The sequence below is a fragment of the Lynx rufus genome, unplaced genomic scaffold (genome assembly GCF_022079265.1).
Source record: "Lynx rufus isolate CCGP_SWC_20201006 ecotype Redwood Valley unplaced genomic scaffold, mLynRuf1.p SCAF_8, whole genome shotgun sequence".
Classification (NCBI taxonomy): Eukaryota; Metazoa; Chordata; class Mammalia; order Carnivora; family Felidae; genus Lynx; species Lynx rufus.
The window spans coordinates 90,372,583-90,431,497 of record NW_025814896.1 but is presented as its reverse complement, the minus strand read 5'-3'; the positions used below and the strand labels follow the sequence as shown (position 1 = coordinate 90,431,497).

The following is a 58,915-nucleotide window of genomic DNA, read 5'->3' as shown; positions in this document are numbered from 1 at the left end:
ACTTGTTCGCACATGTAATCCCAGTACCTAGAATAGCTTGGGAACCCAGAAGACACTCAAGAAAGATTGCTGAATGTTCAAATATTGTTAAAATAAATGTTGTCTCACTGTCCCCAAAATTAATTACAAGGATGGGTGACCAATTATAATGAAATTAACAATGAAAAACAGTGGCCATTATGCTCTTGGGACCAAGTCTTCTCTAAAAGGCAGTTAGGACTAGGAGCAGAGGGGAGCGTGGGTGGCTCAGTCGGTTGAGCGTCTGACTTCAGCTCGGGTCATGATCTCGCAGTTCGTGGCTTCAAGCCCTGCATCGGGCTCTATGCTGACAGCTCAGAGCCTGACGCCTGCTTCAGATTCTGTGTCTCCCTCTCTCTCTGCCCCTCCCCTGCTCATGTTCTGTCTATCCCTCTCTCTCAAAAATAAACATCAAAGAAGAACTAGGAACAGAAAACCTCCAAGGCTAGACACCTTCATTAATTGAGCAAATATTTATTGAGCATGTATCATGTTCACAAATCTTACGTCAGGCAACGAGTCTACAATAATAACAAGAAAAACTCAGTTTCTGTTGTTTTAAGGCCCTCATGGATGAGGGCCCAAAGCCATCAGAAGAGAAAAAAAAAAATCTTTAAAAGATTAAGTTTCTCGAGGGGATTCTAGGTGAACTCCATGCACTGAAACACTGAAGCAGCCTATCTTGAGCATTGCTAGGGAATGGGGGTGCTTTGAAAGCAGAAATGGAATGTGTACCAAAGACAAATTGTTCACAGCTAAAATTTTTGCTGTGAACCCATTGGGGATATAAAATGGCAAACAGAATTTTAAAAGTAAATACTTTTTTTAAAAAAAGATGTAGAATGTAGAAAGAAGTGTTCCCAAAGAAGGGGGGTGGAATGCAGAAAGTGTAGTGGGATCTTTAACGCTTATATATTACAACATATGCAACGTTGCACATGTATGCGAACTGTGTTCCTTTTGAGCTGAAGTTGGAATCACCTGATGAAGTGTTGTTCCTTGAGAAGACAGCTGTGGTAAAATTGGTAACATCAAGCTGAATCTGAGGATTGGAGCTCCACCTATAGTTTGTTTGAAGACTGGTATCTTCATTGCCAAGAAAAATGTCTAGTTGGGACAATGAGTTTTATGCATGCTTGAAAAGGTTTTTAATGTGTGTGTATTGTTATAATTAATGCTTAAATCTATACATAAGGGATCAATTTTAGACATATTTTATTCCTTTGGTATTTGTTAGTTAACTGTGAGTTATATAATTTGGTTCCTAATAACCCAAAGCCTTTTGTTTTAGGTTAAGATTGACAGTCTGAAGATTATAAATTTCAACTAAGGCTAAATCACATAACAAATTATAGGGCTATTTGAATTGGACACTTTAGGTTGAGGGATTTTATCATTTTGTATTTGGTTTATACATTTCTTTGCAAAAATACTGCCATATAACCGGCACTATAACTTTGAATGGGAGATTAAAAATCGCATGCCCTATGTTTATACTCTGAAAAGTATCCATTCAGTCAATCAACTAGTATCTATTGTGTACTCACTATGTGCCAAACATTGCTCAAGGCCTTGGACATATATCAGTGAATAAAGCAGACAAAAAGCAGAAATCAATGCCCTCAAAGATCTTACATGTTAGTGATAGGTGAGGGAGTGATGGATTATAAACAATGATCATGACAAACAAGTAAATTACATTGTATGTTAGAAGATTCTACGCGCTATGGGAGAAAATGGAACAGACGGAAGGAAAAGAGAAGCAGAGAGAGGCAGTTGCGATTCAAATGGTGTAGTCAGGAAAACCCTCATTGAAAAATTTTGAGTGAAGACTTGGAGGTTAAGAAAAGCATTCCAGGCAAGAAAGAGCAAGTGCAAAGGCCCTGGGCCAGGAGCTTGCTCGTGTACATAAGGAACAGTGAGGCCTCGGAGTGAGTGGAGTGGAGATGAGCAAAAGGTGCCACAGCAGTAGGTCCTGTAGGATAGGAGTCAGAAAACTATGTTGTGACTCGTCTTTGTAAATGAAGTTTTATTGGGACACAGCCATGCCCATTTGCTCACATATTTTCTGTGGCTGCTCTCCTGCTACAACCGCAAAGTTGAGTAACTGAGGCAGAGACAATCTGGCCCACAAAGACAAACATTACTGTCTGGCTCTTTATAGAAAATGTTTGCTGACCCCTGATGTAGGTTGGATCTTATAGGCCATTGTGGGGACATTGGGTCTGACTCTGAGAAAAATGGGAAGCCATGAGAGGGCTGTCACAGAAGGAAGACAAGATCTGACTTATGTTTTGAAAGGATCATTAAGGTGACTGTGTTGACAAATTTTAGAGAGGCAAGGGTACTAGCTGAGAAGCCAGTACGGACTGTGTTCATAAGGTATGCTGGGATGCCCCCAGGATGCCACAGCAAATTCATCAGGGTGTAGCGGGATTTTCTAAATTTTTGAAGGGTTCACAGCAATACTTGACATCTGTCAGACACCATGTGAGCTTCCAGCTAATGGGTGGTTCACAGTTTCAACATTAGGTCATGCTATTTTCCTTTCAGTGCTGTCATATCTTTCTGAAGCTGGGTTTTCGGCAGTACCTGTAATAAAAAGCCAGTACTCTTTGAAAATCAATGTGGAGCAGGAGATGAGGCTGGCGGTGTTCGACTTAACTCCGAGGTTTGAGATGTTGTGCAGTGCCCAACAGTGACGCACCCTCCATCAGCAAGTAAATGTGCTTATTTAAGAGTGAAATTAGAATATCTTTCTTTTCTCCTACAGCTATTATTTTTCAGACGTCTAGTCGGTTGTTGGAGCATCGTCTTATTATACAATGTGCTGTGTTACTGGAGCATTTTTCCTGTGGGTGCTCTAATGAATCGCCACAACCTGGTGCCTCGTAAAGCAGAAATTAATTTTTTCACAGTTTTGGAGGTCGGAAGTCTGAAACGAGTGTCACTGGGACAAAATTAAGGTGTAAGCAGGGCTACACTCCTTCCAGAGGCTCTTGGGGAAGATTTCATTCTTGCCTCTTGCAGCTTCTTGTGGCTGTTGGCTGTCACACTCCAATCTTTGCATCCATGGTCACCTTGCGTTCTCCTCTGCTATCTGGATCAAATCTCCTTCTGCCTCAGTCTTCTCAGGACACACGTGAAGGACAGCTGGCTGACTCAGTCGGTGGAGTATGCGTCTCTTAAACTCAAGAGTCGTGAATTTGAGCCCCACATTGGGCACAGACATCATACATATATAAATGCACATATGCGATTGCATTTAGGATTCACCTTGCTAAGTTGGGATAACCTCTCCATGTCAAGATCCTTTTTAAAAAATGTTTCTTTTTGAGAGAGCAAGAGAGAGAGCATGTGCGAGGCAGAGGAGAGGCAGAGAGAGGGAGACAGAAGATCTGAAGTGGGCTCCGCACCGACAGCAGAGAGCCCGATGTGGGGCTTGAACTCAGAAACCGCTAAACCCAGGCGTCCTTCAAGATCCTTAATTACTCACATACACAAAGATCTTTTTTTCTAAATAAGGTGGTGATATTAACAGGTTTCAGGGATTATGACCTGATCAGCTTGGGTGGCCATTATCTAGCCTACTACAGGCATAAATCCTTACTACCTTTTTGGCACCTAACTACTTAATAAATGGGACTGTTAAGTATTTCTTTGAGCCTATAGGTGAGACACCAAGGGCTCTGTGAATATATAAAGTTTGAGAACCTCTGAATTAGGAGGCTCTGCCAATAATCCAGACAGGGAATGATGGGGGCTTGGACTTGAGTGGCAATGGAGAAAAGCGGTTGGAAGTAGACAAGTTCTAGATACAATTTGAAGGTAAGACAGATGGAGTGTGCTGACGTTCTGAATGTGCAGTTGGAAGGGAAAGAGAGACTGCAAAGTCTCTTTATACTTTTTCTGGAAACAAAAATGATGAAGAAAGCAGTGCATGGACCAGAATTTCTGCTGGGGACGAGTGCAGACTGGTGGTTCCATTTTGTACATGTTTAGAGAAGTAATACAAAAAGAAAGAAAAAAGGGAAGGAAAATACGTGCATTCCCAACTAGGGCCTGCCGCCAGACCCTCCACCTGCTTACTCTACTCTCATGGTGGTCAAATGTCCCTCCACCCATGTTTTGACTTCTAATCCAAACATGGACTGAGCAAATACAGACATGAGGTTCCATGTTAGACACAGGAGACTTAGAAAGCCTTGTCCGAGCCAGAATCCTAAAGAGGATAGGGCAAATTGGGCTCTCCTTTGAGGAGCTGAAAATTACAGAACCCCCAAATTAAAAAGTTATGCCAAATGATGGAGTGGAATTTCAGAAAGACGAGGCAGCAGCGTAGTTTTTGAATCTCCCCAAAGGCTTTCATGGAAATAGATCAAAACCAAAGGCCCACTGGTACCATTTACCGTGAAATTAGAAACTCCCCAAAACAAGAGGGTGGGTGTAACATAAGCCCTAACAGTTGCTTTTTTCCTTTTTTGTAATGCCTGACTTAAGCTTTGATTGCCAGTTCATTTCAAAGAGGCATCCACTTCAAAGACAGCTACCCCAGTAAACACAGTGCTAGCCACACATGGGATAAATAGCCAGGCCACTTTCCCCCAACTGAGGCTTCTTTGACGTAGAAATCTTGGTCAATTTCAATAACTGACCTTTGGGGCCACTTGTCTTTTCTTTCTCCCTGTGTTTTAAATCCCCACTCCCATGTTTTCTGTTTTGTTTAAGGAGGCTTCACACTTAGTATGGAGTCCAACCCAGGGCTTGAACTCATGGCCCTAAGATCAAAACCTGAGCTGAGATCAAGAGTCAGACACTTGACTGACTGAACCACCCAGGCACCCCATTTTTTAAGTAGGCTTCATGCCCGTCCACTCCTATTTTAAATTCACCACTAAGGACTGAGCCCTTGAAACCCCAGGCCCCCACCCTTGATCCTGGTCCTGATTTGAACCCCTGGTCCCAGTGCTCTGTCTCTACCTGAGACCTCACTGTGTGGCCCCAGGTGTACTGTGTAAGGAATAAACCTCTATTTTTTCAAACATTCCTGGTGGTTGCTGCTAAAGGACATCTTGAAATCATAGTAAGAACCAGAGGACTGGTTCAACCACATTGGTTACTGACAGGCTGAGACCCACACACAACAGTGGGGAAGAGTACCATCAAGAGGCACCGACTTGCCCGCTTCTGGTGTCTGCACCAGAGGCAGTCGCAGACTGGAGGAAGCATCTGATGGCCTTGAGGGCAGGAAGATTTCAACCTGCCAGCAGGTACTCACTCGCAATTTGAGAACAGCAGCTGAGACCTGGTGGTGCAGTCGTGTCCACCCACAAAGTGAGGAAGTACAAGGAGCCCCAGAGGGGGTCTAAAGGACTGGGGGTGCTCTTCCCCCGCCCCACCTCTGTCTTGAAACGGAACAGCCTGAGCTCCCTTCCAGATGTGACCCACCCAGAGGAGAAACTTCTCACAGCAACAACAGACACAAAGAGAAATGTCTTTATAAAAGTCTGGAGAAGGGAACAGAGCCAGGAAACCTCAGAAAGAAGCCATCCATTTTTGAACGCTACGTTTGGAGAAAACAAAAAACAAAAAACAAATTCTGTGAAGTTAGGAAAGTGATCCTCAACCACAACTCCTTTTCAAAGTGCATTAATACTGATTTCACTTAAAAAGTGGATAACAGAAATGAGATTGAGATCAAGTCCTACACAATAGAATGGGGGAGGGTCTCCACATGTGGGGCAACAACCAGGTGGAAGCCGGTGGCACTGGAGGTGAAAGGATTCACCTAAGGCAGAACAAAGGCGATAGAAGTGTATTGAACACATCACAAGGGAGCAGTGGGCAGGACAACAAAGGAGAGACTGTCTGCAAGGAGACAGTGTGTGGGGGCTGTATTTAAAAGGGGAAGGTGAGGAGGTATGGAACTTTTCCTTTTTGCTAACTGTGCTTGGTTGTAAGTAGCCCACATGTTGGTTAGGGCCTATGGATATTTTGATGTGGGTCACCTGATGGGCCAGTCTGTATTCGGCCCAGGGGTTGGAGGGCCCTGTTGTCTCTATTTCTCCAGGTGGTCACTGTGGGTCCTTTCTACATTCCATCACTCAAGCCTGTTGTCTAAAAGCGGCCTCTAAAGGTAGCATAAGAAAATGAGCAGAATAGCATCCCTTCAGAAAATGAAAGCAAATCCAAAAAGACAGGACCACAAAACAGATCAAAATTGGAACATGCTATTTCAAAACAAGCTAAAAGATGGGGTGCCTGGGTGGCTCAGTCAGTTAAGTGTCTGACTTCAGTTCAGGTCATGATCTTGCAGTTCACGGATTCGAGCCCCACGCCGGGCTCTGTGCTGACAGCTCAGAGACTGGAGCCTGCTTCAGATTATGTCTCCCTCTCTGTTTCTCTCTACTCCTTCCCCACTCACGCTGTCTTTCTCTGTCTCAAAAATAAACATTGAAAAAAATTCACAACAAGCTAAAAGATATTAGAAGGAACAACATAAAAGATGAAAGAATGTGAAGTGAGGGAGGGAAGGAGAGGGAAGTTATTATCTAATAGCTCCAGAGTTTCTGTCTGGGGTGATGAAAAAGCTCTGGAAATGGTATTTGGTTTTTGTTTGATATATTTCCATGAGACGGCTGGGGACATCCAAAAACTATGCTGCTGCTTCCATCTTTCTGGAGTCCTGTTCAATTTTTTGACATAATTATTTTAAATGTGGTTGGTGGTGATGGTTTCACCTCATCATGGATGTGCTTAATGCCACTGAATTGTGTACTTAAAAATAGCTAAATTGTGTACTAAAAAATGGTAAATTTTGTGTTGTGTACATTTTACCATAATAAAAAAAAAGATGAAAGACCAACATAAATCAGAATTAGGAGGGATAATAGAGCTCAGGACAGAATTAAAAATAAAAGGAAAAATCAGAAATAAAGACTTAAGTTAAAAATAATACAAGAGTAAATGAACATAATGGATAATGCCTTAAGAGAAATAAGAAAAGTGGGAAACTTTTAAAGATGAAAAAGAAGATAAAAAGAATTCCAGAGAAATGGCAAATATAAAAGGTAGGCAAAAAAGTCAGGACAACTCTGAAGAGAGTAATACAAATACATACAAGAAGTTAGTACGCTCTAAAAGTGACATTCTAAATCAGTGGGGCAAATTAGCCAATACATTGTGATACATTCATGTTGAGACAAATGGTTTCTCTAGAAGGATTCACATATAGTGTGGCAAAAGTAGATGTCTCTAAGGGGTCAGGGAAATGGGCAGCTGGGTATTTCCATTGAATACCTTTTGTACCTTGTTCTGTCATGTGACTTTATTACCTCTGAATTCTGACTGCCTGAGTTCAAACCCCAACACCCCCAATTGCTAGCTCTTAATCTTGGGCAAACTTTTGACACTCTCCAAGCCTATGTCATTATCTGTGAAGTGGAGTGAAGAAACTCAATAAATGTAAAATACTAGCAGAAACAACCCAAATCTCCACCAACTGATGAATGGATACACAAATGTTGCAGAGTCATGCAATAGAATATTATAGTCATAAAATCAATGAAGTGGACACACTAGGACATGGATGAACTTTGAAAACATAATGCTAATTACAGAAGTCAGACGCAAAGGGCACATATTGTACTATTTCACACCTATGAAATGTCCAGAGAAGGCAAATTCAGAGAGACAGAAAGATTAGTGGTTGCCAGTTGCCAGTGGAGGGGGGGAGAGAATGAGAAGTGACTGCTAATGGTCCAGGGGGGTTCTTTTTGGGGTGATGAAAATGTTATGGGTTAGATAATGGTGATGGTTGTACATGCTTGTAAATGTTCTAATGACACTGAATTTATAGTTTCAAAGGGTGAATTGTATGGTATGTTAATTATATCTCAATACAAGATAATTTTTAAAAAGCAAATTACAAAAAAAAAAGCAAATTGCCAATTTTTCCATGGTGATTTTCCGTTGTCCCCATCCCTCCCCTCCCCCCACTCCATTCCCTTTCCTGCCCCACCCCCTCCACGCCCTCACTCTCTCTACCCCCCAATTCTTTCTAGCTGTCCCACCAAGTCCTAAGGAGCACCTCTAGACCTTTGGCACCTGCGTGCTACAGCCGTTGGAGCGCTACTGAGTTCCCACATGTGCCCACCGCTCTTACCTTGTGGGAATGGACCCCTCCAGCGGATTTTCCTCCTGCGCTTCGGTTGGTCAGTTTTAGAGAAAGGGGCACGCACATCGGCGTCGATGGAAGACGACCTGGCAGGCCCCGCTGGTTAACGTTTAAGTCCCTACGGAAGTTTGATCTCGACCACCATGTGACTTCCGGATGCTCTGATCTGAAAGCCAGGTTGGCCATCTGCTGGCGCTTGCTAATACTGAAGGCTTTGGAGCCATATATAAGCCTCCAATTGAAGCCTCGTTCCTCTGCCCGCAGTGTGACCTAAGCCCATTGCTGAATCTCACTAGTAAAGTGGCACAGTGGTACTAGCGTTGCATGTCGTTGTGTTGGTTAACTGAAGTAGTGCGTTCACCGGCCTGGTGCGTAGGTGTTTAATAAACAGTGATTTGTATCCAGGCCCTGTTTTCGGCGTGCCTCCTGCTTCTCGGCGGGCCTCCTGCTACAGCAGTTGGCTTGGCTAGGCTCCGGTGATCAGCTGCCCCCAGGATAAATGTGAGCCCTTGCCATCCATCCAGTAGATGGATGATTTGTACTTACCTTACCCAGCTATAGTCATAGATGGATTGGACAACCCAAACATTTTGGAGGTATGTCTTGAGTCTCTTGTCTTCTAAAATACTATAGGGTGGACATGAGATGTAAGGCCAGCCTCCACGAAAGGCTTTACATTTATTCTGGTCAACCTAGACTGACTCATCTCCTGTCATCTCCAATTCTATTTATTCTTTTAACCCTAACCTCAGACCCTGCTTCTGCCATTTCCCCCACTCCTGCTTTTTATAAACCTAGAAAATCTCTCCCCTTTCAGCCTTCGTGGCCTGGACCAAGTTCCTTCCTCTTTTCTTCTTATCCCCTTTCCCTTATTCTCCCATCCAACTTTTGGTTCTTTCTCATGCAGACTTTTATCCCGACACCCACCAAAGAAAACCCCCAGTTAACAGTATCTCAGAACTAAAAAGTCTTCTTTATTTCTCATCTATTAATTATGTTTATTATGTTTTATTAAGTTTTAAAATACATCTGAATAAATAGAGAAATTTATATCTATCTATCTATGTATGGATAAATGGCTGGTACCCAGAGTGGTACCAACAAACGTAGCAGCTCTTATATTGCATAGCCATAGTATCGAGCAATTTCCATATCTTTTTCCCTCTCAATGAAAAACTGCACTTTCCCCAAAGAGGTGTATTTGGCTGCATTCTCACGCTCTTGTTGAGCCTGCCGCTTCATGGCCTCTCGCTCTGGCCTCTGTTCTTTTGTGATGGGCTTCGACATTACTGGCTCAGGAACATTGGGTTTTCTCCATGGAATAGGTTGAAAGCAGAAGTCTTGGAGTAGAAATTGATTGTGAGGTTTGGGTGGGGACTGGAGTTTGGTCACAGCAGTAGGAATGGGTTCCTGCTGGAGAGAGGTGCAGGATGACGTTTTGTAGGGTGCAGGTCTGGATGCAGCAGAGTGAGGGACACTAGGCCGGGTAGGGTTGGTCAAACCTGGTCGGGTTGGATTGGTTGAAACTGGCCGAGCTGGTCTGGCAGGACCTGTCAAGGAGACAGGGGTTGGCCGGGATGAATTGACTGTAATAGGTTGAGCTGAGCTAGTGGACCCTGGCCGGGCAGGGTAAGCCATAGCAGACCGACGTGAGGCCAGAGAGTGTGGCCTCCGAAGAACAGGTCGAGCTTGAGGCTTCTCCAAGGTTGGAAAAGGCAAAGGCACCAACTTGACCTTCCCAGGAGGTGGCAGCTCATACTGGGATGGAGATGGACACTCTGTGTCAGCACCACTGTCTTGTTTCTGGACTTTGACTTTATTTTTTTCAGGACCTTTACCCTCACGTGGGGTGTCCAGCCATCGTTTGATAACTGGGGATGGCTGGGCAACTTTAGGGTTGCTGGAGTTTCCCAGGGCCCAGGAGGAAGAGAGTCTGATTTTCTTATCACTTTTTTTCCCCAGCGCGTGAAAAATCTGTACGGACTCCAACATGTGCATGCCTAAGCAGCTTCGAGGCTTTTTAAAGGTCTCTTGGCTAAGCTCAGGTTGATTTCTCCTCCGCTTCATCTTGGGAATGGTTGGCTTCTCTTCTGCCTTGACTGTGTTCCCTGACTGCTTACTCTCTTCAGCTTTCTTGGGGTTGTTTTCTCTGCTCCTTTTGGTCTTTTCCTGCCCATGGCTCTTAGTTTTGCTGATCCTGCTGGATGCAGCTTTCTGAGATTTGCTGTTGGAATGCTTGGCTGCATTCACATGAGCCCTGTCACTATCTCCAGCATTGCAAATAACCACTTCTTCCCCTAACAGGCATCCTGGGTCCTTTGGCTGGATTTTGGTCTTGGGAACACCATTGATAGTCTCAGCAGCTTTGTGTTTATTCTTCCTGGCTTGATCAGAGGACAACTTTATGACACTTGACTTTTCTTGCACTTCATTCAACTTGATGATTCTGGTATCTTTGGCATTGATCACCTTGGGACCTTTGGATTGATCAAGGTCGTTCAAGGAATTAAAGAGCTGGGGAAGATGAATATCCTCCACTAGAGTAGTGATGTCTGCGAAACCACCACTAGATTCAATCCCATTTTCAAGGGTCCCTTGGTCCTCAAGACTCATGCCATTTTTTCCCAGATCAGTGTTTTCAGAACCAGACTGCTCCTCTTGGCCAAGGGGATCAATGCAGGCCAGGAGCTGGTGAATATCAGGAATTTCTAAAGGAAGTAGTGGAGGATCTTGATTTTCTAATGGGATCTGGTAGGCATCCAGAGGCTTTGAAAGCTTGGTTTTAGTATCACTCAAATTCTTATTCTCAGTTTGTTCCTGGCTTGGAGCTGGAGGCAGTGCCAGCAGATTACTGGAACTCTGGACAGGAGCTATCACTGAGATGTCTCCAAGCTCAGGAGGTGGGTTGCTTTCAAGTACCTGGATATTTCTGCTACTGCAGGACTTGGGGAATTCTGGAGTTTGTGGCAGACAAAATGTCTGACTTGGAGATTGCAATCCCAGGGAAGTCTCCATCCCCAGGGAAGTCTCCATCACTACAAAGAAATCAAGGAAGAAGTCATTCCCTGGTAAGTGAGATGCTCCCCCAGACACCAAGACAGAAATCATGCACCTTCCAGCAATAAGCAAGGCGGTTCTACCAGCTCTTCTTAAGGATCATGGAGAGAACCCTGTGCTAGGAGATAGGAGATGACTTCTAGTTCTTACCAGTGATCATTTGATGTCATTGATTCTTGCTTTTCTTTGTATTTTATACAAAGTTTAAGTAAAATAAGAGGCTAAAGTGGTTTTTAAATTATGAAATGTTTCTACAAAGCCTATAGAATCCTTGCAATTCTCCCCACTTTCCTTAGAAAATAAGAACACTTCACACCATGGACTAGGAGAGGGAATGGCGCTCTTTCTGATAAAATATATAAGGATAGATTCTTTGCCTGCTTGCTTTGGACAGCATCTCAGAACACAAGGTCTTAAATCCTGGTGTAAATTAAGGAAGTGAGGGAAAGTTAAACTGGCACTATCACAATAAGAGTTCTGAAATGCTTTCCAAAGAGACTGAAGCAATAGATCAGGGAAGGGAGTTCATTACAGTGTGGTAGTACAGGAGACTGATCAGCTAGGGCAGTGAAAAGTGTGGTAGCCCTTGTGTATGCACTTGGGGTCCTTGTACCTGTAGCATAGATGGCCATTTCAGTGTCCCACCTTCCCACCCCTATTTAGTGCTCTTATACAGAGTCTAAAAATGGAGAGCACTGAGTGAGGGTAGTGGTTATTAAAGTCTCAGGACTTAAATTCTGCTTCTCTGTGGATTCACTACTACTTGGCTGAAGATTTGACCCTGTTTTTGAATGCCGACCTTAATTCTTTCCCTCTTGCTATTTCTACTCACCTTGAAAACTTGTTTCTGTGATGGGTTGAGCAGATACAGAGTAGTAGATTCCAGAGGTGGAGGCTGGTGGTGGGACATTTGTGGGCTGAACCTCCTTTAGTACCATGACCATTTCTGGTTGGGGGGCAGAGGCCTTACTTCCCATGTATGACACAGAGCCATAGGACTGCAGGTAGGGACCAAGTTCTCCAGACAGTAGAGGTCCCAGTGTGCCTTGATTATAGTAATATACCTGGCTTCCTTCCTGGTAGGGAAGTGATAGGCTGTGTCCCTGATTTGGAATCTGAGATGGTGTTCCCTGAACAAGGCTGGCAGAAAGTGATGGATACAGAGGGACCATGTTATTGGCCTCTGAAGTTTTATCATACTGGGCTGCCATAGATATGGAAGAAACAGCCGTGTCCTGGTCAGTGACAGTCACAGTGAAGTCTCCAAGTGAAGATGACTTCTTTTCAGTGCTCCCTGTGCTATCCCACTCAAAAATACCTGGATAGGAAGCAGCTGAAGTGGAGATCTGGTTCTGGGCAGTAACTCCAGACAACATAGTTGGACTGGAATGTTGGTAAAGGTAGGCACTACCCATGAGTGGCTGGAAAGAAGTGCCAGAAGCTGATGGCAGTAGCCATGCCGAACTGACTGCTGGAGCAGAGACTCTGGAGAAGCTGTAGACACTTCCTGCTAGGGAAGCTGCATTGCTCACCACAGGGAGAGAGAGCTGCAGAGAGTTTGGAGTTCCAAGTAAAGATGGATTTTGGAAATTTTCTGTAGGGAACAAGAGGGTTATGAAGAATCAGGGAGATGGATCAATTCTCACTATGTTTGAGGAAACACATTATCTTAAAGTTGTTGCTACCAAGAAGCCTCTAATACCAATAGTTGCTGAGATACCAAAAATCAAACCATTTAAGATGGTTGTAAGGGCTGAAGTAGCTTGGTAGGTACTCTTCTATATTAACTGCCTGTGCTCCCAACTTGGGCACAGATGTGTGGAAGACCCAGGTGGTGTGCTTCGTACATCATTCCATAAGCAAGAAGCAACCTTCTCCCTGCCCTGTCTTTCCCTTGAGCCTACACCAGCATCCACTCACATACTGTTTCCTAGAAGTGAGGCACTTCCGTCTTCGGAGGTCCTTAGAGAACCTCTGTTCTATATTCTCATTTCACGAGTGAGGAAACTGAGGCCAGGGAGGTCAGACTGACTTGTTCAAGTTCTCCCATTATGTTAGGTCTCATTACCAGGTGATAAAAACTAATAATCGTGACATCCTTGCCAGGACGCTACTCTGAGCATTATGCTGCCAGAAACCAGGAGAAATACAATGAATGTAGATTCCTCCCCCATTAGAAACTGATACAGCTATTACCATTGTAATCTTCAGGGTCTTGTTTTGCTTGTGCAGTTCGCATACAGCTCAGTCCAGCTGGTAAATTCAAAGGGTCATTCGTGGGGCTCCTGGTTGGCTCAGTCAGAGGAGCATGTGACTCTTGATCTCGGGGTTGTGAGGTTGAGCTCCACGTTGGGTATAGAGATTACTTAAAAATAAAACCTTTTTTTTTTTTAAGGGTTATTCTTCTTAAGCCTAGTTTCTGATCCTACCTCAAAATGACTACCTGAAACTAAGTTTCTCAAAAAGTGCTTTTTGATAGAATCAAGTTATTTAAGCTGTCTCTGTGCTTCCGTTTACTCTTCTATAAAGTGGTTGTAATAGTAACAACAACAATGGTAGTAGTAATAATTCGCACATGAATAAAAGTGATACATTACATATGATTTATATGAAGGAAGATATGTTCCGAAAAGACAGAAAAATCATGAAAAACACACATTACAGAACTAAGAAGAAATATATAGATATTAATGAAAACTGGGATATGTAGCAAGCATCAAGGCATAATAAGTTTACTGATATAACAAGTTCTTTATCATACATACACTATTACAGAAGTGAATATTGCCTACCCAATTTTGCTGAATACTACTAAACAAAATGGAGCCCACAACAACAGAAGGTGATTTTGAATGAATTCCTAACCAGGACATACAGACAAGGATAGATCAGTAAAAACTGCATAACAAGCAGCAAATGCCATAAATGTGAATGAATAGGTAGCCACAGCTTTTGTAGACAAGTATTACAATGAAATCTGGTACAAAGCAGAGAGGAAAATAAGTGTAAAGGAATTGTTACTGCATTCAGTCCCATTTTCCCAAATATTACCCAGCAAGTAACAGATACTAAGTCTAATACAAATGTATATTTCAATATAATCATATAACAAAAGGAAGAACATTTAAAAAGCATCATGAAGGTTTTTCTATTTATCTAAAAATATATTTTAATCATCTTCAGCCTTCAGGAAAATGTCATCCCCAAAGCCTATAAAAAAATACCATCGCTGAAATCAAACAAACAGACAGACAAAAATGTTTAATGTAAGAAAACCCAAAGGACTCTACAAAATTGTTTTAGATAAATGTGGAATTAGGGATGTGGGCCTTGACTTTTCTTCTTAGGTTTCTGAGATATGAAAACAGATGTGTGCTCCATGTTGGGAAGAAAGTAACTGAGAAGATGAAAGGAAGCCTTGACTTGGAACCTACTTATCACACAAAGGAATTAGTCCTTATGATTCAGTCTAGGAGATACCAATTTTTAGATAAACTGAGTCTTGTTTTTAATAGACAAAACACCTACATGGCTTAAAAAAGCAGAATGAAATAAAACTGAATATTCGGTTTCCTCCAGCCCCTTAGATAGTCACTTTTATTAATTTCTTGGATAAGAAGCATCATTTCTTTTTTTTTTTAAGAAGCATCATTTCTAAAGCATATTTCTTAAAATGTTTACATTCAAAACTTTTCAGTGCCATCTGTGTTCAGAGAGGCAATACAAAAAAGCAAGCAAACAACAACTGAGTATGACCTTTCTGTAAGTTGCTTTTCCTGGTGATGCCCAATTCCGGCCTTACTTTCCTTCCTAGTCTCTTAATGTAAGTATTAGCTAAAATCAACTTTGTTTTGCCCTGCTCTAAGCAGATTTCATTTTATGCTCTTTCTGCTTTAATTTAAAATCTTTGGTTTCCTTCAATATTCCACCCTAAACTACCTCTTCCCCCACCCTCTCCCCTTGAGAGCTTCTCTATGCTCTTTCTTTTCATTCTTATATTTTCCCCTCCTCCTTGGTTCCTGGTAGCCTGTGCTGAGGGAAACAATCCTAAACTTCCTTACCTTTCAAGACTTGCCTCCCTAGAGCCCACTTTCCTCCATCCTCTTTTCCTGTTTTCCCTTTACACCTACATTAGTTAGAAAACATGTGAATTTGACTTTTTGAGCAGCACTAAATTAAAAATACTAAAGTCAAAATATTAGTGGAGGAACTGTTAACAGATGAAATATCTTGGTAAATATTGCTAGTTTTCTACATAACCTAGGTTTTCTCTCTTTCTGTTGAAACACTCTTCAACAAGCCTCTGATTTCATTTTCTACATGGGTGCCCTTTAAGACTCAGTATTAGAAAAGAAAGGGACCAGAGAGAACAACCAATCTAACATCCTCATATAACAGATGAAGAAAAAACAGGTTTCAGGAGTCAATGACTTGTCCAAAGTCACACAGGTAATAAATGCCAAAGTCAAAACTGAAGTGAGGTCTCCAGAGTTTTAGTTCAATACTTTCTCCCATGATTCTATGCTATTTTGAATCTACTACTACATTTAGGGGCAAAAATAAAATCTAATGAAAAACTTTTGAGTTTCTTTCCTTACCAGACATGGTCAGAGAAGAGGAAACATCAACTCCGGATACAAGGGATGAGGAGACGATACTGGAGGATGTCTGAGTGGCTGAAGCCGAAGAGTGCATGTGTCCAGTACGAAGGTCACCGGTCACTGGTCACTGGTCACTTGCGATGATCCAAATTTATTTACAGGTGACTCCATGGAAACCCCAAGATTCCACCAGGTGGTGGGGGTTTGGTGGGAGAATGATGTCACAAAGCAGGCAGTTTAAAGGTACGAGGTAGCCAATAGGGAGGTCAGATTCCCAACAAGAAGACGGGATTGGTGGAAGGAGTGGCAGGAGAACTAAAACAACACCTAAGTGGTACCTAATCCTATAAGACAGATGTGATAGTCTCACTTTCTCTCACATTCTTATCTTAGGGAAATCATCTCAATGTTTCTTAGAGGTGTTCATTAATATAATGAACTAATAGTTATTCATAGTCTATGTATTATATTTTATCATCTGTATTCTACATTTACAATTATATATCCAGTTAACTAACATCCTTAGAAAGGAAAGGCACATCTAGGTTGAACAATTAAAGGGGCTCTGAAATAATATTAGTGGATCTGATTAGTAAACTTACTGCAGCTTTTAAGGAGCAAAAGAAGGAATTAAGGAATTCTTTTTTGTAACTTGGTTAAAGAGTAGGGTGAAGTTTGTTCAGTGCTTCAGTGAAGTTTGTGGAGAACAATGTGGTGCAAGGCTCGTCTCCTTGAATCCTACCTTCCTTGGACTGGGCTGTGCTGGGCAAGGTTGAATTTAGATCTCTCTTCTCCTCTCCTTCATCATAGGCATTGTTTGTGGGAGGGGTCTTGATCTTGCATTCTTACACTCATGGATGTTACTTCCTGTCAACCTCCAGCAGCAGGAGTCTTTTGTTCAGTGCCTGATGCTTTGCAGAATGAATTCTGCCCGTTAGAAGCAAATACCAGAGAGTTGGAAGACACAGATGATTGCAAATCTTTCCTTTTCCAGCATTTGGTTGCAATTCTTTTGCCCATAATTTGCTCCCTCCATCTCTGGGCCACACAGGCATCCTGCAATCCCATCCAGCTGTTTTATACGTGAGAGGCATTCCGGGCATTCAGGGTACTTTCCCTTTCTCATTCTCACATAAGTGTATCCAGTGTGGCAGTTACCATAGCCTCTTCCCCCCTTGCAAACAGTCACTGTAGAATCTTGGGCCTCTAGGATTCTCTGCCTGCCATGCTTGGGCGCAAGATCAGGCAAAATGAAGAGTACAATAGTTTACAGAAAGAAGAGGACATTCATTGAGAATAGGGAACATGCAAAGTGAAAGGGTACAGGAAAAAAGAGCCTCGTGTGGATTTTGGGTTTCTGTGAGAAACAAGTTGACACATTTTGGCCTCATTTTATAGTAACAGAACATGCAATTATATACATATAAGTGTAAATCCGTACTTATATATTAACATAATATTGACATAACAATGATAATATCAATGCATATATAATATATTGATTATAATATAACTTATATAACATATATTAGTGTTTAATATCTTATATTCGTTAAATATATTTATTTATGCAACTAGATAGTGCAGCATTTGCCATGAATTCTGTACACTAAAAAGAATAATCTTAAATATATTTTTTTTTGTGTTTTTTGTGTTTTGTGTCATATTACCTCATTTATATCATTGATCGGTATGTTCACAGGATATAAGTTGTTTTTAAATGCTCCATTTTTTTGATGGGGGGTGGGAGGGAGGGGAGGGTGGGTGATGGGTATTGAGGAGGGCACCTTTTGGGATGAGCACTGGGTGTTGTATGGAAACCAATTTGTCAATAAATTTCATATATATATAAAAAAATAAATGCTCCATTTTTTCTATATTTTTTCCCTTGTATTTTTAAGGTATCCAGCATTGTAAGACATATCGCATGTTTTTCTCTTGATGATTCTTTTGAAGCATCATGAACTAATCAACCTGCTGGATTTTGTGGAGACACTTAAAAAGGGTCCATGAGAAAGGCCCTGTGGTGAGTTATACTGTGCACCCAAGCATAAGGAAGATGTCTGTAGCCAGCTGGAACTGGCCTGGATTACCTCTGTTTTTGTTCCCCAGGTTAGTACTTTTCTTACTAACCACTCTCGTCCCTGTGATGAAGTGAGTTAGTTCTGAGCTGCTAATGCTTTTTATGTGAAGTAAGCTGGTTTGGGGGAGGAAATCTATGGATCAAGTCATTTTCCTCAGTGGTAAGCTTTTAGGAGTGCCCAGATCAGCCTACCTATGGACTTTTCTGGGCCAAAGAGTACCTGTGGCCAAAGAGTAGGAGGTATGTGATAGAAGATGCCAAGAGCCCACAAGAAGATAGCTCACAGGTGGTACCTCCAGAGACAATGTTTCATTTATAGGCCTACTTTTCCTATTATGAGATATGAGTTTGTTCAGTGATGGGGGATGATGCTTATCTGAGAAGAAATTGTGAGGGGTGTTGCAGCGTAGAGATATGGCTTAAGCTTATAAATGTTTTTCAGCGTTTTTTTCCTCTAAGACTCATACCTCAAATAGCCTACCTCTATGATATTAGTATATAATGTGAGGCTAACAATATATAGGAAATAATAGGCAAGCCAGACCAGTTTCTCTTTTCTCTATGTTCCTATGGAAATCAAGGGAATCTATAGCTACTGCAGGTTAGGGTGAGTGCTGTAAGGTTGGAGGAAGTGTAGTAACACAAATTGTGGTAGCAGTGAAATATTTACATATTAAAATATCTAGTTCCAACATTCAGTTCTACTTAGGCAGACCCTTAGTTAGGCCTTTCCTGGCTCCCAGCCTCTCTATCTTCTCTCCAGATTTTCAGCCATTTGACTTAACCTACAGAATCATCTTAATTTCTAAAATGGAGGAGGAATAACCTAAAAAGCTTTAGTCAAACACTCTGGAACTTAGCATCAAGCCCTATCCTGACCTAAAGTCTTATATTTGTGGTTAGAGTATGGTCTTACCCTATAGACCCTCTTCCTGCATTTTGCAGACATTGGGATAAATAGGACTTGTCTTGGTGTAATATATCCAGTCCATCTGCTACTGCTACTGCTCTCCTTTACTTCCCCTTTTGTTACTTTTTGACTGGGTTAAAGACTAGAATCCCTCAAACACCTGAGGTTTGGTACCTGGGGCCCTACCAGATACTAGTAGATTTTGTTAGTGTCAACTACTCAGCTGTTTGGTGTTCCAAATATCCTTTGCTCCTATATTTTCCATTCCAGTATACTACATATCTATTAAGGCATTCTTTTCTTTTCTTTTTTTTCTTTTTTTAGAGACAGAGAGCAAGTGGAGGAGAGGGGCAGAAGGAGAGGGAGAGAGAAAGAGAGACAGAGAGAGAGAGAGAGAGAGAGAGAGAGAGAGAGAGAGAGAGAATCTTAAGCAGCATCTATGCTCAGCACGGCCTGATGCAGGGCTACATCCCATGACCCTAGGATCATGACTCAAGCCAAAATCAAGAGTCAGATGCTCAACTGACTGAGCCACCCAGGCATCCCAAGGTATTCTTTTGCCTCATGTTGGACCTACTCCCATCCAAAGGCCTACTCTTTTCTGGTTCCCATATTTTCTGGAAATCCTGTTATGCCTACATCTGGATTTTCTTGCGTGAACTATAACTGAGTTTGTGTCTTGTAGCAAATTAGAAGTGCAAGACCAGGGGTGCCTGGGTGGCTCAGTCGGTTGAGCAACTGACTCTTGGTTCTCTTTAGTTCATGATCTGACAGTTCGTGAGTGCAAGCCCCACATTGGGCTTCATGCTGACAGTGCATAGCCTGCTTGGGACTCTCTCTTTCCATATTTCTCTGCCCCTCTCCTGCTCACTCTCTCTGTCTCTCAAAATAAATAAATAAATAAAATTAAAAAATTAAAAAATAAGAAGTGCAAGACCAATATACCTTATGGTTTCTGATAGACTTACGTCACATTTTATATATTCTCATGTCTGTAGATATATGTACCATTCATACTTTTTGGCCACTGAATGCCTATTGAATATTGTTTTTTTTTAAATAAATTCCAAAAGAATATTTTATGATTTAGCACCAAATTTGAATGTGTCTATTTGTAAGTTTGCAAATATGCTGTGCTAACTTACACCTTTTCTTTTTCCAAATAGCAATTTGCTAATATTGACCTGTTTTAAATTATGTGTAAGTTTTCCGAATTGTAAATGCTTGTGGATTTAAACTTGGTTAGAATATGACTGTCCCAGAAACGTTAAAGATAGTGATCTTTTTATCCATTCATTTGATCATTTATTCAGTAACTCTGACCTTTCTGGCCCTCAGTTTACCCAGTACCAGACTACTAAGTGTATGTAAGACACTTTCACAAGTTAGAAACTAATGAATACAAATAACGAAAAATTAGCTATTATAATTATCTACAGTGTACCTGGAACTAGTACTCTAGTCTGTCTCTATACCTACTGTAGGACATGCTGTCCTTTGCTGTTTAAATTATAGCAGAATTCAGACTTTTTCTAGCAGGTACAGTTCCCTATGCCTGATACTGTGTGGAAATCTTAGACTTGAGCTTCCACTCCTGTCTTTCAGTCTGTTTGTTGTATTTTCTAAAACCCTACAGACCTAAGGTCAACCTCTAATGTGATACCTGGTGCATGATAAGAACCCAATAAAAGTTTCACTGTGAGTGGGAGTGTAGGTTGATACAATATTTTTGGAGGCTAATGTGGAAGTATCCTTCCAAATTTTAATCCAACATATCATTCATTCCAGAAATTCTACCTCTAGGGATTTAGATATAGTTGTATACATATATAAGGGCATTCATACTGCAGCCTGTCTGTTACAGAGGACCAAAAACAAAAAACAAAACCAAAACCTGAAAACAATTATTGGACTGGTTATATAGATTATGGCTCTTATAATCAATGAAATACTATGCAAAGCAGGCATTAAAAGTAATAGAGTGGATGTATGCATAAACTGGGAAAATCAGTACCCAAGATATACTGTAGGATATGTATACTATACTGCTTTTGTACAAAATGAAAGATATCCATATATTTACAAATAAACGTATATATATATATATATATATATATATATATATATATACAATAAGTATGAATGTAAGCAGTTGGAAAATACCTGGAAGAACCACACAAGGAACTGAGGCACTGGGACTTAACCCTCATTCCATGTCCTGTACTATTTGAATTCTGGTGTACCTACATGCTCATCGAACCTGCGCTACCGACCCCCAGCTTAGGAGGGCACTGTCGCTCTCTGACTCCTGTTTACTAATCAAACTTCTCCGTCAGCCAGCGTGTTGACGTCATCACGACTGTCGGTGGCGCGTGCGCAGTTGCAAGGGGCCTGGGAACTGCGTGGGTTGCTGCCTAGGCGCTTCCGCTCCGGGATCTTGTTCTGGCACCGTAGGCGCTGGACTGGCGGCTTTGACTCTCTTGCTGTTGGGTGGGAGGCATCTTGGGGCCTACATGAGCCAGTGGCATCATGCCCGCGGCGGCTGGGGCCAAGGACGCGCGTACTCTGGACGTCGCTCCACCAAGAAGAGGGGCGGAAACCACGTCCCGGAAAGGTAATCTGCCCTGGCCCCTGGGCGTGGCCCTCCACTTGGGCGCTCGGCGGCCTGGCCTCCATGTCTTGTGGTCTCTTACCTGTATCTGTCCCCGCGACGCGCTTGGCCCGTCCACCCAAGCTGGGAGGCATGGATCCTCACGCTGCTCCGCCCGCAGCAGCTGGGTTCTGATTTCTCCCCATTCCGTTAAAAGCGAGGCTCTGGCCATTGCTTCTCTGTTAAAATGCACAGGAATGGCTTTTTAAGATGGGACTGACTGCCAGTGTCGGGGACACCCCTTAATTACCAAATTGGAGTCTCCCTCAGTTCCTCGAGCTGTGTTGTTTTGACACAGCAAACGTGAGTAATGAGGACCAAGTTTGAGTGGAAAAAAAACCACCAGTACATCCGAACTTTCCTCCGAAAAAGTTGATTTATATTGTTTCCAGCAATCACAGAGGGCATAGGTTTGCTTCCTAACACGTTTCATTTGAGATAGCTTCTTCTGTGCAAATGATTAATTTTAAGACTTTGCTCATGTGTGCATTGAACTCTTTTATTCCTTGAAATCTTCCTTTCCTCCCATCTCCTACATCAAGTCCCCTTCATTTTATCTCCTGAATATCTTTACTCTGTCAGCATCCTAATACAGAACTTGCCTGATCTATTGCAGTTAGGTCCTAAGTAGTGTACATATATCTAACTCTTGTCTCTTTCCAATCCATTCTTCACACAAGAAGTCTTGTTATTTATTTTTTATTTTTATTTTTTTAATTTTAATGTTTTTTAAAATTTATTCTTGAGAGAGAGACAGAGCATGAGCGAGGGAAGGGCAGAGAGAGAGAGGGACACAATCTGAAGCAGACTCCAGGCTCTGAGCTGTCAACACAGCGCCCAACGTGGGGCTCCAACTCGTGAGCGGTGAGATCATGACCTGAGCCGAAGTTGGACGCTCAACCAACTGAGCCACCCAGGCACCCCACAGGAAGTCTTTTTAATAGACTAGTTGGACTATTGCCCGTAAACATCAATCAAAAACATGGTTTTAAGAATAAAAAGAAACTCTTTACCATGGTCTTTAAGAGTCTGGATAGACTAGACTCTTCCCTTGCTTTTCCAGCCCCATCTTGTGCCACTTTTGTCCTCACTTTCTATGCTTCAGCTATACTGAATTCACCTTAATTAACTAGCTCATCCTACAGAAGTCAGCTCAAATATGACTTCACTGTGACTCCTAACGTTATTAAGTGAAGTTCACAGTCCCTTTTCTATCAGGTTTTCTTTTAAAATGTGAACTTGAAGTTCCCTACTGACTGCATTTGATGGCACCAGTTGTGTAAGGACTGAAAATAAACTGTCAAGTCAAAAAATTGAATTTAAACTTTTAATCAACAGGTATACAGTAATGACACCGGAGTATTCAGGACTGGGCTAGGTTTTATCGGGGATACGAAAATACTGGACAAGTCTGGTTTTCGATGTTCCTTATTTGTTGAGACCTGTGCACTGTTTTGTTGCCTGTGTCTAGAAAAGTATAAGTTGTTACTAGGTGGGGTTGAGTACATGGAACAGCAAAATTCAAAGCAGGGAGAAGAGGGGAACGTCTGTGTGGGCTATGGTGTCCATTTACAAGGAGCCATCATTCTATGCTGGGGTACAGGCTAACATAAAATTCGGCTAACAAAAAATGTATTAATAGGTGGAAAGACTATCTTCCAGTTGGACAACGGATGCCTGGGACTCGTTTCATTGCTTTCAAAGTTCCTTTGAAAAAGGTAAGCAAAAGTTAATTCAGTATTCTTTCACAAATCTGAATTCATGATATAGAATGCTGGTTCTCAACCCTGACATGCTCCATCTTCCCTTTTTTTTTTAAAGTTTTTATTCATTATTTTTTATTTTTATTTTTTTAGTAATCTACCCAGTGCAGGGGCCAAATGCATGACTCTGTGGTCAAGAGTCGCTTGCTCTTCCGAGTGAGCAGCCAGGCACCCCTCCATTTTCCCTTTTTAATAACAAGTACGTTGTGTATCCCCTTTAGTATCCTGAAATAGTTATAGTTAAATACTACTTCGCTACTTAATTTTAAAGAAAAAAAGTCAACCTATGCTCTAATTATAATGTAAACACTAAATAAGATAAAGTAACTTACAATAAAGTAATATGTAATTAATTTCAATATGTAAATGTTTGGGCATGACTATATTAGAAATAAAAAAGTAGTTGGTTACTTGCAGCATGAATACAAACACTGCAAATGCAGACCGATCTAGGTGGGTTTTACTGCCTGTCAGAAATTTCCATGATAGTGAACAGCTCTTAGTAGATTTTCAAATAAAACAAAGTACAATTTTTACGTGATTGAAATGTGATTACTATCTTGGAAAATTCAATGTACTTTAAAACTCTGCAGAAAACCTCTTGTGTTTATTTGTGAAATGGAGTTAGGTTCTAAGGCTTAGATAACTATGTGCAGTTTTTCACCTATATGAGGTATTGAATAGGACATTCAAAAGTCATTCAGGTGTGAGACACATTTGTAGGACTGTTCTGAATTTGGCAAGATTTCTAGCATCTGTGACCCCCCATTTACTAAATGGTAGACTACTTCACTCCCATCATCATAACTAAAAAATAAAAAGCCCTTGATTAGCAAGGTCGCGATTTCAGCATGGAAACTCTGAAAACTGTGTCTTTGTTAGAACTGAGGAAGGAATAGGTGAGGAAAGCATTTGACCAGTATAAAAAAGGTAAGAAGAGACTCATGAAACTGCCCGGCATAGCATGGATTGGTATCTGGAAAAGCCACTTTGAATGTGTTGAGATTTTGTTTAATTTGTGACTCATAGGTCAGGGTTCCTTTTTCATCTACTGTGTCAGTTCTTCTGCATCTCTGGACTTAAAAACTAGTCTTCTCATAAAGATAATCTTATGGCTCTTATTCACATCCATCAACACCAAGCATAATGTTTGGCATATAGTAAACGTTAACAAATATTTATTGAATGGACATTCCCAGCCCCCATTTGGAGCTGCTGCGAATTATCTCCTATATTCCTCCTTTTCTCTGTGCAGTTGTCCTGATTCCTCAACTCCTTACCCAATGGTCTCTAAAAGTGGATTCCCGAGCTTCCACAAGGGCCCCTGCATAGCCCCTTGCCTGAAAGTACACCAGCAAGGTAGACAACAGGAAGACTCTTCCGTTTCCCTTCCTCCACACAGCCACAGATCTTTCCTGTATGATGTCATGACAAAAAGCCTCCTCCTAGCTCTGTATACTCAGGTTATCTGGCTCAGCGTTGGGATTGTTTAGGCACTGTACAGGGGATTACAGAGCTGCATAACCACCCCCCCCCCCCCCCAGTGCAGTTCCTTTTCATGCTGTAGAGTTAGGAAGCAAAACATGACATTGAGTTCCTGTGTGTTTTATGGAAGTCACCCAAAGAAAAGCAGTCACTTGACAGTCACTTCTTATGCACACCGGAATACGAAATAGAGTGTGTCAAGTGTCACATGAATGTCATGGCAAGAAATACCTAGGAATTCAAAGGAGGGGGAAACGGTAACAGACAGGAAGGCTTCCTAAAGTTAGTTGTTGTTCACATGACTGGAAAGGATATTTGATTCATCAGCTCCAAGTCTGCAAGAAGCTTACTGGAGAGATTGTATGCCTCATTGTAATTAATATACTCTTCAACACTTTTACAGTTTTACATGGAAGACTTAATATCATCAAACTGTCAAATCTTCCTAAGTTAACTTATTATAAATTTAACATCATCTCAAATAGATTGATTCTAAAACTCATAGAGAAAAATAAACCTAAATAGCCAGGAAAATTCTGAAAAAGAAGAATACTGGGAGAAGGGGATCATGGAGCCCTGTCAGATAGGAAGCTGTGTTAAAAGTGTTGAGCACAGGCAATTTTTAGGGCAGGGAAACTATTCTGTGTGATACTGTAAGTATAAACACATATCGTTATTCTTTGGTCAAAACCAGTAGACTGTACAACACAAAGTGATTTGTAATGTAAACTGTGGACCTTGAAAACGACATGTCCATGTTGGTTCATCGATTGTAACACATGGACCTTACAGGTATGGAATGTCGATGGTGGGGAAAGTTGTGTGGGGTAAAGGAGAGAGGGTATAAGAAGAAACTCTACTTTCTGCTCAGTTTTGCTCTGAAGCTAAAACTGCTCTAAAAACTAGTCTATTAATTTAAAAAAAGTGTGTGGCTGACATTTGAATAACCAAACAGATCAATGAGCAGAGTAGGTAAATAAGCCAAATATGTAAAAGAATATTTAGCAATAGAAGCCACCCTTCATATAGAGAAGTATTCAGGAAGTATTTAGAAGTAGTTATAGATGCGCCAGGTGGAGCTGAAGATTTGATGGACAGAATTGATGCAGTCTCTGCCTTCTGGCAGTTGCAGTCTGGTTAGGAGATCAACATGAGACAAGTAAACACAGAAATAAATACATAGAAATGAGCTTACTTTCTCCCGCCTCATCTCTGGAAGAAAAGATTGTAATCTAGCTTATAAATTCCAGCAGAGTGGAAACTTTTCTTTGAATTTCATTGTGTGTTAGCATCACAGGGCTTGAATAAATGGAAAAGGATTTTAAGCACATGTTTGCTTTTTCTTTCATTCTCTCTAACAGAGTTTTGAAAAGCACCTTGCTCCAGAAGAACGTTTTTCCCCCTTGGATCTTTTTAACAAACTCCAAAAACAGAATGAAGAACTTGGACTGATTATTGACTTAACATACACTCATCGCTATTATAAACCAGAGGTAAATGGAACCTTTAACTGAAAAGGACTGACTTTCCAATATGATGATAATTCTTAGTAATTCAGTAGTTATCATCTTACACTAAGGTGAATCCTGGCTTATTTTCACGGGTAATAGTTCAAAAAAGGAAGTTAACGGTTTCCTTAAGTACATATTTCTAATTGGTGTCTCAAAATGAGATTAAAGACATGAATTGAACTGTAATGTTGGCTCTGTGTGTACTTAAGAAATTCTATAAGCTTCCATGTTCCATATTTTGAAAATGGAATAAATTTTTAGTAAGAATAGTAGCAGCCTAAAAGAAAAGAAGTAAATATCCACCGTGTCTTTAGCACTTATTTTAAGCAGTTGACTGAGCATGTAAACATCATGGTAAAAGACCACTATTAGCTCTAAGTTTTATGCTTTCCTTTTCCTAATATCTCTGATAAAAAACAGAACCCCATATAATCTGTTGGCCCATGTGACATATCAGTGTGAGGGAATTATCCTTCTGACCAATTTCATGGCCTTGGACGACAGTAACACTAAACGTTTATTAATACTTGTAGGGGGCCTGGGTGGCTCAGTTGGTTAAGCGTCTGACTCTTGGTTTTAGCTCAGTTCATGATCTCACGTTTTGTGAGTTCGAGTCCCGCATCGGGCTCTTTGCTGGCAGTGCGGAGCCTGCTTGGGATTCTCTGTCTCTGTCTCTCTGGCCCTCCTCCCCTGCTCATGCTCTTTCTCTCTCTCTCAAAATAAATTGAAAAATTTAGAAAATAGATTTGTAAAACAGTTTGCCATTTAAAAAGTACTTTTACATACCTTATCATAGTTAATCTTCACAACAGTCCTTTGCTGATGAAGTGTAGTAGTACTGGTATCTCCTGAGTGCTTGCTCTGCGCTAAGCTCAGAGGATAGATGATCACAACTGCTTATCTTACAGATGATGAATCTGAGGCTCAAAAAAGGAAGAATTGACACTTAAATTCAGTTATTCCTGTTTTTGTGTGTGTGTGGCCAGTTGTACGTAAATATCATTTTAACCATTCATAAGTGTCCAATTCTGTGGCATTAAATACATTCACGACATTGTGTCACCATCATCACTGCCTATAACCAAAACTTTTTCATCATCCTAAACAAAAACTGCACTCATTAAACAATAATGTCATTTCCTCTTCCTGCGGAGGTAACCTGTATGCTACTCTCTGGAGTGGAATCATACAATATTTGTCCTTTTGTGTCTCACCTACTTCACTAAACATAATGTTTTCAAGTTTCATACATGTAACAAAATGTCATTCCTTGTCACGGCTGAGTAATATTCCATATTTTGTTTATCTCTTCACATGTTGATGCACACTTGAGTTGTTTCCACCTTTTGGCTATTGTGAATAATACTGCTGTGAACATTGATGTACCAATAGTTGTTCAGATTCCTGCTTTCACCTCCTTTACATGTCTAGGTAGGAGTGCAGTTATTGGATCATATGGTAGTTCTATGTTTAGAAACCTTTGAGACCACCAAACTTTTCCAGTGTTGTTTTTCGCATGTTTGTTTCTTGGTTTTAATGTTTTATTATTTATTTTTGAGAGAGACAGAGAGAGAGAGAGAGAGAGAGAGACAGCATGAGCAGGGGAGGGGCAAAGAGAGAGGGAGACACAGAATCTGAAGCAGGCTCCAGGCTCTGAGCTGTCAGCACAGAGCCTGATGTGGGGCTTGAACTCAAGAACTGTGAGATCATGATCTGAGCTGAAGTCGGACGCTTAACCAACTGAGCCACCCAGGCACCCCTCCAGTGTCATTTTTTAAATAATTACCACAACTTTTAAACATACACAGAAGTAGGCATAATACTGTGGGCATTCATTGTACACCCATGAACTCATCCAGCTTTAATCTCTATTAATTGATGCTGTCGGGTTTCATCTGTACACCTTCTGGTTTCACCCCATTCCATATAATTTTGAAGCAGATCCCATGTATTATATAGCATATAATTTCACCTGTACATTTTTTGTATATATATTTAAAATATACGACTTTTATTCCTTACTGTCATTATTTAACATCAAATATCCAGTCAGTGCTCAAATTTTCAGTTCTTCTAAATGTCATAAAAAATGTTTTTTTAAGAGTTTGAGGGGCGCCTGGGTGGCGCAGTTGGTTAAGCGTCCGACTTCAGCCAGGTCACGATCTCGCGGTCCGTGAGTTCGAGCCCCGCGTCGGGCTCTGGGCTGATGGCTCAGAGCCTGGAGCCTGTTTCTGATTCTGTGTCTCCCTCTCTCTCTGCCCCTCCCCCGTTCATGCTCTGTCTCTCTCTGTCCCAAAAATAAATAAAAAATTTTGAAAAAAAAAATTGTAAAAAATAGACATTTAAAAAAAAATGTTTAAAAAAAAAAAAAAGAGTTTGAATTAAGGGGCGCCTGGGTGGCTCAGTCGGCTAAGCGTCTGACTTCGGCTCAGGTCATGATCTCATGGTTTGTGAGTTCAAGCCTTGCATCTGGCTCTGCTGACAGCTCAGAGCCTGGAGCCTGCTTTGGATTCTGTGTCTCCCTATCTCTCTCTCTGCCCTTCCCCTGCTTACACTCTGTCTCTCTCTCTCAAAAACAAATAAACATAAAAAAAGAAAAAAAAGTTTGAATTAAATCCAAATAAGATTCACCCTTTGCCTTTGATTATTAGGTCTCTGAAGTCTTATTTAATCTGTAAGTTCTCCTTCCATGTCTCTCTCACATACTTTTTTTCTCCCCCCTTGAGTTTTAATTTTTGAAGAAACCAGTTTGTTCTATCTAGATTTGATGATTTCCTCCCCATGTGTTAACATATTCTTCAGTCTTTTATTTCCTGTAAATTGGTAGTTGGACCCAGAGGCTTGACCAGATTAGACTTAATTTTTTTTTTTTTTTTTTTTTTGCGAGACAGTTTCATAGGTTATGATGTGTTCTTCTGTGGAGACCTGTAAGTGATTATCTCTTTCTGTGGTATTACAGTCACTGATGACTGATACCCACATCCATTAATTCATTTGGGGCTTCAAAAATAGTGAATTCTGGGGGCGCCTGGGTGGCGCAGTCGGTTAAGCGTCCGACTTCAACCAGGTCACGATCTCGCAGTCCGTGAGTTCGAGCCCCGCGTCAGGCTCTGGGCTGATGGCTCAGAGCCTGGAGCCTGTTTCCGATTCTGTGTCTCCTTCTCTCTCTGCCCCTCCCCCGTTCATGCTCTGTCTCTCTCTGTCCCAAAAATAAATAAACATTGAAAAAAAAAAAAAGTTTTAAAAAAAATAGTGAATTCTGTCCCTTGTTCATTTATTAGCTGGGCATATTTCTATCGAGAGAAGCTTCCCTCATCATCTGTTTGGTTGCCTAGTTGTAGAGGCATGTGCTTCTTTCCTTTTATTTAACGGGTGTCAAAATAATGAGTTGATCCACTAATATCCTCTGATGGTGACCAATGAGTTTTATTTATTTACTTTTTGTATCATTTTGGACTTCAATGAAGTTATTCTCCTTGAGGCACAAATTGAGGCCCTATCTTTGCCCAGTTGGAGCTTCTGAGTATGGCTCCTGAATATGACATCAGTTGTTTGTAGGCTTTTTCTGTGATCAGAGCTAGGAAATATGTGTTTGTTTTTAATATAAATAAATCATAGATTCACGTTGGTACTTTCCATTTAAATTCAGAACCATAGGATTTTCACTTAACCTCTTCTTTTTTTTTTAATTTTTTTTTTTTAACGTTTATTTATTTTTGAGACAGAGAGAGAGAGAGCATGAACGGGTGAGGGGCAGAGAGAGAGGGAGACACAGAATCGGAAGCAGGCCCCAGGCTCTGAGCCATCAGCCCAGAGCCCGACGCGGGGCTCGAACTCACATACCGTGAGATCATGACCTGAGCTGAAGTTGGAGGCTCAACCGACTGAGCCACCCAGGCGCCCCTTAACCTCTTCTTTTATTGGTGTCTGATTTCTCCTGCCCCTGAGAATACCAGCTCTCAACAGTGCCTGAAATTTGCTCAGTCTCACAGTTCAAATCCAAGTTTTTCTGACTCTGTTCTACTATTCTACTTAAATCACAGCGGCTTTATGACTCTCAAAATATAAAATATTAAGTAGAACTATTCATATAATTTTTAGTTTTTATGCATTCATTTAAATGGACTTGGCTTTCAGTTTTGTATCCTATTGACTACCCATTCTGTAGATTTCATTTTTTTTCCCCCTCATTCTGTAGATTTACTAAAAATCAGATGATGCTTCCTGGTTGGAGCAGCTTGGGAAAAAATGTCTTTTTTTATCAGAATTACTGACAAACTATGTTTATTGTAACCTCTTGGCTTTTATTCTGGCTTCTCTAATTTTTAATTCTTTACTTACAAATGAAATAATATGCATTTTCATGGTTTTGCCTTATAGGACTTACCAGAAACTATTCCTTACTTAAAAATTTATACAACTGGGCATCAGGTGCCTGATGATGACACTATTTTTAAATTCAAATGTGCTGTTAATGAGTTTTTGAAAGAAAATAAAGACAATGGTGAGTTTGTTGTTGTTTTTTTTCCCTCTTACTTGAACATTGGTATGCATTTTGAATGGGGTTGGAATTTTTAGTTTTAACATTAGGCCTGTTGTGTTTGATAATGTTAAGGTAGAAATGTCAGATGGTGCTAATAGAGTGAGTTTTTCCTTGTATGGTCACAAACAATTTAGTTTGAAAAGTGGTTTTAATGAGAAATGTGAACTAGCTTACTCATCTCTAAAACTTTTGAATGGGAAATACATAATAAAATAAACACATTCTTTTATTTATTGGTTCAGAGGTGAGAGTTACGGGGGAAAGGTTAAGAACTGATGTATTGTGTCAAAGGTCAAAGCGTATGGGAGTGTGGCTTGTGTGACCTTCCACTGAAAACAAGGGGAAAAAAATCTCAACGTCTTAGGGTCTATAAAAGAGACAACAAAAGGAAAAGGTTTGGAATGAGACAGACCCCTGGAAGCAAAGCAAAGCAAAGTGCATCAGTGCAGTGGCATCCTCCTCATGCGTATTTAAGATGTTTCTGCTGTTTTTCCACTTTGGGTACAACTGAGGAAGGACACTACCACCTCTTATTCAGACAGGAAGAACTTTAAAAGGCTGGTGTTTCTTATTTCTGCTTTAAGATCTACCTTACTCTGTTGAAAATAGATCTTATTAAGCTATTAGTGTCTTAATTTTAAGGATCCACTTAACTATTTCCGGCACCTGGCCATCAGAAAGAATGTGGTATTTGCCATATTTTAAGACTGAGGAATCTTTTGTCTTTGAAAAGCCACCGACCTGCAGGAAAAAGTGTTCATTTTGTTCTCTTTCTAAATTTAGCTTGAGGAGTGTATGCTTTATTACATAAATATGACAGTAAATATTCCACATATGTACACATACACACACAAACAGGAAGTAGGGGAGAAAGAATAGAGATGCAGGTGAGAAGATAGGGGCTGGGAGATGACAGGTAGAAAGAGACAAGAATTTTAAGATAATTTTTCACACTATAACGTGGTTGCCTAATGCAGGCATTAGCACTTAAATGTCTTAAGCCTTGTTCCCAGATCTTCCCTGTACTTTAACTTTAAAACTTCACGGGCTTGGCCTTGCTTCTGACAGCCACGTCATTTATGGAGGAGGTAAATAATCTGATTTATATTAACTTGTGTCAGAAACATGACTGTGTAAGATGTTAGGGTGCAGCGGCCAGCCTACTCGCTGCTTCAGGGCTCCTTTGTGTGGAACTGTATATAGTATTCCATCTGTTCTGCGAGGGTTAGAAGATCCGTATGAGTACACGTGAACACGTTTGTAAATCTTGTTTGTTCACGTGTAACACCATGTTGGTCTTCTGCCTATATGGTGCTGACTTCACTGTGCTCTCTGCTCTAGCAGTCTTGGGACCTTGTTTATGATCCATTTTGTCTACCTCTGTTCTAAGCGTCCCCTCTCACAGATTCCAGGCTCCCTGAAGAAGAGGAGGACACTACACTGTCCACTCCCTAGAACTGGTAGAGACTCAGAAAATAAATGGAGTCAGTAAACACTGAGGTTTGTTGGTAGGGCATGGGATACAGAGGTGATAGCATTCTCTGTTCATTAGAAACTTCCCTAGGAAGATAAACATGTGGTAATTAAGACAATGGATTAATTATAACAAAAGAATTAAGTGCAACAGGAATATGGAGGAGAGGTTGAGGAAGGCCTGACCGAGGAGACAGGAGCATTTGAGTTGGGCTGTGGGGAAGAGGACTTTGCCAGAATGAGGAAAGGACAGCCCAGGTTTGGGGAACAAGTGCAAAAGGCACAGGGCTTGAACTTGTGCCGGGGAGCGGCAGCCTCTGGTGTGACTAGAGGGTCGTGTGAAAGGGTGTAGAATTCATATGTTCATTTTCAATAGGTATTTAGAGGACACCTTCGAAGTTGAAGGCACTGTTTTGGGAAGCAGGAACAGAAGAAAGCTCCTGCTCTTTTATACTTTGCATTCTAGTGGGGGAGAGGGATAAATAAGTAACTCTGAAATGTCAGATGGTGAGAAGTGCTTTGGAAAAAAACAGATAGGACACAGAAGTGAAGGAATGTGTTGGGTGATCAGGGGAGGCCTCTCTATTAAGATGTCATTTGAGTAGAGCCTTAAAAGGAGTGAGGAGCCATTGGATATTTGGGGGGTGGGGGAGACAGAGTATTCCAAAGCAGAGGGAATAGTAGGTGCAAAAGTCCCTGAGGCATGACTGTGCCCAGCATGTTTGAGGAATAGGAAGGAGGCCAGTGTAGCTGGAATGCGGAAGGTGTGAGGGCAGAGCAGTAGAAAATGGGATCTGGTAGGTTGGCAGGGGCAAGAAGAGGTGGGTCACGTAGGTCCTTGTAAGTCCTAGTTCAAATCCTTGTGGACTTACAGTTCAGTTGGAGAGCCAGGTTGATGGTACTGTTTATGAACAGTTCTAAATGCTGTGTTAAAAGTTTGGGCTTTATTCTGTGCTAAATGGAGGTTTTTCAGCAAGGGAGCAACCCTGCGAGTTTGTATTTTAAGTTCACATCTTCTATATGGAGAATCACTTGAAGTAGATGAGATTTAGAGGTAGGGAGGTGGTCACCCAGGCAGGGGAGGCCATGTGCTTTCCTACCAGACACTTCCTAGTCACAGACATAAATTTTGCCGAGATAACTACACGTGATTGTTTTTTATTTAACTTCTTATATAATTTTTAAGAATTTTTTTAACGTTTATTTATTTTTGAGACAGAGAGAGACAGAGCGTGAACGGGGGAGGGTCAGAGAGAGGGAGACACAGAATCTGAAACAGGCTCCAGGCTCTGAGCTGTCAGCACAGAGCCCGACGCGGGGCTCGAACTCACGGACCGCGAGATCATGACCTGAGCCGAAGTCGGCCGCCCAACCGACTGAGCCACCCAGGCGCCCCCTTATATAATTTTTTAAATGATGGACTAAGAAATACTGTGGCACAGTTGGAAAAATCTTAGACTTGATCCTAGTCTTTGTTCTGTCTGCCTGCTGTGCAGCTTGGCCTTATGTCTCCAGTTCTCACTTTTTCTTTTTTAATTTTTCTAATGTTTAGTTTTGAGAGAGACAGACAGACAGACAGGGCACAAGCAGGGGAGGGGCAGAGAGAGAGAGGGAGACACAGAATTGGAAGCAGGCTCCAATTGGAAGCAGCTCCGAGCTGTCAGCACAGATCCCCACGCAGGATCCCCATGAACCATGAGGTCATGACCTGAGCCAAAGTCAGTCGCTTAACCGATTGAACCACCTAGGCACCCCCGTTCTTGCTTTTTTCATTGTAAAATACCGACAGTGCTGCTCAACCGGGGGCTTCATGGGCACATAGACTGTGGCATGTGTGGAGCAGCAAATGACAGAGGAATGGAAGCGCTTTGGGAACTCATGAGTCCCACCAAAACTATTCTTTTTAATATTCAGCATCGAAAGTAAAGCATTCCATTCATTTCACTCCAAAACAAATTTCATTTTTCTTGTGGCCTGTTTTCTTTTTCACTCCCGTTTTCTATATTTAATCAGTTACTGATAGGCATTCTAGATTAAGACAGCTGGGTTCGTCTCGGTGCCATTTTACCTGACCAGGCCATCTCCAGTTTACACGACTGCATGTAAGAGGGGTGAAGCAAAATTTCCCAGACCATGAATTTTGACTTTATGTTAGATGATTCTTTATTAGTGTGTTCCTAAAATAACTCACTCCTCATCAGCTATTCCTTTTCAGGGTAGTGGTAGTGCTGTGGTAACTAATAAATGGTACTCTAAAGAAAATTGGAGAACTTGTTTTTAGTGTATCTACATCACCTATTTAACTCTGTATTCCTTGTTTTGTAGACAAACTTATTGGTGTTCATTGTACTCATGGTTTAAACAGGACTGGCTATCTCATCTGCAGGTGAGTTGCCAACCCCAAGAGACAGACTGTGTTTAGGTTGCTTCGTGTACAACAGTAGGTGCAAGCCAGTTGCAAAAAATGCAGTCAGCTTTGAAATGTATGAAATAGAAAGGAGTCTTGCTCCCCACCCAAGGATTACTACCAGTAATAAGTGAATACATATTTTTTCAGACTTTAAAAATGCAGACAGATAATAAGCATATATGTGTAATTCAACAGTATAATATTTAGACATCCTGTTTTATAATATAACATGGTGGACATCTTCCTGTGAAAGTATTTGGGAACCTCATTCTTAAAATTTTTTTAAAAATGTTTATTTTTGAGAGAGAGACAGAGCACAAGTGGGGGAGGGGGAGAGAGAGAAAGAGGGAGACACAGAATCCAAAGCAGGCTCCAGACTCCGAGCTGTCAGCACAGAGCCCGATACCGGGCTGGAACCCATGAACCACGAGATCATGCCCTGAGCCAAAGTTGGAGGTTTAACTGACTGAGCCACCCAGGTGCCCCTCATTCTTTTTTAAAGGCTGTATTGCTTTGCTTACTGATGAACATAAAAGTCAGAAATTCTTGATATTTAAAACATTGAATTATTGAACATTCCTATACGAACAAATTTGAATGTATATGCTATTTTTTGAGATAATTTTAGAATGGAATTTCTGAATCAGAAGTTGATGCTTTTATGCTTTTTGAGGACTGCTGCAGTGGACTGACTTCTATTTGTTCATTCAGAAAACACTTACTGAGCATCTGTTATGTGTAAGCACTGTGCTAGACGCTGGCAGAAAGACTTGAGAGACTTGACTTGGCCTTCGGGAACTCTAACAAGTCTAGAGAGAGAATAGACATGCAAGAATCACACAAATGCATGTGGAATTACAACTCTGACAAATGCCAAGAAGGAGAGGGACATGGTTCATGGAGGGCATATTAATAGGGAGGATTTGACTTTAGCATGGAGATTACAGAAAGTTTCTGTGGGGATGTTGGAGCTGATATCTGAAGGATGATGAGGTATTAACCTCTTAGGGACTCTGGGGAGAGAATTCTGGGCATAAGGAACAGCAAGGACCGATAATAGGAAAGCGTATGCTGTGTTGGAGGAACAAGCCAGAGAGGCTGGGCCATGGGAAGTATGGTGTTAAAATGGAGCTGAAGTTTAAAAAAAAAGGTAGCGGGGAGCACCTGGCTGGCTAAGTCGGTAGAGCAAGTGACTCTTGATCTCGGGGTCATGAGTTTGAGCTGGAGGGGCACCTGGCTGGCTCATTCAGAGGCGCATGTGACTCTTGATCTTGGAGTCATGAACTTGAGGCTTACGTTGGGTGTAGAGAGATTACTTTCACTTTTTTTTTTTTTTTTTTTAATTTTAGAGTGTGCAAGCAGGGGGTGGGGGCAGAGAGACACAGAGAGAGAATCTTAAACAGTCTCCACACTCTGGGGCGCTCAACGTGGGGCTTGATCTCGTGACCCTGAGCTGAAATTTGGATGCTTATGCGTCTGAGCCACGTCAGCACCCCGAGGTTACTTTTTTTTTTTTTTAAAGTTTAAAATAGAGCTGTAGGGGCATCTGGCTGGTTCAGTCAGAAGGGCATACAACTCGATCTTGGGTTTGTGAGTTCAAGCCCCATATTGGATGTAGAGATTACTTAAAAAGAAGGTTTAAAATGGAGTGTGGGGAGGAACTAGATCACGCAGGTCTGTGTTTAAGGTTTTAGACTTGATCTTCAGAGTAATCAAAAACCATTGAACTTTTTTTTGTTAAGGGTGTGGAGAATATAATCTAATTTGGATTTTCAAGTGATTATTTTGCTGAGTAGAGATTACACTGCAGGTGGAAGATAGGTTAGGCTTTTGTAGAAATCAGGGCATGATGGTAACTTGGACGAGGGTGTGGTGGTCATTTTGGTAGAAAGATGTGGACATATTCTAGAGATACTCAGGTAATATCATCTTTAGGATTTGTGGGTTGAAGAGGAGGGTGAGGAAGAAATGGCTGACAGTGGTGGTGACTCCTAAGCTTCTGGCCCTTTACAGTTGGTTAGATAGCATTGTTTAGATACGATGTTAATATTTTTCCCAATTTGTTTTTTCCTATTTGTTGGTTCCTAATAAATACTCTGTCACATTAAGTAAGTCTTCTGTTTCTAGTATATAAAACATTTTGATCAGATGCCTTTTTAACAAGTACCAATTTGGTCCTGTATTTTCTTCTTTCACTTACTAACTAAATTGTTAATTACATTAATAGATTTTCTAAAGTTGGGTCATCCTTGCATCCATGGAATGAAGTCTTTTTGTGGTCATAGTATATCATTCTTGAATAATTATTGGATTAGATGTGCTGATACTTTCTTAGGGTTTTTATATCTGTATTTGTAAATGGAATTGGACCTCTTTTGAATAAACTTGATTTCTTTCTTCTTACATATAAATGACTCAATTATGTTGTTTTGTTAGATATTTGATTGATGTAGAAGGCATGAGGCCAGATGATGCAATTGAATGTAAGTATGAGTGTTGTCACTATTTTTCCCTTTTTATAAAAGTTGAAGGTGGAAATGTGGATGTATTTCTCAAATTTTGGAAAAAAGAAATGTTTGTAATTCATTTGCTGTGACATAATACAGTCTTTTGCCAAAAGTTTATAAAGGGATGTATCTGGAAATAGTGAGGTATAACAGCTTGAATAATTCGTCAGTGGATTTCAGCTTTGATCTACTTTCTCTGTAAAAGACTTGCTTTTTGTACAGTTATTTCTAACAGTTCATCCACTCCTCAGTATTCAATAGGTGCCGTGGACATTGCTTGGAAAGACAAAACTATATTGAAGACCTTCAGAAGGGCCCCATAAGAAGGTACGTTGCATTTTTTATGTGAGGTTTGTGGTTAGGGAGATATGTTTGTAGATTATTTCAGCTGTACATATCCACTCTCCCTGAGGCTTACTTACTTGCTTGGGGAATCTAAACAAGGAGAGAAGTGGGGGAGGATGGCATTGTTATTTTCATGGACCAAAATGTAGTTACTAAATTGGCTACTAAATTTGGAAACCAGTAATACCGTGTGGAAATGTTCTCTTTGAGGAGTTGGGATTCCGGTGTATCCAGATCAAGTGGTTTTGAAGCCGCAACACATATGATGGAACCAGTCCATACCACTATTAAGTCTGTTAACCAAGGACAGAGGTATAACCTACATCAGACCCAAGGCTATCCAGTACCTTCTTGGCATTTCCACAGCCAGACCCAAGATCTGCAGCAGTCAGTAAGGTATCTGTTCTGTCTACTTTTCTGGAATTGAAATAGAAATTTATATCATAATTTAGTGCAAACACATAGCAATGGTGAGGAATTGACGTTTTCTGGATGATCAGTGTCAACCAGGAGGTATCATTTGCTCCATATTTTGCATTTAGAGCTGAAAAATCAAGTACAAGATGGGGGAATATGTGACTTTTCAGAGGCAGTTGAAAAATGCCTTAGAAAATTTCATTGATTCTAAACTTAGTTTAAGCCAACAATTTGATGTGATTACCAAACAGGATCTTGCATTCTTAGGCTGCATTAATAGTGGTAAAGTTTACAGAATAAGGAAGGGTGTTATTTAAGAGTAAATACAGATTATAAAGTAGTGAAACTCCAGTATGATATATTTACTGATCTTGCTTTTGAAACAATTAAACTTCAATCTTAATTTTCCAAATTTGTTACATGTCCCATAATTAGGATTCGATACTTTATAACTAATTTACATATGTATTTAAAGTGAAAGCAGCTTCCTGTTTTTAAAAATAAATACCTTATTCTGTCTCATGTCAACTCTGCCAGACTTGGGGAGAAAGTATTTGATTAGAAAAGTGTGGGCATTTATCTGTGTAGGGAAAAGTGGAATGGCTCCTGGAAACCTACCATGTGCCAAGGTGTTGTGGTAAGGTAATTTAATTATGTTGTCTTAATTTACCTTGAAAACAACCCATGAAGATGGAAGGTATTGGCTCCATTTTATAAAGAACTAAGAAATCCAAAGATTAAGCAACTTATCTGCTAAGGTTATACAGGTAGAAAACAGTAGAGCCAGAATATCTATCTATTATTTTATAAAGCTTATATATTTTATTAAACTAATAATAATTAATTGCTTTTTTGTTTGTTTGTTTAAGAAAATTTTCACAGAATCAAAATGTTTCCCAGAGAGGCCATATCCCTCCTCCTGGGCCCCCTGGAGAGGACTATTCACAATTGAGGTACTCTTGGAATGTAATGCCAAATGCCAGTCAAGTAGCCCAGAATAAAAGGTGGTATCCTGGCACTTACTACGGACTATCCTATCCAGCCTATTGTGGATGGACCGAATGACACAAACCTATCCTGGAAATCTCTCTGTGGATAGAGCAAGACTGAAGACAGCTGGAGTGACTTTTTATAAGATCAGATCAAATGAGGTTTATAATCTGCTTCATTCCTCCCTCATGTGTTCAAACTTAAGGAAAAATTACATTGATACTTACCTCTTTGATGAGAAATTTGCAGTATTTACAACAGTAAAGGAAATAATCTGTCATTCAGTCTTAATTTTTTTTAAAGAAGATGATATTTTAGAACTGATAAAGTAATAAAGAATTTCCCTCATGAATTATTTTTCAAAAATTCTGTTTTCTTGGGGTGCCTGGGTGGTTCATTTAAATGTCTGACTCTTGATTTCAGCTCAGGTCATGATCTCACGGTTTGTGAGATCAAGCTGTGCGTTGGGCTCTGTGCTGACAGTGTGGATGGAGCCTGCCTGGGATATCCCACCCCCACCCCACCCCCCCCACCCCCCCCGTCTCTCACGCTCTCGCTCTCAAAATAAATAAGTAAAACTTAAAATTCTGTCTTCTTTATCCATGATTTCCTTCTGACCAATTTTGTGATAGGAGTGTATGTGCAGAAATTTTTAGTGTTCTTCTCATATTCTATTAATGACCCAATCATTAAGGGTATCTTTTTTTCCCCCTAACTGTTCAAGATTTCTGTTACAATCTACCTAAGAGTCCAACCATCTCCTTAGAACTAATCACTACTTGAAATTAGTAATTGTATTTTTGTGATTAGACATTTCTTTCTTTGGAAGCCTGTTGTAGGATTTGACCAACTTCTTTCACTGAATTGTCAGATATGCCATCTAACACAGGAATGGGTAAACTTTTAGGAATTGACTATCAGTTGGGCAAGAAACTGATTGAGAAACCAGAATGCTGGGGAATCTGCCTGACAGGGTAATTGTTATTTACTGAGTAGAACTATTTGGAAAACTGGAAAACTTTTATAGACCATAAAAGTTCTTTAATGAACAGAAGAGGATACAACATTTAAAGCCTGAGATATAGGAAAACTTGTAGACGACAAGCATGGCTCCTTGTATTATTGTTTCTCTGTTGAACATAAACCTACTGGGATCTTTTTCCACTTGCCTCACAGCAGAGTGGTGCCTTGATCTTGACTTCTAAGTTCTTTTCCGCTGGTATACCTCTGGAACATGCAGATGGATCACTTGGGAGGTGTTAAATATTCTGAGTTGCAAAGAAGCCAGAGACCTTAGTTTGCTCAAGAAGGTGCCTCACTAACATGACATCCAAGCCTCCGTAGACACTTGGTGAATACCTGGGCGACCTGGCTTCGTTTTTTTAAAGCCTCTGACTTTGAAGATTTGTATCCTAGAATGTCTCGTGCTGCATGTGATAGGTATTTTCTTTATGCTCTTTTACATACCAACATGTGGAACCTGACTCTCAGGAAGTGCTCTTCTAGTTCAACCAGTGCCCTGGTCCATGTCTAATTAGCTTAGTCAGGCTGCTACCCTTCATCTAAGTGATGGCTCATGACAGGTTCCTGTGCCTGACACATACTTCTTCTTGCTAAAAGGTTGCTCTTGCAGAATTGTTACCCAGGATACATCATGAAGGCTCACTTGGACTGAAATTGGAGCAAGACAACTGGTGAGGCGTGAAAGAACAAGCAGGGGCAGGTATGGGAATCCAGCTTCGCTGATAGTTTTCCTTGGCAAGCAGTTTCTAAGGAGGACATTGCCAGCACAAGTGCCATCATTATAAGTACTGCTACCTTCGAAACATGTGACCCTATCATGCCCTCTGTCCTCTTCCCTTTCAGTTGTCAACATGGTTTGTTAAAAAAAAAAAAAATTAGTCTCCGTTTGCTATCTCACGTCTCATTCTGCACCACACTAGAGTTGTGGCTTCCACTCGCACCACACCATCGTTAAGACCTCTGGCAAAAGGGACCAGCGACTCCCTTTTTTTTCAGAGGTCTTCAGGGGCCTTTTAAGCTTTTAGAGTTTTCATTTTTATTTTTAAAAAATGTATGAGTAGTTTAAAATTCAAATAGTTCTGGCGTACCTGGATGGCTCAGTCAGTTAAGCATCCAACTCTCGACTTTGGCTCAGGTCATGATCTCGCGGTTCTTGAGTTGGAGATGGTTCGTGAGTTTGAGCCCTACATCAGGCTCTACGCTGACAGCACAGGGCCTGTTTGGGATTCTTTTTCTCCTTCCCTCTATGTTCCTCCCCCTCTTGTGCCCTCTCTCTCTCAAAATAAATTTAAAAATTAAAAAAAAATTCAAATAGTTCTACTGAGATTACCATGGAAAAGGATAGTTCCCTGTCTGCCCTACCCCCGGCTATCACTCCCCAAACACTGAGTAGTTTTGCATTATCTTCTAGTATTTGCCTCCATGTTTAAATACTATGCTTATTTAGCCACTTGTTGATTTTTCCATTTGTGATGCTACCTGTTACCCTCCCGCTGTGGAAGATGAGGATTTAGTTCGTGCACATCACTTACCCACATGCACACTTCTATTCCCTCATCCCTTCAGTATATTTCCCAATTTATGGTTCAGTCAGTATTCCAGGTTCATGTTTACTAGGCAGCTGTTGTTCACCTCTGAGCCACAGCATGCCGGGATTCTGTTCCTCTCTTCTATAGCTTCTGTCCTCATTTTGCCTTGTTTGTTTGCTTCTTTTCCCTGCACCTCTTACTGGTTCATCCCCCAAATCCCAACACCACTGTAACGTTCTCATACAGATATGATAGATGCAGATCCTTTTTTGTCTGAAATCTTTCCTGGAGCCCTCTTGGTCTTTTCCAGGTTGGATGCTATATTCGTGTGCTCAGGCTGCCTTAACAAAGTACCAGACTGGGCAGCTTCAACAACAGGAATTTATTTTCTCACGGCTCAAGGGGCCAGACATCTGAGCTCAAGGTGCCAGCAAGGTTGGTCTCTTCTGTGTTTACAGACAGCAGTCTTCTCCCTTTGTCCTGGTATGGTCCTCCATCTGTGACTGTCCAGATTCCCTCTTCTTATAAGTACACCAGTGGTATTGCATTAGTGCCCATGCTTACCACCTCATTTAAACGTATTACCTCTTTATTTATTTTTAAATATTTATTTATTTTGGGCAGAGCGCAAGTAGGGGAGGAACAGAGAGAGGGAGACAGAGGATCATAAGTGGGTTCTGTGCTGACAGGCTGACAGCAGCGAGCCCAATGTGGGGCTCGAACCTACAAACTGTGAGATTGTGACCCGAGCTGAAGTCAGACACTGAACCAACTGAGCCACCTAGGTGCCCTGACGTATTGCCTCTTTAAAGACCCTATCTCCAGGGGCACCTGGGTGGCTCAGTCAGTTAAGCATCTGACTCTTGATTTCAGTCAGGTCATGATTTCTTGGTTCATGAGTGCGAGCCCCGTGTTGGGTTCTGCACTAACAGTGTGGAGTCTGCTTGGGATTCTCTCTCTCCCTCTCTTTCTGCCCCTCCCCTGCTATACTCTGTCTCTCTCAGAATAAATAAACATTAAAAATAATAATAAAGACCCTCCAAATCACATTCTGAGGTCCTGAAGTTTAGGGTGACTTCAACATTTGAATTTGTTGGGAATGGGGGGATGGCACAACTCAGCCCATGATGGGAAGCTTGATAGTTCTCTATATCTGGAGCATAGCTGTTGTCCTGGGATTTCTTTTCACTGTCACTCTGGTCATTTCTTATACCCCTCTTTTATTTCCTGGGTCCCATAGCTGAGACTTTCATGGTGCACTTCCCTGCTTGGGGGAATATATCCCTCTATAGCTTCCCAGAGAGAGTTAATGGGATGTAAATTTTTCAAGACTTTTGCATGTCTGAAATGGGTTTTATTTTATTCTTCAACCCCGTTGATAATTTGCTAGGCTATAGACTTGTATGTAGGCACTTTTAAATGCATTTATTCATTGTTTCCCACATTTTGTTGTTGCTCTTGAAACCCTGTGTTCTGATTCCTGAACTTTCATTTGTGACTTGTAATTTTTCTCTGTGAAAGCTTTAGGATCTTTACCTCAAATGTCCTGAAATTTCATATGTCTAAAAATGTGGGTATTTTAAAATTTGCAACACTATATACTTAGTGAGCCCTTTCAGCCTGGCAAGTTGTATGTATCAGTCCTGGGAAATTTTCTTTCAGTTTTATCCTTTCTATTTCAGGAACTTCTATTAGTTGAACATTGGATGTTTTTTTAAAATGTACCTCCAAATTAATTATTCTTTTCCTCTTATTTTCCATTTTTAACTTTTTGGCTATTTTTTTTTAATCAGGAGAATTTCTTCAGCTTTATTTTCTACCTTCCATATATTATGTTCTGAATGCCTTTTTTTTCCAAGTACTTTTTTTTTAAATGAACGTATTCTCTCTCTCCAAAGTTATCAATTATTTTTAGGTTCCTTCTGTTTCCTGAATCACCTGTTTTCTTTTTGTTTGTCTGTTTGTTGATGCCTGTCTCTCATATTAGAGGTGTTATTGAAATATTTGGTGACCTTTGCCCATCTTTTTGTACTTAAGATGTAACCCTGGGCGGCTCAGTTGGTTGAACATCTGACCCTTGATTTCAGCTCAGGTCTTGATCTCAGGGTCATGAGTTCAGGACCCCTGTTGGGGTCTGTGCTGGACATGCATCCTACTTAAAAAAAAAAAAAGATTGAAGCCCTCAAAACTGATGGCAGCTCTGATTGTCTCATGGTGGAGTTGTAATAATGTCAATTTGCTTTTTGTTTACTTTCCCCTTGCCACACGCATTTAGATTTTATTTTTCTCCATTTGACAGTAATTTTATTGCTCTCTCTCTCTCTCATCTACCATTTGGTATCTCTCCCATTCTCTTGTGAGTTTTTAATCAGTAAAAATTACTTTCATTTTGGGTAGGAAGTATAGATACAGATAGGAGTTCAGTCCAGCCAGTATAATGAGCCTCTGTTGCCAATAAAACTGGGTTTGGGGTTAATCCTGTCTGGTAAGCTTGATTTTTATGCATTATGTCCCAGGAGCATGGACCATTGAGCATCCTAAGTCATGATTTGGCCCTGTAATGTCAGCCACAAACACTCTTGATGTGGAGGGAGACCCCATCTAGGAACCTGTCTGAACCACCTTTCTAAAGTAGTTCTAACAACTGCCCCCAGAATTATGTCCTGAAAACAAACTCATTGTGTTATTCCCCTCTTGGAAATTTTGGATGGTCGTGGCCTTTGGAGTCCACATCCAAGTCCCTGTCAAGGCCTTCTGTGATCTGACTCCGAGCTGATTTTAAAACCTCTGCTAGGGGCGCCTGGGTGACTCGATCGGTTAAGCGTCTGACTTCGGCTCAGGTCACGATCTCACAGTTTGTGAGTTCGAGCCGTGCATCGGGCTCTGTGCTGACCACTCAGAGCCTGGAGCCTGCTTCAGATTCTGTCTCCCTTTCTCTCTGCCCCTCCCCCACTGGTGCTTTGTCTCTCTGTCTCTCAAAAATAAACACTAAAAAAAAAAAACCACAACTCTGCTATATTCTACTCCATTCTTCAGTGTGCAGGCAATTTCCTGAGTACATTCTGTTGAACATTTATGGGTACCATGTCTTTGTCTTCCAGGTTGTTCCCTTGCCTGTAATGGCTTTGCAGCCTCTATAAGCAAATCATTCCCTTTCTTGAAGCCCATCTCAGTAAAGTCTTCTCTCCCAACTCTACCCACTATTGAATCATTCCTTTTCCTACAAGGTATCTTGTATCACTATTTAGCATTCATTTCATTTATATCTCTTGTTACATGACACACAGGTTCCAAGCAGTCTCAGATTCCCTCAATCCCCTCTTCCTTCATGAAGGTGCCATCTGGGGGCACTTGCATGGCTCAGTTGTTAAGTGTCTGACTCCTGATTTCAGCTGAGGTCGTGATCTCATGGTTCATGAGTTTAAGCTCTGTGTCAGCTCTGTGCTGTCGGTGCAGAGACTGATTGGGATCCTCTCCCTCTGTCTGCCCCTCTCCTGCTTGTATGCTTTCTCTCTCCCAAAATAAATAAATAAACTTAAAAAAAAAAAAAAGAAGAAGGCACCATCTCCCTCCTGGCCCACACTCTCCTTTTTTGCCTTGCCAGCAAACCTTATTGCATTCCCTAAGCTACAAGAGCCCAAGTTACACTGGGCCTGCATGGCCCTTACAGCCTCTACACCAGCCCTCTCTCTTATGTCATTTATCCACTTTAGAGTTGCAGGAGATGCTATACTGCAGGCCACAAGATCTGGCTTTCTGAGCTGCCACTGAAGGGATGATCAGAAGAGTGGAGGAGTCAGCTCCCACTGTGGGGAGCCTTAATTAATGGAACATAGAGGGCAGGAGGGAGCCTGGCAAGCAAATTTCCCCCTCCTTTCTCTCCTCTGTGGACTACCGTCAGGAAAAGTTTTCCTTTCAAGCCTTCCAGAGAAGTCTAGCCCACGGAGTGAACACATATGCCAACAACCTGTGTGTCTTCCTGGCTCACCGTGAAGCCTGCCTATAAGGCAGTCCATTATCTCACATTGCTTTGCCTCTTTCCTTGCTTCACTTCCCTTTTTTCCTAACAGTCTGTTCGCACATATCCCACATAAAACATCAGCACTTTAATCCTTGCCTCAGGTTTTGCTTTCCAGAGGACCTAGGTAAGATACGCAAGCATTTGTTAATAAATTTGGCAGTCACAGTTTCTGTAGTTTTTAATTTTTTTTTAACATTTATTCATTTTTGAGAGAGAGACAGCGTGCAAGGGGGGGAGGAGCAGAGGAGGAAGCTCTAGGCTCTGAGCTGTCAGCACAGAGCCTGATGCAGGACTCCAACCCACAAACTGTGAGGTCATGACCTGAGCCGAAGTTGGATGCTTAACCCACTGAGCCACCCAGACTCCCTGGCGGTCACAGTTTTTAACCATTGTTCAACCATACATATGAGAATGGGAAGTACCAGAGCTCTTCCACTGATGTGACATTGAGATCCTATCTTTAGGAATATAGAAATGTCAATTATATTCAAGTTAACAATTTAGCAAGTATAGTCTACCGACTTATAGGTAGGCATTCATTTTGGAGGTAATTTTCACATGCCTTGCGAATAGTTTTTGAAGTCTTGGTGTCTTCAAAACCCATTTATTCACATAACACTTCCAAGATTAGAATCATTTTATCAGATGGAAACAGATATACCTATTTATACAAGATATACAGATATGCATATTTATATACTGCAGAGGAGAACAAGGTTGATAATCTTGTGAAAGTTCTCATTAACCAACACCAAATTAGATCTTTTAAACTAATTTCATGATACATAGTGATCTCTTCCCCTGCAACTGTAGTAAAGGGATCATCTTTATCTTTGAGATGACTTAACAGTAAAATTCATCCTTTTTTCATGTACAGTTCTATGAGTTTCTACAAATACACTGTTTTATAACTACTACCACAGTTGAGAACCTTGCCATCACGCCCAAAACTTCCCTCATATCATTTTGTAATTAACTTCTCCCACCAACCCCAGGCCCTGACAACTGCTGATTTGTTTTGTCTCTGTATTTTTTGCTTTTTAGAACGTCATGTAAGTGAAATCAAACAGCATGTAGCCTTTTGGATGTGATTTCTTTCAAATTGCATGACGCCTTTGAGATCCGTCCATGTCATTGAGGGAGATCGATAGCTGATTCCCTTTTTGTTGCTGAGTTAGTTTTTTATTGTATGGATATACCACAGTTTGTTTATCCATCTACCAGTTGATAGACTTCCAGTTTTTGACTTTTGAACAAAGTTGCTATAAACATTTGTATAGAGGTTTTTGTGTGAACATCTGCATTTATTTCCCTTGGAGGGAGACTGCTGCTATGAGGTCAGCGTGTGTTTAATAGAAGAAACTGCCAAATTTTTTCAAAATGGCTGTACTATTTTACATCCCCATCAGCAGGGTATAGGAATTCCAGTTGCTCACATCCCTACGAGCACTTAGTATTTAAAGTGTACAATTTGATACTTTTGATATGTATATAATCATGAAACCCTTTCCACAATTAATATAGAACATATCTATTACCCCAAAGTTTCCTTGTGCTGCTTTGTAATTTCCTTTTTCCTTTGATGGAAAGGCCCCCTATCCCAGCAACCACTGATCTGCTTTCTATCATTGTAGTTTTATGTAAATGGAATCATACAGTATGTACTATTTTTATGTCTGACTTTTTTTATTCAGCATGATTATTTTGAGATCCATCCATGTTGTTATGGCACAATAGTTGGTTCCCTTTTATTGCCAAGTTGTAATCCATTATACGGATATATGATTTGTTTATCCATTCACTTGATGAATATTTGAGTTGTTTCCAGCTTTAGGTGGTTATAAATAAGCTGCTATAAACGGAGCGACTTTTCTTTAAATGTCTATTTTTAATCAACTTTATTGAGGCATAATGCATAATTTATTGTCCATAAAATGTATTTTTTAAGTGCATAGTTTGATGAATTTTGACAAAGTCATACTCCCTTTATAACTACCACTACTTGAAGAAACAGAACATCGACAGGCTTCACAGCAAAGATTCCCTTGGCGTCCTTTCCAGTCCATCCAGGTCTCCCACTCCTCCATTCCCAACAACCACTATTTTGCTTTCCAGTCAGTCTAGAATAAGTTTGCAATTCCTACAGTTTTGTAGAAAAGGGATCATTCAGTAATATATTCTAGTTTCTTGCTTTTTTTTTCAGAGGTTTTTAGATTCATCCATTTTGCAAATATTGTTGCAAGTATCAGTAATTTATTCCTTTTTGTTACTATTTCATTGTATGAATTTACCAGTTTGTCCACTGATCTGTTCTTGGGCATTGGGCTGTTTCCAGTTTTTTGCTATTAAGAGTAAAGTTGCAGATCACCTGGGTGGCACAGTCTGTTAAGCATCCAACTTCAGCTCAGATCATGATCTCATGGTTTGTGGGTTTGAGTCCCACATCTGGCTCTGTACTGTCAGCACAGAGCCTGGAGCCTACTTCAGATTCTGTGTCTCCCTCTCTTTGCCCCTCCCCCGCTTGCACTCTTTCTCTCTTAAAAACAAACATAAAAAAAAAAAGAGTAAAGTTGCTATGAACATTCACGTATTAAACTTTGTTAGGTACGTGTTTTCCTTTCTCCTGGAAAATGCAAAGGAATGAAATGCAAAATAAATATACATTTAATTTTTTAAGAAACTACCACACTCTTTTCTAAAGTGGTTATACTATTTTATAAAATTCAGATCAGCAATATATGAGGATACCAATTATGTTTGACAATACTTACACTATCAGTCTTCTAAATTTTAGTTGTGTGGGTGTGTAGTAGTAGCTCATTATGTTTTAAATTTGCATTACTCTGATGACTAATGATGTTGAGCATCTTTTCATGTGTTTATTGGCCTGAATCACAGATCCTTTATAAAGTGTTCAAATTTGTCACCCATTCTTAATTAGATTGTTTTCTCTTACTGAGTTGTAGGCTTTCTTTATGTACTCTGGATACCGGTCTTTTGTCAGAATATCTTTTAGAGGGCAGTTGGGTGGCTTAGTTGGTTAAGTCTAACTTCAGCTCAGGTCATGATCTCAGGGTTGGTTTGAGCTCCACCACGAGCTCTCTGCCTGGAGCCTCTCTACCTCAAAGCCTGGAGCCTGCTTTGGATTGTGTCTCCCTCTCTCTCTGCCCCACGCCACCCCCCACCTCATGCTCTCTCTCAAAAATAAACATTAAAAAAATTTTTTTTAATATCTTTTACACCTATATATTCCCATTGTGTTCAAGCTCATGCTTCTCCTTTACTATCCCTTAAACGGGGGAAGGCCATATGTGTCTCAGAGCCTTTGAACTCTCTTTATTGCCTAGAATGCTGTTCTTCCAGTTACACAGACCTCCTCCAGTTACTGTTCAAAGGGCCCTTTCTGGTGAGCTCTTAACCATCCTATTTGAAATAGCAATACCCTCGGCCAGGCATTCCTCCCTTTCCTTTATTTTTTCTCCATAGCACATATCCACCCGACCTATATTTGTTATTTACTTGTGTAAATTTACCTGTTTTCCTGTGTAAAGAAAAGTATGGACCAAGATGAACCGGAACCACAAAATACATGGAAAATAATTATCTGCAGCCTGTTTAGGGGATTACCTCCTTTCTTGGAGGCTGATACACTTAGAGATGACAAATTTCTGAGCCTGCTAGAAGCAGGAAGAGGTTGATTTCATCAACGTACTGTCACCTCTTAAGTACCCGAAGCAAATCGCGGTCCACTCCAGAGCTTTCCTAAATGACCGCACCACTGCAAGAAGGAAACAAGTTCCGTACGTCCCCGAAAAGAACTGTGGCTGAGATGAACGTGGAGTTCATCCTGGCCAACACTGTTCTTTGCACAAGAAGAAACCGATGTCTCCTCCAACGCCCAAAACGCGTTGGAGAAAGGCTGAGTTGCGCCCTGAAACCTCAGCGTCCGGTCCCCGGATCCTTACCGTCCCCATAGCCGGAAGTGACAGATGGGGCCCTGGCTCCCATTTGCGTCCGCCGGCGTCTCTCAAGCTGGGGAAGGAGCTTCTGGGGAGGGACTTGCGCGGTTGCGGCCCAGCTTCCGGAAAGTGAGGGGTTTGTTTCCGAGGGGAAGGCCTTCCGGGAGGACCGAGAGTGCGCAGGTGAGTCCTCTCTGGCAGGGCGGGCGGAGGGCCAGCCCCGGGGGCTCAGTACAGCAGTGACAAGCTCTTGCTGAGTGCTACCCAGCTGAATGAGGATTCATCAAACCGATGAAAAGGGCTGAGGAGCACGTGTAAGAGGGCCTGGGACCCTGGTAAATTGACTTTTTAAACGGAGTTGAAGGGAGGGAGGAAGAAGTCAGGGGCTGTACCTGTCGGAGGGGCAGAGTTGGGGAGCGAGCCTGGGCATTTGAAACTGGGGAGGCCACTGGGCTGTAGCGGAAAGACCGCGGTCCGGAGACAGGTGCGCTGGCAGCAGCACCAGGCGAGAGGGCTGCGACTGGAGGGTTTGAAACGCCCTGCCATTAAGTGGGAGCTTTATCACAAGAGCGGCGTTAGGACGAGATATGGTTTACGTTTTGAAAGGATCGCTCTTACTGCCAGGTGGAAGTTGGATGGAAGGAGGGCTGGAACTGCGAGGCCACCACCCCTAGGAGGCCACAGCTGTAGTTGAGACATGCGGCCTGGGCTGGGGGCAGTGGGTTTTGGGGAGAAGTGGACGGGTCAAAATGGTACTTAAGAGGTAAAGTCGTCAAGACTAGAGAGTAACTATGGGAGCTAGGAGTATGACTGGATTTGCTGTGATTGAGAGCAACGATGATTCTAAGTTTCTGGCCCAAGTGAGGGAATTATGTTTTGACTTTTGCTAGGCTGATGAGAGACCGTAAGGCGGGATGAGGGCAAAATATAAGCTGGCACACCCCCACCCCGTGGGATCTGTGTGACATTCTATGGACACCCCTGTCTACCCAAGAACAAAGGAAAGGACAGAAAACAAATGGTTAAATTGATGAGTCTCTACCAGTTTACAAAAGAAACGTAATCCCATCAATAGCCTAAAGTCCCGGAACTCCCTGCTGTCTTAATGTTAATGATTTGCTAGAGGGGAAAAAAAACAACTTAGTTTGACAATAGCTAGGCCTCCCGTAATCTGTGAGTCTTTAGCATAAGAAAGTCTCTGGAAACTTCCCTTCTGACTTTACCTCCCCTAAACTCATAGTATGTAACAAGCCACTCTTCACAACCCCTGTGCAGCTGTTTCTGCCCTGGATTCCTGTTCCCATGCTTTAATAAAATCACTTTTGTACCAACGACATCTTCATGAATTCTTTATTGACCATCAGCTGTGAACCCCACTATCACCCCAAAACCTCATCAAGGGGACCTTTTTTCCCTAGTATAAAAACATAATGAAAAGTTTTTTTCCTTGCTGATTATCTGTACTCTTATTTTGTGTGCTTACTGTAGAAAATTCAGTGCAATTTTTTTTTTTATAGAAGATGATAAACGTTACCAATAATCCTGCCACCCAAGATGGCCATATTTTGGTGTGTTTCATGTTTTTGTTTTCTGTGTGCATCTTTTTGTGTAATTGCGAATGTATTCATTATATTTTTCTGTATCATTTTTTTCCCCATTGGATGTTACTATGACAATAAAGATTGAACTGCTGTGTGCCAGGATATTATTCACACATATATTTTTTATCCTAACAAAAAGTCAGATGTAATTCCACCAAGTCTGAGATAACTTTTTGGTGTATCTTCCTTTCAATATTTTTTATGCTCCTTTTTGAAAAGCCCACAGTTTATGCCACATTTTACGTTTTGTCTTTCTTTTTTTTATGTATTTTTTACAATTTATTTTGAGATAGAGTATGCATGCCAGTGGGGGAGAGGCAGAGAGAGAGGGAGAGAGAGAATCCCAAGCAGGCTCCATACTGCCAGGGAGGAGCCTGATGTGGGGCTTCAACTAAGATCATGACCTGAACTGAAGTCAGATGTTTAACTGACTGAGCCACTCAGGTGCTCCTGTGTTTTGTTTTTCAATCAGATGTTTTTACTTAATGTTATTTATTGCTATTTCACACAAATTAACTGGTCTCCAAGATGACAGTTTTTAATGCTTGTTTAGTTGCAACAAATCTGTTATTTGCTAGTTTGTTTTCAACTTTTTGCTATTAGGATGATGAGAGGAGCATCTTATTACGTAAATTTTCAGGTTTTTAATTATTCCTTGAAAAGAGTCCTAGAAATGGAAACTACCAAGTAAAAGGATAACCTGAACTTACCAAATTGCCACCCCCAAATAACTTACTAACACTTTGAAATTGTTTTAAAGATCAAATTTTTGCAATACTTAGATTTTCAGTTCAAGGATATGGTTGTCTTTCTAGTTAGTCAAGTTGTCCTTTATGTTTCTTTTATGTCTTTGTCCTTTCCTTATTAACTTATGTCTAAGAAAAGGCCTGTATTGATTTTTTAATAATTGTACCCCCTCCTGGGGCACCTGGGTGGCTCAGTTGGTTAAGCATCCAACTTTGCCTCAGGTCATGATCTCATGGTTTGAGGGTTTGAGCCCCACATCAGACTGTAAGCTGACCGCTCTGAGCCTGGAGCCCGCTTCAGATTGTGACTCCCTCTCTCTCTGCCCCTCCCCCACTCATGCTCATGCTCTCTCTCAAAAATAAATAAAACATTAAAAATAATTGTACCCCCTCTCTACTTAAATGTCATGTGTGAAATGAGTATCTTTGAGTCAAGTGTTGTACTTCAATAAAATTTTCTTAATATTTGTGTCTAGGTTCTGCTAAAATATACATAAAATGGGAAGATCAGAAAGCTAAAAAGGCTAATAAGTTGGAGTGAGGTTTCGTTAACACCATAAGTAATCCGTGGCCTAAAGAATTCCTGACATTCTGCTCCTACTTGTCTGTTAGAGAAGCTGCCCCTCAGCCATGCATCAAAGCCTGCCTGCCTGCACAACCAGAGAAGCAGGCAGCAACCTTGGTCTTTCAGTAAAGGAAGCTAGGGACAACTCAGCAGGGTTGGTAGACATCTCATGGGGATGCCAAATGTGCTTTTGGGATGGATTCTTCTAGTGTAACAGTTCTGTCATCTTGTTATATTTGTTACTGAGGATGTTTATTAGTTGAATTATAGCATTAGCTTTTAAACAGATGAAGTCTTTTGGTCTTTTAGAATCGTGCTTGTCTGTGAAATGCAGTTAACGCATCAGCTGGACCTATTTCCCGAATGCAGGGTGACCCTTCTGTTGTTTAAAGATGTAAAAAATGCTGGAGACTTGAGAAAAAAGGCCATGGAAGGTGCTATTGATGGTGCATTAATAAACCCTAAGGTGGTAAGTACAAGTAAGAACAAATGAGCTATAAAGGGGCATTTAAGAATACATTAATTAAAAAAAATTTTTTTATGCTTATTTTTGAGAGACCAAGAGACAGAGCATGAGTGGGGGAGGGGCAGAGAAAGAGGGAGACACAGAATCTGAAGCAGGTTCCAGGCTACGAGCTGTCAGCACAGAGCCTACTGTGGGGCTCGAACCCACAAACCAAGAGATCATGACCTGAGCCAAAGTCGGATGCCAAACCAACTGAACCACCCAGGCACTCCAATAATATGTTAATTTTTCATGATGTTACAGGTTAGCCTAAAATTGTCATCTTTGGATAAATAGTTCTTGTCTAAACTGTGGAGTCAGATTGAGCCAACTTTGAATTTAATAGTGAATAGAAGCCAAAGTGCTAGGCCTTTCCCAGGAGATATGAAAGGTTGTATTCTGACTCTGATGTAATGGCAAATGCCTGGAGCTTCATTTACTCATTTGAACTAGAAAAATCTCTGCACAGGAGGCATCCGTAGTGGTTAAGAGCACACACTGTGGAACCATGTTACTAGGACTTAATCTCAGCTCTGCCACTTATTATGACTTTGAGCAAGTGGTAGGCAACCTTTGTACCATGCTTGCTCTGTTCCTGCCATTGTTCTAAGTGCTTTCCGTATACTAACTCACTTAATCTTCACAACAACCCTATGAAGTAACTACTATGATTATCTGCATCCAACAGATAAAACTAAGGGATCTGCCCAAGGTCCCTCAGTAGGAAGTGACAGCTGGGATTCAAACCCAGACATTCTTTGCTTTGGCTACCTCATCTACTGTGTGTGAATAATAATACTGATTTCATAGGGTAGTTTTAAGAATTAAAATAATACAGGGGCGCCTGGGTGGCTCAGTCGGTTGGGCGCCGTCTTTGGCTCAGGTCATGATCTCGCGGTCCATGAGTTCAAGCCCCGCGTCGGGCTCTGTGCTGACAGCTCAGAGCCTGGAGCCTGTTTCAGATTCTGTGTCTCCCTGTCTCTCTGACCTTCCCCCATTCATGCTGTCTCTCTCTCTGTCTCAAAAAATGAATAAACGTTAAAAAAAAAAAAAAAGAATTAAAATAATACAGGTAAAATGTTTAGACTATGGCCTTTCCCCATATTAGTGCTCAATGTTCTTTAAAAACATTTTTTTAAATATTTATTTATTTATTTATTTATTATTGAGAGAGACAGAGCATGAGTATGGGAGGGGTAGAGAGAGGGGGAGACACAGAATCTGAAGCAGGCTCCAGGCTCTGAACTGTCAGCACAGAGCCCAACGCGGGGCTTGACCTCACAAACCACGAGATCATGACCTGAGCTGAAGTTAGACACATAACTGACTGAGCCACCCAGGCGCCCCCCAATGTTCTTTTTAAAATTTTTACTATTTAAGTTCCTTGCAGCTTTAACATTCTATGATTTACTGAACACCCAGCAATTTTGAAAATATAGTCCATAGAAACTGTGATGAAGTCAAACAGCCTGACATTGGAGTTACCAAGAGAGAAGGCATGTGTCTCCCAAGTGCTCCAGATTCTCCGTGTGTGATTCTTTATGTTCTCTTTGGTAGATTGTTGATCCATTTCAGATACTTGTGGCCTCAAACAAAGCAGTTCATCTCTACAGACTGGGAAAAATGAAGACAAAAACTCTATCAACTGAAATTATTTTCAACCTTTCCCCAAATAACAATGTAATTAATATGGATTTTACTTTATTTATGTTGATTGTGTTGTGCTAATGTGTGTTCCCCAGTGTTGGGCTGTAATAGTGAAGAGTGTTCTGGAAAGATTGAAGTTTAGCACTGCCTCTTCCTAGACAAATAAGCTTTGGAGTCACTTCACATAGGAGTAAAGAAATATTTAGCTACATTAGATGAGGATAGTTTTATCTGTCCTTCTTACCATATAGGGTCAGGAAGATCCCTCTAAATGATATATAAATTTAAATGGCAAAACATTAAGCATGGATATTTGTGTGTTACCATGCACATCTTTTACTCTCCCTATAATTCCTTAAGGATAGAATCCATGTCTTTTCCATATACCAGAAGCCTGCCTGGTACTTGGAACAGCCTTTAACACAGGCTCACTCATATACCCAGGGCTCAGGAAGAGTTTGTGGTTTGAAATACTGGTAGTAATCAAAGTTATTGAGCTAAAGATATTCTACCTCTGGCACATGAAAAAAATAACTTAAATTTTGCTGATGAAGTTTTAGTATTACTACTACTATTAAGAACACAACCAGGTACTAACATCATCCAAAGGACAATTAGGAAACCCGTAGCATGGTTTAAAATAATGTTTGAAATTTTATAAAGTTTATAGAATGCATGATAATAGAATTCCTCAGTACCTGGAGAAAAAATTACCAGATAATTATAATTTCTTTGACATCATTTGAAATAATCTGAGAAACTTCACTTCGGTAAACATCTGCTGGGCTTGTCCCTCTTACAGTTACAGTTCTAGGGCAGGAGAAACATGTTCCTGAGGAAGGCAGGTAAACAAGACAGAAATCCAAATGCACTAAGATAAGTGACATAATGGGAATAATACTTCAAACCAATGGAAACAGCAAAGAAGCAACTCCTGCAAGGAGAAAGGATGACATTAGTGACATTAGTGTTGGACCTTGAGGGATGAGGACACTCCAGGCTGAGGACAAAGTTTGAGCATAGGAAAAAATGTATGAAATGGTGGACACCCATATGGTCCAGTCTGGGTAGAAGGTGGGTGTGCATGGCTAGAGGGTCACTTGGGGCCAGAGGGAGGGAGTGTTGATGTTAAGAAACGCCAAGAAGTAAGCTTGATTGCGCAGGAATAAGGTGCAGTTTTGAGCAGAGAGTACTCTAGAGGCAGATGTGGTGGGTGTCAAGAAGGGTTGTTGAAGAGAAACACTGTAGGTAGAATCATTAGGATATGAAAAATAACCTGACCAAGGAAAAAGGAGGCCCATGGGGGGATGTTTCAGACACAGAAGCTACTGGTTATTGTTTGTTGTTGTTCTTTTCCTTAGATTTCAGAAGCTCTGAAAAAATTTGGTATCTCAGCAAATGACACTTCAATTCTAATTGTTTACATTGAAGAGGGAGAAAAACAAATAAATCAAGAAGACTTAATATCTCAGGTAGAAGGTCATCAAGTTTCTCTGAAAAATCTACCTGACATAACAAATATTACAGAAGTCAAAAAGGTTTGTAAATCTGTATTTTTACAAAGTGTGATAGATGAAGAATAATACTGATGTTGTTTGCTTGTTGATCACTGATCCTTCTGGTTTTTGTTTTTCTTTAAGAAAGGTTAATGTAATTAAAAATTACTTGAAAAATAGTTACAGATGCAAAGAATTAGAAGATGCTGGATTATAGGGGCGCCTGGGTGGCGACCGAAGTCAGTCGGTTGAGTATCTGACTTCAGCTCAGGTCATGATCTCGCAGTTCGTTGAGTTCGAGCCCCGCATCAGGCTCTGTGCTGACAGCTCAGAGCCTGGAGCCTGCTTTGGATTCTGTGTCTCCCTCTCTCTCTGCCCCTCCCCCGTTCATGCTCTGTCTCTCTCTGTCTCAAAAATAAATAAACATTAAAAAATAAATTAAAAAAAAAAAGATGCTGGTTTATGTAAAATTTAGTTAGAAATTTAGTTGATAAAAGCATTCTTTAATTAAGAATAAATAACGTCAGGGATGCCTAGGTGGCTCAGTCAATTCAGCTTCTGACTTCGGCTCAGGTCATGTTCTCCTGGTTCCCAAGTTTGAGTCCTGTGTCAGGGTCTGTGCTGACAGTTCAGAGCCTGGAACCTGCCTCGGATTCTGTGTCTCCCTCTCTCTCCCTGCCCCTACTCTGCTCTGTCTCTCTCAAAAATAAACAAACATTAAAAAAAAAAAAAAAAAAAGAATAAATAACTTCAGAGGCACGTTAGTGGCTCAGTTGGTTGAGTGCCCTACTTTTGATTTCAGCTCAGGTTATGATCCCAGGGTCATGGGATCAAGCCCTGCATTCGGTTCTGTGCTGGGCATGGAGCCTGCTTGGGATTCTCTCTCCTACTCCCCTGCTTGTCACTCGTGCTGTCTCTGTGAAGAAAAAAAAAAAAGTGCAGAATACATTTTATATTTATTTTACATTTCAAATATACTGTGTAAGCTTGATCTTTAATATCTTGACGTATGCTTTAAAAATTGGTACAGATTCGGGGCGCCTGGGTGGCGCAGTCGGTTAGGTGTCCGACTTCAGCCAGGTCACGATCTCGCGGTCCGTGAGTTCGAGCCCCGCGTCGGGCTCTGGGCTGATGGCTCGGAGCCTGGAGCCTGTTTCCAATTCTGTGTCTCCCTCTCTCTCTGCCCCTCCCCCGTTCATGCTTTGTCTCTCTGTGTCCCAAAAATAAATAAAAATGTAAAAAAAAAAAAAAAAATTGGTACAGATTCAAAAAAAAAATTGGTACAGATTCAGTTTCTATGTGTAGAGGGTTATTACCATAACTAATTTAAAGGGAACTTTTGACATAAATGATGAATTGCCATCTACTTTACATATTTTAATCACATTTGTGATTTGTGATTTCATGTCATTATCCCAGTAGTTGAATGATAAATAATTTCACTTATATATGTTTGTATAATGGAAACTAGTAGTGCATGAATATATTAGCATGTCATAATTCATCTTTTATTTTCACAGATATATAAACTGTCTTCACAAGAAGAAAGTATTGGAACATTGTTGGATGGTATCATTTGTAGAATGTCAACAAAAGATGTTTTGTAAAATGACAGAAATATTAAGATTTTTCATAAGAAAACATTGATTTTTCTTTCTTGATTATAAAATGTGTATGTTCAGGGAACCTGAGTGGCTCAGTCGGTTAAGTGTCTGACTTCGGCTAAAGTCATGATCTCGCAGTTCGTGGGTTTGGGCCCCACATCTAGCCGTATGCTGACAGTTCAGAACCTGGAGCCTGCTTCCAATTCTGTCTACCCCTCTGTCTCTGCCCCTCCGCCACTTGCACTCTGCCTCTCTCTCTCTCTTAAAAATAAATAAACATTAAATTAAAAGAAAAAAACAGGGGCACCTGGTTGGCTCAGTTGGTTAAGTGTCTGACTTTGGCTCAGGTCACGATCTTGCGGTTCGTGGGTTCAAGCCCCACGTCAGGTTCTGTGCTGACTGCTGACAGCTCCGAGCCTGGAGCCTGCTTCAGATTCTGTGTCTCCCTCTCTCTCTGCCCCTCCCCTGCTCATGCTCTGTCTCTCTCTCTCAAAAATAAATGTTAAAAAAATTTTTTTAATTAAAAAAAATAAAACGTGTTCAATTATGGAAAATTTTAAAACACAGAATGGTATAACAAACCATTCCTAGTCCTCTCTCTTAATATCTTGAAAGATAACCACTGTTGCTATTATTTGTTGTTGCTGTCTAGTCTTCTGTATCTATTCAGGTTTATTTTTATTTAATTGGAATAACTGGATTTTTACTAGGTTCTTGCCTTAGTGATTTTATATTCATCAGCTCATATTCCTGCCCTTACTTCTGGCTAATCTAGTATTTCCCCTCCAAGCCTCCTGGTTCCAAGTATTTTACATACAAGAATTTACTCATTATAATGTTATAAAGTAAACACTTAATATTACCACCATTTTACACCCAGGAAACTAAAAGATTATAGAAACAATAAGTAACTTGCTCAAGGTCATAGAGCTAGTATAAAGCCATGTTTTATAAATGCTTTGGGTTTTCTTTTTTAACTTTATATTTTGATCGTAGTAGTCAAGACAGGCTTGGTCAGGGGTGAGCAAACTTTTCTGTGAAGGGCCAGATAGTAAATATTTTCGGCTTTGCAGTCCATAAAGTCTCCACTGTATCTACTCAACTCTTGCTATCATAGTGCAAAGGTATCCACAGACCATAAATGATGAGTACGGCTGTGTTTCAGTGAAACTTTATGGGCAAAAACAAGTGGTGGACAGGATTTGACCTGAGGGCCTTGCTTTGTGGATATCTGGGTTAGGTTAGGCTTTGATTACAGTCCCTAAAGCTCATTGGCTTCA

General features: G+C 40.9%; 3 protein-coding genes across 7 annotated transcripts; 2 read left to right on the top strand and 1 right to left on the bottom strand.

Moving 5' to 3' along the window:
• Nucleotides 1-9,201: 9,201 nt before the first annotated feature.
• CUNH2orf78 (chromosome unknown C2orf78 homolog) lies at nt 9,202-17,247 on the bottom strand. Its single transcript, XM_047068776.1, has 3 exons — nt 15,850-17,247; nt 12,084-12,845; nt 9,202-11,229 (listed from the first exon to the last, which is right to left on the bottom strand). The coding sequence occupies exons 1-3, from the start codon at nt 15,944-15,946 to the stop codon at nt 9,311-9,313; spliced, it is 2,778 nt and encodes a 925-aa protein (XP_046924732.1). The 5' UTR covers nt 15,947-17,247; the 3' UTR covers nt 9,202-9,310.
• A 3,989-nt stretch (nt 17,248-21,236) lies between these two features.
• DUSP11 (dual specificity phosphatase 11) lies at nt 21,237-39,291 on the top strand. 2 transcript variants are annotated; one of them, XM_047068601.1, is made up of 9 exons: nt 21,237-21,459; nt 23,138-23,213; nt 26,105-26,236; nt 30,635-30,758; nt 34,596-34,656; nt 37,117-37,163; nt 37,439-37,514; nt 37,746-37,928; nt 38,819-39,291. In XM_047068601.1, exons 1-9 carry the CDS (start codon nt 21,359-21,361, stop codon nt 39,012-39,014), a joined length of 996 nt encoding a protein of 331 aa, XP_046924557.1. In that variant the 5' UTR covers nt 21,237-21,358; the 3' UTR covers nt 39,015-39,291. The 2 variants fall into 2 exon arrangements, with proteins under 2 accessions (XP_046924557.1, XP_046924556.1); XM_047068600.1 differs by having other exon boundaries at nt 37,743-37,928.
• A 10,307-nt stretch (nt 39,292-49,598) lies between these two features.
• TPRKB (TP53RK binding protein) lies at nt 49,599-57,667 on the top strand. 4 transcript variants are annotated; one of them, XM_047069088.1, is made up of 5 exons: nt 49,599-49,654; nt 52,753-52,852; nt 54,446-54,568; nt 55,897-56,073; nt 57,552-57,667. In XM_047069088.1, the coding sequence occupies exons 2-5, from the start codon at nt 52,811-52,813 to the stop codon at nt 57,636-57,638; spliced, it is 429 nt and encodes a 142-aa protein (XP_046925044.1). In that variant the 5' UTR covers nt 49,599-49,654; nt 52,753-52,810; the 3' UTR covers nt 57,639-57,667. The 4 variants fall into 4 exon arrangements, with proteins under 4 accessions (XP_046925044.1, XP_046925042.1, XP_046925043.1 ...); XM_047069086.1 differs by having other exon boundaries at nt 52,693-52,852; XM_047069087.1 differs by lacking the exon at nt 49,599-49,654 and adding an exon at nt 49,664-49,806.
• Nucleotides 57,668-58,915: the final 1,248 nt, after the last annotated feature.

Bases quoted from the DNA above. Each gene is read 5' to 3' on its own strand.
- DUSP11 (XM_047068600.1), top strand. From the start codon at position 21,359: ATGAGCCAGTGGCATCATGCCCGCGGCGGCTGGGGCCAAGGACGCGCG. The intron at 23,214-26,104 runs GTAAGCAAAAGT...TCTCTCTAACAG, and splicing joins TCAAAGTTCCTTTGAAAAAG to AGTTTTGAAAAGCACCTTGC. The intron at 37,929-38,818 runs GTATCTGTTCTG...TGTTTGTTTAAG, and splicing joins GATCTGCAGCAGTCAGTAAG to AAAATTTTCACAGAATCAAA.
- TPRKB (XM_047069086.1), top strand. From the start codon at position 52,712: ATGCAGTTAACGCATCAGCTGGACCTATTTCCCGAATGCAGGGTGACC. The intron at 54,569-55,896 runs GTAATTAATATG...TCTTTTCCTTAG, and splicing joins ACCTTTCCCCAAATAACAAT to ATTTCAGAAGCTCTGAAAAA. The intron at 56,074-57,551 runs GTTTGTAAATCT...TTATTTTCACAG, and splicing joins ATATTACAGAAGTCAAAAAG to ATATATAAACTGTCTTCACA.
- CUNH2orf78 (XM_047068776.1), bottom strand. From the start codon at position 15,946: ATGCACTCTTCGGCTTCAGCCACTCAGACATCCTCCAGTATCGTCTCC. The intron at 12,846-15,849 runs GTAAGGAAAGAA...TGTTCCCTACAG, and splicing joins CTCTTCTCTGACCATGTCTG to AAAATTTCCAAAATCCATCT. The intron at 11,230-12,083 runs GTGAGTAGAAAT...ATTTCTTTGTAG, and splicing joins CACAGAAACAAGTTTTCAAG to TGATGGAGACTTCCCTGGGG.